The sequence below is a fragment of the Manis pentadactyla genome, chromosome 9, assembly GCF_030020395.1.
Source record: "Manis pentadactyla isolate mManPen7 chromosome 9, mManPen7.hap1, whole genome shotgun sequence".
Classification (NCBI taxonomy): Eukaryota; Metazoa; Chordata; class Mammalia; order Pholidota; family Manidae; genus Manis; species Manis pentadactyla.
In genome coordinates, this window is record NC_080027.1 from 22,306,610 (window position 1) to 22,367,557 (window position 60,948).

Below are 60,948 nucleotides of genomic sequence, written 5' to 3' on the forward strand. Positions count from 1 at the left end.
CATGTAAAGAGTAGGAAATCAGTTTAATATGAGTGACTGCGTACTGAGAGAACAATAAAAAGACATGGCATTTTATGTGCACTTTGTTAGAAATCTGCTGATGTATCCACACTGAGAATCAAGTCTAACAGTTCCACTCCCAAAACCAATTCAAAGCAACTAAAGGTTGGAGAAGAGCAGCAAAGGAAACAGATGCATTTGAAGTGTCAGTGAGAGGGATAACATATGACTTAATAAGATAGGCAAGTGGAAAATAACAAAGCATGAATAGTCCCCGAGCTCATAAAATCTTTCCACAATGAACTTTACATTCCCATCCACTCAAAACAAACCTCTCATTGAGGGTCTTTGAGTCTTGTTAAGAAAATAGTTTTTCAAAAGGTAATTTTGATCTCAACACTTTCTTGAGGGCTTCTTTCACATCCTTGTTCCTCAGGCTGTAAATCAGGGGGTTCAGCATGGGAATCACTATCGTGTAGAACACAGTGGTCACTTTGTCAGTGTTCATACTGTTTGCAGAACTGGGCCGGCAATACATGAAAAGGATTGTGCCATGGAAGACAGCAATGGCTGTGAAGTGGGAGGCACAGGTGGAGAAGGCTTTGCGCCTTCCCTGGGCAGAGCGCATCCTCAGGATGGTGATGAGAATAAACAAGTAGGACATGAAGATGATCGTGATGGTAATAATCTCATTGCTAGTGGCCACAATGTATATGACCAGTTCATTCAGAGACACATCAGAGCAAGCAAGAGACAAGAGAGGAAGTAGATCACAAAAGAAGTGGTTAATCACATTTGATCGATAGGATGGGATCTGGAGGCCTAAGCACAAGTGAATCAAGGAACACACCATCCCACACAGGTAACAACCAAACACCAGCCACACACAGAGGTGCCGGGACATGGTGACTATGTACAGCAGTGGGTTACAGATGGCCACAAAGCGGTCATAGGCCATCACAGCCAGCAGGAAGACCTCAGTCACAGCATAGGTACAAAATAAATAAAATTGCACCATACATTCCAGAAAGGAGATGGCTTTATCCTTATTGAAGATATTGGACAACATCTTTGGCACAATGATTGTGGAGTAGCAAAAATCCACAAAGGACAAATGGCTGAGGAAAAAGTACATGGGAGTGTGAAGTTCAGAGCTGACCTGAATCAATGCAATCATGCCCAGGTTGCCCAAAACTGTGACTCCATAGATCAGAAGGAACAGCACGAAAAGAAGGGCTCTCAGCTCAGGGGCGTCAGTTAGTCCAAGAAGAAGGAACTCTGCCACAGAAGAGCAGTTCTCCGTGCCCATCCCTGCCGCATGTCAGGCTTCGGAAAACAAATGATCTGTTCCGTGCCTCTTCTAAAAACAGAAAAATGGAGATAAAAAAAGATGAATATGGAATTCAGAAAATATAAAATTGCCATCAGTGTATTTATGGGATATAACAATAGTTGTTAAAAATGAAATATAACACCATTGTCAAATAAATGTCTCAGTGGATCCTGCGGATCAAAACTGACTTCAGCATCGGAAGAAACCTTAAATGACTCCAAAGTTTTATCTCTCATAACTCACTGAGATGATCAACTAAGTTTTGTGGATCCATGTTTTTTTTAAAGGGGTTCAAAAATACACTTCAGAGAAAACAGAAATAAACCTCTGTTCTCTGAAAAGACTTAATAATATCTGTATACCAGGATACAACTATTGTGATTCTACAAAATAAATACTCTTTTATTTCAGTTGAGTCAATCAGGAACAAAAATTTGAAGTAAAGTTCTCTGCAGTTCCACTCTTGGAGAGTGTGACAGAACTTTTTGAAGTTTGTGACTCATGTAAACCCTTGAATTTTGGAAGTATGAAAAATGAGAAATAAAATATACTCTGAAAATGTTTATTTTACCTATCAAATTAACAAAGTGACTTCATTAGTTGTAATAATAATGATGTATGTTAATAAAGGCTCAGAAAATAAAAGTGTACAAATTTTTCTGGAAAGCAATTAACAGCATATACCCAAATTCTTCACCCTGACAATAATGAAAACTATATGACATTCCTTGTGAGATAATTTTTTTTTAATAAGCTGTTATAAGAAATATTTACTTACACTGATAAAATTCTGAAAACTATGTCCACAGTTCCATTGCAGCATTGTTTATAATATTAACAAAAGGAAAATATATTTGTCAAAAATGGAGCAATTGTTAAAAAATGCTGCATCACATATGAAATAAAAAATTATCATGCTATTTGATGTTATGTTTTGGAGATGGTAAAAAATATTTTTCAAAAGGATATCAAATAATATACTGGGTGCATACATGTATTTGTAAATGATTATATACATGCAGAGGTATGAATTCATATGATAAATACATCATATTTCATTGCTTTAATTTTGCTATAAGTGAAAGTTTAACCCTTTTACCCACATTAGAAAAGAGGCAAGTGAAAATTTTCACAAGACCTTTCAAGTAGTTGGGGAAACTGGTTTGTATTCTATATGGGATCTACCACTGAGACTTTTTCTTAGAGAAAAGGCATACGGGCATTGAGGAATTAGATTCTCTACCCTCCCTTCCAGACATCACGGCTGCATATCCATGATTCACACACATACATACAGTGAGAATTGAGTGAAGAGATTCTGGACTACAAAGGTAACCTGCTATTTCTCCACATCTCAGTCTAGTTCTAGCAAAGTGGAAACAGCACACCAAGTGAAGTCACGGTTTTTCCTTACCTGACCAGAAAGCACAAATAAACACGTGAGTGATTGGCCTATTTCAGATTTAAAATGGGAAAATCAACTTGGAAAAATGTTCTCCCCGGTATTCTAGACTAACAGTCAGAAACGAGTATATGGTAAATCCAAAACAAATTCAAAAGAATTCACTTCATTTACTGAGAAAGAAAGTTCACAGGTCCTGACTCTCCATGACCAGCTTGATGGTTCATACATTCAACCCTCAGAATTGCTGTGACAATTAGGGAGCTGTCCATGGCCATAAATTCTACGTTCTTTGGCAGAAGTTGGTAGGAGAAAAGGTGGTAAGAGAAGAGAGAGAGAGAGAGAAGGCCTATCTATACTTTCATACGTACCAATGTTAGATGTTACTGAAGAAATTGTTCTAGTTTCACCATCCACGGTCCTTGAATACTAACACACAAAAGCATTGTAAACACTAAGTGCACTGGATATGGGTTCTGTTAAAACATTCTCTAAATTGAAAGAGAGAAGGGTAGGTATATCTGTAAAATAATTGTTCGCTGGATAAATAGATTTATTTCCATCTTCAAACAACCAGAGCCTGCTACTAGCTAACAAACCTGAGTGACAGACATTTCCTACCAGGAGCTGAAGATCTTAAGATGTGCAGAGTTAAACATTAGGGACTTATACTGAAATTTAAACTCTTGGGAAATGGGACCCTTAAGTTCCAGAACAATAATTAATCTCTATGGTATAGTAAAATCTATAAAAAATTAAACAATGTCTACCTGTGATTCAACACAAATAATAATTAATCTCTATGCAATATCATCTGGAAATTTATTGTTTAAATTATGCCAATTTGAGAAACAATGATTTAAAGCCAAACCCACCTCCTTCCAGATTTTGTGGTCCTTTGTTATATCACATCCTGTTGTTATATAAGTGGGTCAGTTCATATTGCCATAATGAAATAACACAAATACTTCTCATGAAATCTCCCTTTCTTATGATATTACCAAGCCCCCTAAATTCCTATAGGGCACAGTGACTAAAAACACTTCAGAATTCCTTTAAATACCAAAAATGTAATGAACTTGCTGGTCCAAAAACTATCAAATAGTTCACATTTAATGGGTCTTGCTGTGTCTCAGAAAATTGTGCAAGTATTAACTCACTTTATCTTTACAGTAACCAGACAAGAGAACAACTCAGTTTTTAGGCCAATCTTACAAAGGAGATGATGCAGATACAGACAGTTGCAACTTCAACAAACTAAAAATAAATTGCACGTGAAGGCCTAGGAGGTTCTCTGGTGTTTCCACCCACAGGAATGTATGGGGAAAAGGCCAAACCCAGAGAGACTTTTGAGTTTGTGTTTTTCCTAAGACATGTCCTAGGCCAGAAACCAACCGATGAGACCATGTCAGTGGTCTCTGTTCTAGGTGTGTCCTTCTCATTTTAGTTGTCCATCTAGGCCACAGTATTTGTTTCTGGGTAACACTGGCTGTACACATAAACTTCTTAAAGTGAATATGGTCAAAAAGTAATTTCAAGTAACTAAAATTTTTTACCCTAAACTACCAAATAATATGTTCCAAACAGCCAGAGATCGCAACCTGGACTGAGAAACATGTAGTTCTTCATCTCTATGTCACATTTCACAATTAAGAAATGAAATGTTCTCACCAACCTATATATATTTTAATTAACACTATGAGTTGAAATCTATGGGCCACACAGAGGGATTAATATGAGCACTGTTGTACTTAAGGCCATTTTTAATTTTGTAATTTCTCAATCAAGGTAACGTAAACTCATGGCATGTCTACCTACCTTTTTCCATTTCATACATATTCCTCTGAGATTGTATCTTCTTTTGTGGAATGTCTACTCAAATATTTTCCCCATTTTAAAATTGCTGTTGTCTCCCTATACATCAGTGACAAGCATTCTTTATATACTATTGAGACAAATCCATCTATGGGACTGGTACTTTTTGTTAAGTTCTGTGATCGATTTTGTGTTAAAGTGTGTATATGGTCTATGGTAAAGGTTGAAATTCTTCTCTTTTGCATAGGAATATACAATTATTGAGAAGATTATCATTCCCCAGTGAATTTCCTTGGCAGGTTGTCAAAAATCAATCAACTATAAATACGTTGATTTGGGGACCCTCAATTCTATTACACTGATGTATATGCCTGTCTTACGCCAGTACCAGTTATAATGTTGTCTAATTTTCACTTTTTAAGTATTACTTTTTGGTTATTTTCCTAATAGTGCAGTCTTTATGTTTTCATGACTTGTTTTCTTAGTTTTACTTTCATATTTTGTTGCTACTATATAGACATAAAGTAATTTTTGTATATTGATTCTTGTCTTGGGATTGTGATGAATTCAATTTTTAGTTCTATTAGTTGTAGGAGGGTGAGTGTGTGTGTGTGTGTGAGTTTATGTTTGGATTGCTTAGGATTTTCTTCTTAAAGATCATGTATATGGTGAACAAAATCTATATTACTTCAAGTCTGGATGACTGACTGGTAGACTGACTGCTTTATTAATCTATGTATCTACCTATGTATGTTTCCCAATCTTTTCATCTTTCGACCTGTGGGTCTTGCTTTTTTATCCACTCTATTACTCTTTGTCTTTTGATTGTTGCATTCAGCCCATTTACATTTGGTGTGATTATTGAAAGATATGTACTTACTGCCATCGCAGGCTTTAGATTCGTGGTTACCAAAGGTTGAAGGATAGCTTCTTTACTATCTAATCGTCTAACTTGACTCACTTACTAAGCTATTATTAACACAGTCTGATGATTCTTTATTTATTTCCCTTCTTACTCCTCCTCCTCCATTCTTTATATGTTGGGTGTTTTATTCTGAGCTCTTTTGTGTTTCCTTTAACTGCTTTTGTGGGTAGTTGATTTTATTTTTTGCCTTTAGTTAGTATTTGGTTGGTCTGCTTTCTTTGCTGTGATTTTATTTTCTCTGATGACATCTGTTTAGCCTTAGGAGTGCTCCCATCTAGAGCAGTCCCTCTAAAATACCCTGTAGAGGTGGTTTGTGGGAGGCAAATTCCCTCAACTTTTGCTTGTCTGGGAATTGTTTAATCCCTCCTTCATATTTAAATGATAATCCTGCTGGATACAGTATTCTTGGTTCAAGGACCTTCTGTTTCATTACATTAAATATATCATGCCATTCTCTTCTGGCCTGTAAGGTTTCTGTTGAGAAGTCTGATGATAGCCTGATGGGTTTTCCTTTGTAGGTAATCTTTTTTTCTCTCTCTGGCTGCCTTTAATCTGTCTTTGTCTTTGATCTTTGCCATTTTAATTATTATATGTCTTGGTGTTGTCCTCCTTGGGTCCCTTGTGTAGGGAGATCTGTTGGCTTCCATGGTCTGAGAGACTATTTCCTTCCCCAGTTTGGGGAAGCTTTCAGCAATTATTTCTTCAAAGACACTTTCTATCCCTTTCTCTCTCTCTTCTTCTTCCAGTATGCATATAATGTGAATATTGTTCCATTTGCATTGGTCACACAGTTCTCTTAATATTCTTTCATTCCTGAAGATCCTTTTATCTCTCTCTGCCTCAGCTTCTCTGTATTGCTGTTTTCTGATTTCTATTCTATTTACAGCCTCTTGCACCTCATCCAGTCTGCCCTTAAGTCCTTCCAGAAATTGTTTTATTTCTGTATTCTCCCTTCCAACTTGGTCCTTTAGCTCTTGCATATTTCTCTGCAGGTCCATCAGCATGGTTATGACCTTTATTTTGAATTCTTTTTTCAAGAAGATTTGTTAACTCTATCTCCCCAGTCCCCCTCTCAGGGGTTGTCTGAGTGATTCTGAACTTGACCAAATTCTTCTGCCTTTTCATGGTGATAGAGGTAGTCATAGGCAGATAGCGCATGTGTCAGTTAGGAGAACAAAGTCCCTTCCTGTTTGCTGCCCTTCTCCGCTGCCTCTGCCAGTTACCTGCACACCGGGAACAGCCCTCGGGGCCCCCAGAACCCTGTGGGGTGAGGCAAGCATGTCAGGTGTGCTCTCCTGCATGAACAGTGCCCCTTCACGCCCTGTCCCTGCTTCCTCTGCCTGTGCCAGCAGCCCCAGGACTGGCCTGGGTGGCTGCGCACCAGGAGGAGGCTCTCAGAAGATCCTGTAAGCACAGCTGCTCCTGGGCTACTCACCCAGGGCCACCTGGGAAGGGGAATGAATGGTGGACTGTTTCTCATGGTGAGGGGCTTCAGAACTGCATTGCCTCCCAGGGAGTTAGGTCTCTCAGAGTTCCTCAGGATTCCCAGCTGCGGGCCTGAGTGTCCTGGGATGCTTCCGTCTAGCTGTGAGGCCCCTGTCTCTTTAAGACTTTCAAAAGTCCCAGGGGAGCCGGCTGCGGGGACCCACTCACAGGTTTTACTTTTCCGTATCCCTGATATCCAGTGCACCACACAATGTGTGTCTGCGCTCCCGGTGCAGATGGCTAGGGCTGGGTATTTAGCAGTCCTGTGCTTCCACTCCCTCCCCGCTCCGACTCCTCTCCTCCCACCAGTGGGCTGGGGTGGGGGGAACACTCGGGTCCTGCCCGGCCGCAGCTTGTATCTTACCACCTTCGTGAGGTGCTGAGTTCTCGCAGAAGTAGATGTAGCCTGGCTGTTGTACTGTATTGTCTGGTCTTTCTTTTAGGAATAGTTGTATTTGTTGTATTTTCAAAAATATATATGGTTTTGGGAGGAGATTTCTGCTGCCCTACTCACACCGCCATCATCCCAGAATATGTTACCCATCTTTTTTTTATATGAGCAAATTAATTATGCAAAAATCTGTATTATTCTAGAATAAAAACATTAACTCATGGAAAATTTTACTAATTGAAAAAAGGAAAAATTAAATTCATCCCAAAGAATACTATTTAGAGGTGCACTTCTAGAAGATTGTAGTTCATTTTTTAAAATGTTACAAAAATCTGTTATATATTTAAGTTACTGAATCAACTTACAGTAATGAGAGTTGTCTAAACAATTAAGCACAGACAAAACGTTTTAGAGCTTTAGTAAATAGAACATAAAAGGCCACATCACATACATTTTTATACCAAAGTCATATTTTATGGCTTATATGATTAATAGAGATACAATTATTGAGGGCAAGTGGAATTAGTGTGATTTCAAGAACAAAAGATAATATAAAAAATAATAGAAAATACATAAAAATAATATAAAATTGAATGATCCATGTATTTCAATTTAACCATGGTGAGCATAAGAGCTATCTAATGCACTAAAAATGATATGTTTTTGTTTTGCATTTTAAACTTCTGAAGTTAGTTGAATAATTTTAAAATGGATTCATATAAGAAACACATGAATTTTAAAAATTGAATAACACTAATGTAATTCATGTTCTACATAGCAGCTATAAAAATTACCAAAGAAAATCTGGAGTCTAAAATTACAGAATGGAAAAATATCAAATGCTACAATAGGAAGTATAGTGCTGTGTGATTGAAGTCTCAATTTATTGTCTTCATTTTTGTCTCTCATTAATTTTGAAACATTGGTCAGAGCACTTAAACAGGACATATTTCCATGTCTAAATAAAAAGTAAGATTTCTATCCTTAATTTCACACAAATGTAATCGTCCTTTAGCAAGATGAGTGGAAAACCTAAAGGCTTACTTATTGAAAAGGATTATTTATCAACAATTCCAATCAAGAGCAATATAACATCTCTGCTACATTTACACAATTATTCCACATAAGATCACAGTAAGTGACAATGTGCAAAGGAAGACAATTCGTTTGTGAATATCTATAAAATATGGTTGGTTATCATTACATATCTAAATTCTTGGTAAAAGTTCATTTCAATTGATCATTTTAAGTTTAAAATCCCATACACATTGCTAATTATCTCACGAACAAACTAAGGTTCTCATCCAGTTGTCATTCTGCCTTCATAAAAACAGCTAGAATTCCTTCTCTTGGTGCGTCCCTGAACTAACTTGGAGTTTTACCGAAAGAGTACATTACAAAACAAAGATATATAAGTAATTCAAGCAAAAGTGATGACAGAAGAAAGATAACTATATTACAAAATTTTGAAAAATGAGAAACCTGCGTCTGTCTCTCTTAAACATAAGATAATTATATTACTATTAGAAAGAAATTAATCCTCACCATGTACACAATATTCTAGGTTTCAGTAATTCTCTGTTTAGATTATAAATAAAACTGACAAATTAAAGCAATAATCACCTCCCTAACGGTGGTGGCAGGTCTGAAAAGAAGCAACTGTCTAAGAAAGGGATCAGAGCTCCTGAGACACCGTATCTGTGTAGAACAGAGGGTTATAAATGGCTGCAAAGCTGCAGAAGACATCATGACAAAATGAATGAATTCGGTAACTACAAAGGTGCAAAAAACAGAGCTGTACCATACACCCTGAAAATGAAATGTGTCTGCCTTCCACAGGTACATTGCCAGTCATAAGTGTCAGTATTTTATCCACAATGGAGAGTTAGTAAGAATACAAAAGTAAAAAAAAAACAAAACTGAGATGTGATTTAAGTCAATAATGACACTACTCATAAAAATGGATATTCACTGATTGCAAGTATATGTGTATGGACACACATAGATATGACATATACTTTAGACATGACAGATAATGTATATATAAGAACACTATAAGAAAGAGTAGAGAGAAAGTGAGAAAGAATCAGGGATTCTATATGTGCCTGAGATAATTTTAGCCCTTTGCATATGACATGTAATTTAATTTTCCTAACTTTTATGTGATGTAATTACTATGATTACTATACCCATTTTTCAGATGAAATAGTATCTGAGCTTCCAAAACCAAAGAAGCTGAAACAAAGAAATAATAAAGGAACCGAGGAATAAGCAAAAGGATAAAAAACAAAAGAGCAAAATCATAAACAAAATATAAATATACAAATGTAGAAAACTTACACTGTATGTGTAAATCATTTGCCAAAGATGTGCTCCTCATTATTAAATTATAGGAATTCAATTTTGAAAGGATTCAGTTTCCATTCTAGGTACTGCAAATATGATTCTCAAGAAGTCTTCATTAAAGTATGAATGTTTTAGCAGCAAACTAAATGTGTGGACCTTAGGAGTCTATACTCACATCAATTTAGACATTATGGATTGAAGAGAAGCTGAGAAGGCTTGAAATTTTCAAAAATGCTCAACCTTATTGTATCCTTGTCAACTGAAAAGGCACAAATGTAAAAGAGTCAATAGGAATCACCCATAATTACATAAACCCTGGCTATTCTCTCCATTCCAACAAGTCCAGCATACCAAACAACCCATGCACCAGACTTCTCTTTGGGACCCCAAGTCTTACTAAGAGAATATTCTCTTGGAAAATAATTTGGAGTTCACCAATTCTTTAAGGGCTCCTTTCACATCCTTGTTTCTGAGGCTGTATATCAGGGGGTTCAGCATGGGAATCACAACAGTGTAGAATACAGCAGTAACTTTGTCAGTATCCACACCATTGCCAGAACTCGGCCGGCAATACATGAAAAGGACTGTACCATGAAAGACAGCAATGGCTGTGAAGTGAGAGGCACAGGTGGAGAAGGCTTTGCGCCTTCCTTGGGCAGAGCGCATCCTCAGGATGGTGATGAGAATTAACAAGAGGTAAAGATGATTACAATGGTAATGACCTCATTGCAAGTAACCACAATGTATAGCCGCAGTTCATTCATAGTGACATCAGAGCAAACAAGGGACAAGAGAGGGGGTAGGTCACAAAAGAAGTGGTTAACGACATTGGATTGATAGGAAGAGCTAAGCACAAGTGAATCAGAGAACACACAGTCCCACACAGGTAACAACCAAACACCAGCGCCACACAGAGATATTGAGACATGGTAACCACGTACAGCAGTGGGTTACAGATGGCCTCAAAACGGTTATAGGCCATCACAGCCAGCAGGAAGACCTCAGTTACTACACACATGCAAAACAAGTAGAATTGCATAGTGCATCCCAGCACAGAAATGGTTTTGTCTTCATTTAACACACTAGTGAGCATCTTTGGTAGGATGACTATAGAGTAATGGAAATCCACAAAGGACAAATGGCTGAGGAAAAGGTACATGGGGGTGTGAAGTCTAGAGCTGACCTGAATCAGTACAATTATGCCCAGGTTGCCCAAAACTGTGAGTCCGTAGATGAGAAGAAACACCAAGAAGAGGAAGACTCTCAGCTCAGGGGCATCTGCTAATCCAAGGAGAATGAACTCTGTCACACTGGTGCAGTTTTCCTGGCCCATGACCCCACTTTATTCGTAGTTATTTGCCATTATGTGATCCAAAATTCAATTTTGACTGTTAACCTAAAAAAGTTTTGAAAAGAAGCAGGATAGTTCATTTTTTCAGTGAAGAAACAGAATATAACTTTGTGAAGTTTAGGAAGAGTTCAGACATTGTACATCCAGATGCATAGAGCCCTGAATAGCATCCTTCAATCACACTAAAGCATTCAATATGTAGAAGCCAGTATGATTCTTTAACCTATACCTATATAATTTAGAGCTTGGAATTGAAACATTAGCTAGACATCAAATATTATTTAATTCACTATATAATTTTATGAAATCATACCCATTTTTCATGGAAGATTCTTTAATCAGTAGTGGATATATTGGGATAACATGAAATTATTTTTTAAGTACATAGTACCCTTCTCTGTCTCCACTGAAATGATGAGCTGTATGCTCATTTAAGACTGTAATAAAAACAAAAACTCACAAGAAAGAATGGTCCATTGACTTCACAGCTGAATTCTATGAAACATTTAAAGATGAGCCAGTACCCATCCTCCTCATAATATTCAAAAATGTAGAAACATAGAAAACTTCCAAAACTCATTGTAGTAAGCCAAAATCACTCTTATATCAAAACCAGACAAGGACAATTTGAGAAAAGAAAAATTATAGACCAATATCCATGACAAATGTAGATGCAACTATTCTTAATAAAATAGTAGCTAACCTAATTCAAAAATACATCAAAAGGATCACAACCAAGTGGCATTTATTCTCCAGGGATGCAAGGAATGAACAATATTAATAAATCAATCAATGTGATATACCACATAAACAGAGAAAGGATGAAAACCATATGATCATGTCAATACATGTGAAAAAGCATTAGACCAAATTCAACATCCATTCATGATTAAAACTCCAAATTAAATGAGTACCAAAGGAACGTACCTCAACATGATGAAGGCCACAGATGACAAACCCACAGCTAACCTCATACTCAAGAGGAAAAGCTGAAAGCTTTTCTTCTAAGATCAGGAACAAAACATGATGTCCACTCTCACCACTTTTATTTAACATACTACTGGAAATGCTAGCCATGGAAATCAGATAAGACAAAAGGCATCCATATTGGTAAGAAAGAAGTAAAAATGTCACTATTTTCAGATGATGTGATACTATCTATAGAAAACCTTAAAGACTCCAACAGAAAACAATAACTAATAAATGGATTCAGCCAAGTGACAGGATACAAAATTAATACACGGAAATTGATTTATTGTGTTCTATATTCTAACACCCCAGAAGAAAGAGAAATCAGGAAAACAATTCCATTTACACTGGCTTCCAAAAGAATAACATTCCTAGAAATAAGGATAACCTAACCAAGGATGAGCAAGACCTATACTCTGAAAACCGTAAGACACTCATGAGAGAAACAAAAGAAGACACAAAAAAATGGAAATCTATCCCATGTTAATGGACAGGAAGAATTAATATTGTCAAAATGGCCATACTACCCAAAACAATGGGCAGATTCAATGCAATCCCTATCAAAATACCAACAGCATTTTTCACTGAACTACAGCTGAACTAACCACACAAGAACACAAATGCCCAAAGCAATCCTGAAGAACAAAGCTGGGGTATTATGCACCTGCCTTCCAGCTATACTACTAAGCTACAGTAATCTAAACAGTATGGTAATGGCACAAGAACAGACCTATAGATAATGGAACTGAATAAAGAGCCCAGATATAAACCCATGTAAATATGGCCAATTAATACAAGACTAAGGAGCCGTTGAATAGACAGTGCAGAAAACACAGGCTCATCAATAACTGGTGTTGGGAAAACTGGACAGCTACAGGCAAGAGAATGAAACTGGATTACCATCTAACTCCACACACAAACTAAACTCAAAAGGGATTAAAGAACTAAATAGAAGATGTGAGACCATTAATTTCTTAAAAGAAAACATAGTCAAAAATATTTGAATATAAGCATAAGCAATTTTTTCCTGGACACATCTCCTCAGGTAATGGGAACAAAATAAATAATGACAAGTGGAACTGCATCAAACTAAAAAGCTTCTGTACAGAAAGGACACCATCAGCATAAGAAAAAGCTAAGCTACACTATGGGAGAATATTTTCATAAAAGATTTATTCATAAAAGGACTAACACTCAAAATATATAAAGAACTCATGCAACTCAACACCAACATAACAAACAACCCAATTAGAAAATGGACAGACGACCTGAACAGAATTTTTCCAAAGAAGAAATAGAGATCTCCAACAGGCAAATGAAAAGATGCTTGCCATCACTAATCATCAGGGAAAGGCAAATCAAAACCACCTCACACCAGTTAAAATGGCCACCACGCAAAAGACAAGAAATAACAAGTGTTGAGGATGTGGAGAAAAGGGAACCCTCCTACACTGTTGGTAGAAAGGCAAATTGGTGCAGCCACTGTGGAAAGCAGTAAAGAGGTTCCTCAAAAACTAAAAATAGACATACCAAACAACCCAGTAACTGCACTTTGGGAATTTACCCAAAGAAAATCTGTGATTTGAAAATATAAATGCACCTTATTCATACACATGAGTGCACACAATGAGTAAGTTTCCTAAATCCATTTAATCCTGTTGTAAAGCATTGACTAAAACTTGAGTGCACATTAGATGTCCCAATGCAACAGTTTCTAGTGAATCACAAACATTTTGGGGCAGGCCCAAGTTCCTTTCAAGCCACCAGTCTGGGATTAGTAAAAGGAAGTGAATATTTGTTCTGGTTCCCTTGTTCTTTGCTATTGACAGTACTGTACCTTTATTATCAGTTACAAGTTGGTGCCTTGAGTTTAAAAACTATGTTTATGTACCTTTGCTTTTAAATAGAAACTGGAGACAATCATCCTATCAAATGAGTTGCTGATATCTTTTGGCACAAATGTCTTATCTTGAAACACTGTTACAGCTTCTTATAAACATGTACTTCATGAAAATTCTGTGCACATGAAAAATAGATATATGAAACCCTATGTTATTCCACATTATTTACAGTAGTTAAGATATGGAAGGAATCAAAATGTCTATCAATAGATGAATGTATAAAGAGTATGTGGTACATATAAACAGAGGAATATTATTCAGCCATTAAAAAAGTCATTTGAAACAACATAGATGGACCTAGAGGGTATTATGCTCCATGAATAAGCTTTGCAGAGATATACAAATACCATAAGATTTCACTTACATGTAGAATCTAAAAACAAAACAAACAAAATGAACAAAAGAGCAAAAGACTCACAGACACTGAGAAGTGACTGGCGGTTACTATGGCGGAGGGTTGGGGTGGCTAGGTGCAGAGTGTAAGAAGCATAAAAGAGCACAAAAATATCAATCATAGTATAAATTGCTCCTGGGGATGAAAGTGCAGCATGGAGAAAATAACCAGTGATTCTGTAACATCTTACTATGTTGACAGACAGTAAGTGCACTACATGGGGTGAGGATATAATAATGTGGGCAACTGTTGAATCACTGTGTTGTATACTTGAAACCAGTATAATATTGTATGTCAACTATACTTAGATACAAATAAATAAATAAAAATTCATGACCAAAAATAAGATTGAGTGTTAATTCAAAAGTATTCATTTTTATCAATATATTTCAGGATAAAGTAGCTTTTATACTCTATTACATTTTTCTATAAAATTACCATAGTGATTTTGTTAATCATGATTCAATATTGGCCTTTGTTCAGAGAACTGGTACATAGATTCACACTTTCTGTAACTATGATCTGAAGCCTCATAATAACCTATTTTCAACTGAATTTACTGCCTCAAAATATTTGAAGAGCCAATTAAAGATGTGCATGTGAAATTATCACTAAAAATGCCTGCAGCCCACTGAAGCATTATTAATGATAGTAAAACTTACAAAAGAAAGTCTCAAACAAGACGGAAATGGTCTAAACTATGGTACATATATATTATGGAAAACTATGCACTATTAAGATATTTTTTAAGAACATTTAATGGTCTGAAAAATAGCTATGATAAAATGTTAAGTTAAAAAACAGTAAGCCAGATATCAAAGGTATATATTATTTGACACTGTAACAACTCCAGGTTTGAACTGAGTGGGTCCACCTATGGGAGGATTCTTTTTTAATCAATATGGTGCATAACTGCAAATATATTTTCTCTCCCTTATGACTTGCTTAACATTTCCTTTTTTCTAACTTAATTTTTTTAAGAAGACAATATATAATGAACATAAAATGCAGTGTATGTGTTGATAGACTGTTTCTGTTACAAGTAAGGCTTTTGGACAACAGGAGGCTAATAGTAGATAAATTTGGTAGGACTCAAAGGTTGTAAGCAGGTTTTCACCTGCACAGGGGTGCTGCCCCCAACTTCAGAGTTCAAGAGCCCACTATATATATGTGTGTGTATAAAATTTAAATTGCATATTTAAACCCACAACAACCATGGAATAGAAATATTTTATTCCCATAAGTTAAAATAAAACAGTGTAGGAATTAACCTTAATTCTCACAAAACACAAGTGTTACAGGAGGAATGGGGAAGGAAGTGTCATTTTTTTAATGAGAGACAGATACAGTCAGGGCCTTTGACTTAAAGGAAATGCCAACAATGAGAACACCCTAATTTTCCTCCCCTCCTGACCCTTGGTATATCCAGCCATGATGTACAGGCACCTGTTGATTATTCCTGGAGGAAGGAGAATCCAGCCTAAACCCAAACCAGTCAGGCATTTTACCAACCTTCAAGTGATTTCAAAAAGGTGTAGTACATGTGCATTAAGAATCCCAGTTTGAAAACAAATGGTTCTTCTGAAAACATGATATTCATTCTTCAAAGGTGTAGAAGAGTGAGTTGCATTATTCTGACTTCAAAGTAGTGCATAATTTTGAAAACCTTTTCCTGTTTTCAACTTTAAAGATGAAAAATCAGGCTGTTGTTACTCACAGAACAAAAGTTCTTAACCAGGAGTGATTTGGATTCCCATGGGGCATCTGACAATGTCTGCAGACAGTTTTGTTAGTGCGCACGGAGAGGAACCACTGACATCAGGTGGACAGAGACCAGGGGCACTGATAAACACTCCACCAGGCACATGGCAGCCCCTCCCCACACACACCAGCCACACGTGCAAACACCAGAGGATGGCCTGGTCCAGGATGTCAGCAGTCCTGAGGTGGGGAAACCTGCTGTGGAGACACACTTCACAGTGTTTAGCACAAGCCCAAGTAGTCCCTGTTCTTTCTGCTGAGAGGTGGGCCACCTGTGAGCATCCCTCTATGAACAGTCTTGAGGGCTCCTCACTGCCACTCTCGGCATCAGATGACTGTCAGGGACCCTCCATGTGCGGATGTACCTGAAGAGCTTGGATAAAACAAGGCAGGACGGGTCTCCCTGCCTGTCCCCCCCATTCCAGCCCAGAGCATTTCCCCTCCACCTACAGTCCCGGGAGGTAAGACCATCACTGAGCAGGCAAGGAGCTGAGCTTGAGGGGCAGGCAGGGGGCCTTTGCTGCCCTGCTACTGCTCTGGGGAGCCCCAGGTGAGGGCCTGGCACAGCTGGGGTGTGGCCCCAGACACCATGGCCACTGGGGGTCTTTATGCCTGAAGGTTGGATTCCCATCATCTTCATGTAAAGCCTCCTTCACCGAGTGCCATAGGTGGGGCTGGGGGAGGGCGGGGGGAGAGGGAGGGGAGGGCTGTCAGCATTCCTCCCGATTTCTTCCCACTCTTTTCCCTCTGACATTAACAGCTGTCACAAGGTCCTCGGCTCAGCGGATTAAATTGCTTCCATTTCCCATTTCCCACTGAGATGGTTTCTCAATACACAGAAAGTGCTTTCATTAACACTCAAAATATGTGCATTACTACTGCCTTCCTTTACAGTTCCTCTTCTCTTACTCATGCCTATAAGTATGAGTAAGGAAATTACCATCATGATCAAGGAAAGAAAAGCTTCCAACCCCAGAAAATATCTCCCTGTGTAAATGTATAATTCCGCCGCTGTGTAAATATCTGAACTGTTGGACATAATTAAAAACCAATAGCGACACCAAAATAGTGGCTTAATCATCATCCAAAAGACCTGCATTGTCTCCAGGCTGACGGGACCTGAGCGGCGGTGACGGCGGCAGCTGGAGAGGGTGGGTGGGGTGGGTGGGCCGCCCCGGGGGACCGAGGACTTATACGCACAGCACTTCGCCTGGCCTCCCGTCCGCATGCAGACATACATAGACACTTCACGTAAATGGTTACACAACCTTGTAAGTGCTCAGGCGAATAAAAACTAAACCTCAGTGCAGGACCATCACTCATCTAAACAATGGCCAAAATGGAGATGATTCACAGTATTGATATCCAGTGCTTCTGGGGGTGTGGGACAGCTACAGCTATCGCACGCTCACAGAGGAATCAGAGTTGATGTCCGGCTATGGAAAACTGTGTGGTATCTAGGATAGCTGGCCCCAAAATCCCATTCCTAGTATTATATCCATCAAAATAAGTGAATGTACACTTGAAGCTTGTACAAAGGTAAGCACAGTAGTATTACTTGCAAGTGCACAATCACGTGCGGTGTGTTTGTTCACTGGGCAGCTATTCAGCAGAGAGAAGGAATCAACGACCGCCCCGTGCTAAAGCAATGAGGACTCTCACATACATGACACTGAGAGACGGAGTCCAAACGTAAAAGGGCACACTGGACGATTTCACGTCTATGCAGTTTTATTAAACATTGTCTATGACATCCCATTCTGTGGGACCCACACACAGCCTCTAAATCGCTGCTGTGTTCCTTCGACCTGAGTTCTGTGTGCAGACACGTTCTCATTTCTGAAAAGTCACTAGCTGTATTTCAATACGTAAAAGTATAAATTACAGAAAAATAATACACAAGTATAAAAACTACATAAATATACATAAAATAAATATATATTATGCAACATATATTATAAATATAAATTTGTACATTTATACACACACACCTATAACTTTATCATGTTTTCTATGAACAAAAACTATTTAGTCTCCATGTGGACAACTGCAGGATTCCATCACCTATTGTTCACTCTCTAGCAGCTGATTTTACACCATATGTTTTCAGGATATTCTTTTTTTTTTTTTTTTCAGGATATTCTTATGAAATTAATAAGCAGCTTTCATAGAACACTTCTTTACATGATTATCCTCTATGTGAGTTAGAATGTGTGCTCTCTCGTGGAATAACGGTGATGTCGTCACCAACCCACAGGCCCTGTTTTCTTGTTCCCTGTAACAGAAAGACTCAGGAAATCAGGCCTGCTTTGGTACCAGCACGGGAAGCTAAATTGAATTGATTATGGCCCATGCTTCAGCGGACAGACGGACATTTTCTGAAGGAAAGGGTTCAGAAATAGACAGAAACCTATACGATATCATGTTCAGGGGCACCAGTGACAACGGAAAAACCCAGCAGATACAGGTTTTTTTCTCACTTGGTTGTCTCTGACATCCTACGTTCTGCCTTGTCTTTCCCCTACCCACCATGGCTAAAAAAGCCATTCCCTATTAACACACAAATCCCTTTGGGAATTCACTTAGATTATCCAATTTCCAGCAATCTATTACCACTCATGCTCGGATTTAATGGGCAGTGGGATTTGAGTCCATGCTCCAGAGGGGCTCCCATGCTTAGGAAGGTAAAATTGGCTCCAGCCTCAACAGGATGCAGCCTGAGGAGACCTGGTGTCCGTGGAGGCAGGGAGGCACCTGAGCGAAAGAAGAGGATGGAGAGGAATCAATAGCAGGCAAACAAGGCTGACTCTGCCTCCTGCAAATACCCACCAGGGAGCAGAGAAGGGTCCTTAAGCTGTCAGGCAACACAAATACATCTTTCCTTACTATGAGCAATGCCTTAGGCTATGCACCTTGGTGGTGTCTTACAAGGGGCACCAAGTTCTTCTGTTTCCTTCGGGAGTTTCCTCCACCTTCCACGTCACTTTTCTCACACCAGCATCAATAATGTTGAAGCACCCTTGCTGCCATAAACATAACAGACTCCCTCCCAATGTGGTAACTTTTCTGCCAACCTGGAATGGTCTTGGTCTCAGAAACCTAGGAATCTGTGCTTCTTTAACTTTCTGAGTTTTCATGTGTCACTTTGACACAAACATGTGACACCTTCTACGAGAGTACATAAGACAGCTTTCCTTTGGAACAAATTGGTTTCATTTCACTACATTCAAGAATCTCCTGTGAGCAATTTTTATAAATTTAATGACACCTAATGTCTATAGGATTGTAGAAGTTTACTTATCACCTTGGATTATTATTTCTCTTCCATATTATGAGGTTGTTAGAGACAATGCAGGATATGTGATAAAACCTGAAACATGATAATAAATGTTGGTTATTAGATAATATAAAACACCTGATTATAGTAAAATGGAAAAATTGCCTTTGATAAGTAATATACATCAATAGAAAGGAACACACCCTCTGTTCATAATACATACTTGCAAATATATGTATAAAAAGAATTCATATTCTGACATGATTTTGTTTAAAAATGTTAAAACCAGGAATATACACAACAAAACGTAGTTAACACTAGGCAGTGTGATTCTGGTCCATTTTTGGCTACTTTTATAAAAATATTTCTTTTGTGAAAATGTTTAGCAGGAGAGTGTGCATCACAGAAGATGCATGAATGTGAGCACGTACTGGTTTTGTAAATTGTGGAATTAGTACAAAATGTCTGTGTAGGGAATGGTAAACTGCAGACAAGAGTGATCATTGACTGGAGTCATTTGTTACTGTTAATAAACATTATTTTACCATAAGACAGACAAAGACAAAGGAACATTTTTTTCAAAGGTCTGCATTACTTTCTCATTTACCCAGCCTGTATGAAATATCATGTGATGTAACATATCTGCCACTTATTCCTAGGAGACTGTGTTCAACCCAGGGACCAGGCCCAGAGACTGTTATATACCCCAGGGTGCCCAGGAGCAGGCCTGAGCCTCCCGCAGAATGAACAGCACGCAGCAGGGAAATCAAGTTCGGGGCAGGTACTCATATTTTTCATTTTTTTCCTACTTACACTTTAGATTTCTTTAGTTCTTTTTCTCTTTTCGACTGAGAACATGTTACAAACCAAAAAACAATATGAAATATTACTGAAAAGTTATCCTATTCCTGTTATCACTCTGTTGATTTAAAATACATCACATATGATAGCAGGGAGTTTGGAAAAGAGCAAGCATGGATAACACAGGTGATATGACATTTACAACTGTTTTATTTTCTTGCTGTACTTTACTATTTTTTTATGTTTTCATTTTTAACAGGAAGAACTCTTTTTAGTTAGTCTATAAGGACAGACATAAACAGTAGTTTAGGCTAAGGGTTTGTAGATGTGCACATTGATCGCTATCATTATTCAGATATTCTTTTCCTCTCTTTCAGCTACCTTCAACTCCACCTTTTTTATACTCTCAAATACACAGAACTACTGTGATGTTATATACAGAGAGAGGTAGGGTAAAATAAAACAGTGGGACGTAGAATTCAGTGAGCCTTGTGGGGACATGGGGAAGACAGTGTAGCTCAGAGAAGATACAGAGTGACTCTGTGGCATCTTACTACACTGATGGGCAGTGACTGCAATGGGGTATGAGGGGGACTCGATAATAAGAATGAATGTAATAACCACATTGTTTTTCTTATGAAACCTTCATAAGAGTGTATATCAATGATACCTTAATAAAAAAAAATTCAATGAGCCTCCCAAAGACCACCTTCTCTTTTAAACCAAAAAAGGCGAATTTCAGATGTTCAAGAGAAGTAGGGATCAATGAAGACAAAAAAAGGAAATGACACTTTCTAAGGTGTTAGGCTGAGGGCACAGTTCAGACATGAATGTTTCTGAGATTATAGGACTGTGGATGTATCAGTATTTTTACCACATGTCTTATACATCCGCTCTACTGCTGAATAGACAGTACGGACTCCAGGAGATAAGGACAGAGGGATGAACACAGTAAACCGTACTACCTTCCTTGACTTGCGTCTCCTGTGCTCCCAGCATGGTAATGCATAGGTCCTAAATGTTCTTCCTAATCTCTCTTAAGCAACACCTACTGCAGGAGGGAAACATGGTCAGCGTATCACTCATGGAGACCCATCCACCCGTTTCTCCACCAACCACCACTCGCCCTCCTCAGCTGGGTCTTGAATCACAGACCATCTCTGTGCTTTGTTTATTAAGCCTGGATAAGACTGAGGGGTGATGGCAGGTGGGGACACATAAGGTCCAGGAACCTGTCATAGCTCTGCCTTATACACAATTTCAGATGATTAAAGAAAAACAAAAAACTGTAGTCATTTCCTGAACCTCTTACTTAATTATGCTTCTCTATTACAGAAGATGACAACATTTCTACACCATGTAAGAAAAACAAACAACAATTTGTCAGAAGATGTGGGTTGTCTGGACATATAATAGAAATAATTGTAAGAACTATTGCCTACAACACTGAGAACATCATCCATTTCTTAGTATAAGATAGAAGTATCAAAAATATAATAAATATTACATAAACAAGTGTGGACTTAGTGTGGTTTATTTGTATTAAAGTGAGCCACAAACTCTGAACAGTGCTCTTAAGGTACACAATATTACCATTATCACTTTATCAGTTTATACAAATTGCATATATTTCCAAGAGATGCAATGTACCTTAGACAATAGTTTTATCTCTTCTATAATTACTGAAAAGTAGGAAAGTATATATCTATTATCACCATTAATCACAATAATTTTATCTATGAACTAAAACTATCAACTGTAACAGCACTTTAACTATTAAGATTGTAAATGAAGTTAAGCCTGTCCTTCCACCTCCATCTTTCACAACCAGGGATTTCCAGACCCGAGTGATGGCTGCTGACAACTGCACTGGGGTCACTGACTTCATATTCCGGGGCCTCTCTGGCAGACAGGACGTACAGCAGGGGCTCTTTGTGCTCTTCCTGCTGGTTTATGGCATAACCGTGGTTGCCAACCTGGGGATGATCCTGCTGGTCAAGGTGGACCCCAGACTCCACTCGCCCATGTACTATTTCCTGAGCAATCTGTCCTTCTGTGATGTCTGCTACTCCTCCACTGTCTCTCCCAAGATGCTGGCTGATTTCTTATCTGAGCAGAAGAGGATTCCATATAACTTATGCGCCATTCAGATGTATTTTTTTGGTGCCTTTGCAGATGTGGAATGTCTCCTGTTGGCGGTCATGGCTTATGACCGTTATGTAGCCATTTGTAACCCACTTCTTTATACACTAGCCATGTCCAGGAGACTCTGTATCCAGCTCGTGGCCATTGCCTATATTGTGGGTTTCGTAGATTCAGCAATCCACACCTGTTGTACATTTCGATTGTCATTCTGCAACTCCAATATCATCAACCACTTTTTCTGTGACATCCCACCCTTGCTAGCCCTCTCCTGCTCAGATACATCCATCAATGAGATAGTGATGTTCACTTTTATTGGCTCTGTTGTGGGGCTCAGCATCATGACTGTCCTCCTTTCTTACATATACATCATAACTGCTATTCTGAGAATGAACTCAGCTGAGGGGAGACTCAAAGCCTTCTCTACGTGTGCCTCCCACTTAACCGCTGTGGCCATATTCCACGGCACACTGCTGTTCATGTATTTCCGACCCAGTACCAGTTACTCCATGGACACGGACAAAGTGGCCTCTGTTTTCTACACAGTTGTCATCCCTATGCTGAACCCTCTGATCTACAGCTTGAGGAATAAGGATGTGAAAGGTGCCCTGAAAAAAACAGTGAGCCCTAAATTCTGTTCTGGGTGAAACTGTTTTCACCCTAAAGTATTTATGTCAAGATTCTGAGAGTTCACACTCATGTCCTTGTACATAGGTTCCTGTAGTCTCACCAATACAACCTTCTAGATATTACCTGCTTCTTACCTTTCTGCCGCAATCAACTCTGCAAGGAGCAGTGAATATCTATTTTAGTAATCTGTCCAAACTAAGGAAGAGTAGTAATAGTTTCACTTTGTTGTTTTGCAAAAGGCTCTTTTTATACCTGCCCTCTCTATTCATGGGTGCGGCCCAGTGAGATGTCCTGGGCAGAGCAACCCCTCCTCATGTCAATTCAATTTTCCTTCACTAACTTCTAAATTTGTTTATGCAATGGGTTTAATAAACTCGTTCAATCAGAACAGATTTGGTGAATTACATTAGAGTATTAGAGTTGCTTTATTCTTTTTATGTTTTAGAGTCACCCTACAAATGTTCCATCATAACGCTTAGAAGTACGAGTAGCGTAAGAATTTGTTCTCCATGTAAGAACTTGTTCGTTATGCTTCAGAAGAATGGAAACTGATGAAAATTAGGCTTGGGGTGGATTAATGATTGTGCATTGAGCATTGACCCCCCTATACAGAATTTTATTGTTGTTAACAACCATTTGATCAATAAATATGAGAGATGCCCTCACAAAAAATATATATATACATATATATATATACACACTTCCAATTGTAAAATAAATAAGTAACCAGGATGTAATGTATAGCATAAGGAATATAGTCAAAATATTGTAACAACTTGGTATGGTGATAGCTGGTACCTAGAATTATCATGTATATAAGTTGAATCACTGTGTTGTACACCTGAAACTAATGTAATACTGTGTGTCAACTACCCTTCAATAAAAAATAATTATCTAAAAAAAAAAAAAGAAGTATGAGTAGCAAATAAATAAGAATAAAACAGAATTTCCCTGCCTGCTTGCTCACTGCCTCTTCTGCTTTGGTGTTTATAACACTCAGCTCTGAGATGCCAATCAAAAGTACCTGTGGGATAAATGCATGAGTGTAGCCTAAAACATGACGCAAAGGAGCCTTTGTAATTTTACTTTAAAAAGAACTACATTCTTCAATTATTTTCTAGTATGCTCACCTACATGAAATCCTTCTATACATCTTGCCTCTTGGCCCAGGCTGTGATGGCCATCATGGATGGGAATTATTTGATGCACATCGTTCTGCCCAGTTATATCAGCGGACGTGCCCAGGACCAGCTGCTCTAGATTCATATTACACCTCACAGTGCATATCAGCCCATGGGTTTCCCTTCTTGCCCGCATGCTGGAGAGCAGATATGGTGCTATTGACAACTATACAGTAACTCCATGAGTGGGAGTTGGGGATGAAATTCCTGGACCTTCTCTAAGGCCACTGGAAAAGAGGACTTCTCCCTTGATACGTTCATGACATTGTACTAGTTAAAATAGAAATATTTTTAAAAACTGAAATGCCCATTGATTAAGTTGAAAGGGTCATTTCTTAACTTAATAATGTGTTCAGGAAAAAAAAAAAAACAGAGGACAAAGTAGTATTTACATTACTAGTCCATTTGCAGTGTTTTTTATTGGCTCTCTGTGGATCTATGAAATAAACTGGAGGAGGCGGAGCCAAGATGACTGCATGAGTAGGACTGTGGGAATCTCCTCCCAAAAACATATATTTTTGAAAATTCAACAAATACAACTAATCCTAAAAGAGAGACCAGAAGACACAGGACAATAGCCAGACTACATCCACACCTGTGAGAACCCAGTGCCTGGTGAAAGGAGTAAGATACAAGCCGCAGCCCAGCGGAACCTGAGGCCCCTCACCCCAGCTCCCGGTGGGAGGAGTCAGAGCAGGGAGGGAGAGGGAGCCCAGGACTGCTAATCACCCAGCCCTAGCCATCCGCACCAGAGCACAGACACAGGGCATGCGTGGGTTGCTGGAAAGTAGGGAAACAGGACAGTAACCTGTGAGCGGGTCCCAAAGCTGACACCCCTGGGACAAAGAAAGGCGAGTGCTTTTTGAAAGTCTTAAAGGGACAGGGATCCCACAGATGGACAGAAGCATCCTGGGTCACAGTCCAGCAGCTGGAAATTCCAGGGAACTGTGGGCTCTCTAACCCCCTGGGCAACAGCTCTGAGACCCCTCATGGAGGTTAACAGCCAAACAGCCCCCTGTGCATCACCCATCCAGAGCCCTGCCATAGCAGAGAAGCAGCCTGAGGCTGGCCACACCAACAGCAAGGGAGCTTCCTCCATACTGGCGGGGCAAGATACAGAGACCCAGTCTACACGCGATTGCACAACACAACCCACTAGAGGTCGCAGTTGTCCCAGTAAAGAAAGGCCAGGAGCAAGTGGAAAGAGTCTTGGTTCTCCCAGCTGACAGACAAGTCAATAGCTCACCATTGTACCTATCAACATGAAAAGGCAAAAAACTTTGATCCAGACAAGACTAACCCAGACAGCTTCAACTTCTTCTACATCTTCCCCTGAGAAGGAACCTGGGGAGATAGATTTAACCAATCTTCATGAAAAAGAATTCAAAACAGAAGTCATAACCATGCTGATGCACTTGCAGAGAAATATGCAAGAACTAAGGAGGGAGAATAGAGAAATAAAACAAGCTCTGGAAGGACTTCAAAACAGAATGGACGAGATGCAAGAGACCATTAATGGACTAGAAAACAGAGAACAGGAACGCAGAGAAGCTGATGCAGAGAGAGATAAAAGGATCTCCAGGAATGAAAGAAATTTAACAGAACTGTGTGACCAATTGAAATGGAACAATATCCACATTATAGGGGTATCAGAAGAAGAAGAGAGAGAAAAAGGGATAGAAATGGCCTTTGAAGAAATAATTGCTGAAAACTTCCCCAAACTAGGGGAGGAAATGGCCTCTCAGACCACAGAGGTACACAGAACTCCCATGACAAGGAATCCAAGGAGGGCAACACCAAGACACATAATAATTAAAATGACAAAGATCAAAGACAAGGACAAAGTATTAAAGGCAGCCAGAGAGAAAAAAGGTCACCTACAAAGGAAAACCCATCAGGCTATCATCAGACTTCTCAACAGAAACCCTACAGGCCAGAAGAGAATGGCATGATATACTTAATGCAATGAAACAGAAGGGCCTCGAACCAAGACTACTGTATCCAGCACGAATATCATTTAAATATGAAGGAGGGACTAAACAATTCCCAGACAAGCAAAAGTTGAGAGAATTTGCCTAACACACACCACCTCTTCAGAGCATCTTACAGGGACTGCTCTAGATGGGACCACTCCTAAAAAGAGCACAGAACAAAACACCCAACATATGAAGAAGGTAGTAGAAGGAATAAGAAGGGAGAGAAATAAAGAATCATCAGACTGCGTTTATAATAGCTCAATAAGCGAGTTAAGTTAGACAGTAGGATAGTAAAGAAGCTAACCCTGAACCTTTGGTAACCACAAACTTAAAGCCTGCAATGGCAATAAGCACATACCTTTCAATAATCACCCTAAATGTAAATGGACTGAATGCACTAATCAAAAGACACAGAATACTAGAATGGATAAAAAAGCAAGACCCATCCATATGCTGCTTACAAGAGACTCACCTCAAACCCAAAGACATGCACAGACTTAAAGTTAAGGGATGGAAAAAGATATTTCATGCAAACAACAAAGAGAAAAAAGCAGCTGTTGCAATACTAGTATCAGACAAAATAGACATCAAAATAAAGAAAGTAACATAAGATAAAGAAGGACATTACATAATGATAAAGGGCTCTGTCCAACAAGAGGATATAACCATTATAAATATATATGCACCAAATACAGGAGCACCAACATATGTGAAACAATTACTAACAGAATTAAAGGAGGCAATAGAATCCAATGCATTCATTCTGGAAGACATCAACACACCACTCACTCCAAAGGACAGATCCACCAGACAGAAAATAAGTAAGGACACAGAGGCACTGAACAACACACTAGAACAGATGGACCTAATAGACATCTATAGAACTCTACATCCAAAAGCAATAGGATACACATTCTTCTCAAGTGCACATGGAACAGTCTCCAGAATAGACCACATACTAGGCCACAAAAAGAGCCTCAGTAAATTCCAAAAGATTGAAATCCTACCAACCAACTTTTCAGACCACAAAGGCATAAAACTAGAAATAAATTGTACAAAGAAAGCAAAAAGGCTCAAAAACACATGGAGGCTTAACAACACGCTCCTAAATAATCAATGGATCAATGACCAAATCAAAATGGAGATCCAGCAATATATGGAAACAAATGACAACAACAACACAAAGCCCCAACTACTGTGGGATACAGCAAAAGCAGTCTTAAGAGGAAAGTATATAGCAATCCAGGCATATTTAAAGATGGAAGAACAATCCCAAATGAACGGTCTAATGTCACAATTATCGAAATTGGAAAAAGAAGAACAAATGAGGCCTAAGGTCAGCAGAAGGAGGGACATAATAAAGATCAGAGAAGAAATAAATAAAATTGAGAAGAATAAAACAATAGCAAAAATCAATGAAACCAAGAGCTGGTTCTTTGAAAAAATAAACAAAATAGATAAGCCTCTAACCAGTCTCATTAAGAGGAAAAGAGAGTCAACACAAATCAACAGAATCAGGAATGAGAAAGGAAAAATCACGAAGGACCCCACGGAAATAGAAAGAATTATTAGAGAATACTATGAAAACCTGTATGCTAACAAGCTGGGAAACGTAGGAGAAATGGACAACTTCCTAGAAAAATACAACCTTCCAAGACTGACCCAGAAAGAAACAGAAAATCTAAACAGACCAATTACCAGCAACAAAATTGAAGCAGTCATCAAAAAACTACCAAAGAACAAAACCCCTGGGCCAGATGGATTTACCTCGGAATTTTATCAGACATACAGAGAAGACATAATACCCATTCTCCTTAAAGTTTTCCAAAAAATGGAAGAGGAGGGAATACTCCCAAACTCATTCTATGAAGCTAACATCACCCTAATACCAAAACCAGGCAAAGACCCCACCAAAGAAGAAAACTACAGACCAATATCCCTGATGAACGTAGATGCAAAAATACTCAACAAAATATTAGCAAACCGAATTCAAAAATACATCAAAAGGATCATACACCATAACCAAGTGGGATTCATCCCAGGGATGCAAGGATGGTACAACTTTCGAAAATCCATCAACATCATCCACCACATCAACAAAAAGAAAGACAAAAACCACATGATCATCTCCATAGATGCTGAAAAAGCATGCGATAAAATTCAACATCCATTCATGATAAAAACTCTCAACAAAATGGGTATAGAGGGCAAATACCTCAACATAATAAAGGCCATCTATGATAAATCCACAGCCAACATCATACTGAACAGCGACAAGCTGAAACCTTTTCCTCTGCGATCAGGAACTAGACAGGGATGCCCACTATCCCCACTGTTATTCAACATAGTACTGGAGGTCCTAGCCACACCAATTAGACAAAACAAAGAAATACAAGGAATCTAGATTGGTAAAGAAGAAGTTAAACTGTCACTATTTGCAGATGACATGATATTGTACATAAAAACCCTGAAGACTCCACTCTGCAACTACTAGAGCTAGTATCGGAATTCAGCAAAGTTGCAGGATACAAAATTAACACACAGAAATCTGTGGCTTTCCTATACACTAACAGTAAACTAATAGGGAAATCAGGAAATGAATTACATTCACAATAACATCAAAAATAATAAAATACCTAGGAATAAACCTAACCTAAGAAGTGAAAGACCTATACCCTGAAAACTACAAGACACTCTTAAGAGAAATTAAAGAGGTCACTAACAAATGGAAACTCATCCCATGCTCCTGGCTAGGAAGAATTAGTATCGTCAAAATGGCCAACCTGCCCAAAGCAATATACAGATTTGATGCAATCCCTATCAAACTACCAACAGCATTCTTCAATGAACTGGAACAAATAGTTCAAAAATTCATATGGAAACACCAAAGACCCCGAATAGCTAAAGCAATCCTGAGAAGGAAGAATAAAGTGGGGGGGGGGATCTCACTCCCCAACTTCAAGCTCTACTACAAAGCCACAGTAATCAAGACAATTTGGTACTGGCACAAGAACAGAGCCACAGACCAATGGAACAGAATAGAGACTACAAACATTAACCCAAACATATATGGTCAACTAATATTCGATAAAGGGTCCATGGACATACAAAGGGGAAATGACAGTCTCTTCAACAGATGGTGCTGGCAAAACTGGACAGCTACATGTAAGAGAATGAAACTGGATCACTGTCTAACCTCATACACAAAAGTAAATTCGAAATGGATCAAAGACTTGAATGTAAGTCATGGAACCATAAAACTCTTAGAAAAAAACATAGGCAAAAATCTCTTAGACATAAACATGAGTGACCTCTTCTTGAACATAGCTCCCTGGGCAGGGGAAACAAATGCAAAAATGAACAAATGGGACTATATCAAGCTGAAAAGCTTCTGCACAGCAAAGGACACCATCAATAGAACAAAAAGGTACCCTACTGTATGGGAGAATATATTCGTAAATGACAGATCCGATAAACGGTTGACATCCAAAATATATAAAGAGCTCACACACCTCAACCAACAAAAAACAAATAATCCAATTAAAAAATGGGCAGAGAAGCTGAATCGACAGTTCTCTAAAGAAGAAATTTGGATGGCCAATAAACACATGAAAAGATGCTCCACATCGCTTGTCATCAGAGAAATGCAAAGTAAAACCACAATGTGATATCATCTCACACCAGTAAGGATGGCTACCATCCAAAAGGCAAACAACAACAAATGTTGGCGAGGTTGTGGAGAAAGAGGAACCCTCCTACACTGCTGGTGGGAATGTAAATTAGTTCAACCGTTGTGGAAAGCAGTATGGAGGTTCCTCAAAATGCTCAAAATAGAAATACCATTTGACCCAGGAATTCCACTTCTAGGAATTTACCCCAAGAATGCAGCACTCCAGTTTGAAAAAGACAGATGCACCCCTATGTTTATCGCTGCACTATTTACAATAGCCAAGATATGGAAGCAACCTAAATGTCCATCAGTAGATGAATGGATAAAGAAGAGGTGGTACATATACACAATGGAATATTACTCAGCTATAAGAAAGAAACAAATCCTACCATTCGCAACAACATGGATGGAGCTAGAGGGTATTATGCTCAGTGAAATAAGCCAGGTGGAGAAAGACAATTACCAAATGATTTCACTCATATGTGGAGTATAAGAACAAAAGAAAACTGAAGGAACAAAACAGCAGCAGAAGCACAGAACCCAAGAATGGACTAATAGTTACCAAAGGGAAAGGGACTGGGGAGGACAGGTGGGAAGAGAGGGATAAGGGTGGGAAAAAAAGAAAGGGGGCATTACGATTAGCATGTCTAGTGTGGGGGGGCCATGGGGAGGGCTGTGCAACACAGAGAAGGCAAGTAGTGATTTTATAGCATCATACTATGTTGATGGACAGTGACTGTGAACGGGGATGTGGGGGGGACTTGGTGAAGGGGGGAGCCTAGTAAACATAATGTCCTTCATGTAATTATAGATTAATGATACCAAAATAAAATTTAAAAAAAAAGAAATGAACTGGAATCATATTCCAAACACTTTAATAATGGTCATTGCTGAGTAGCTAGTTGTCAGGTAATCCTATAACCTGTTCCAAAAATGTAATTAATTGCATGTGTTGTGTAACTCTGGGGGAAAATTCCAGGGCAAAATGCCTTTGAAGCTGCAGTCAGTCAAAGGGAGAAACAAAGTTTAAGAAACTCATTTATTTCTTACAAGCAATAGTCAGTCCTGTGTCTCTCTGGAGCTGGCTGCAGAAGAAGAAAGCCCCACCCAACCTCTCTTGTCTCTCCCTCACCCCTGTGACTAGCTATTGATATGGAGATCAACTACTTCTCTCCACCCCTTGGAAAAACCTATTGTATGGAGATGCACTAAAGCTAAGCCAGAGATTCTGGAAATATTGCAAGTTTACCCACCGTTGTTCACACCGTAATCAATTGGGAATTAACGTGGTTACAAAACACATAACACCATTTCAAGTTGCCAGGAATATTCATTTTATATTACGTTGTAGTCAGGAAAGGAAATATGGAGGCACTTTTCTGATTCCAGGAAAGAGTAATGAATTACACCATGTTTGTCAGTTAAATCCCCTACCTTGATTTTCTACATTCCTTCAGGGTATAAAAGGAGCTGAGTGCCATATATTCCACAACACAAAAGAAATGAAACAACACGCTAAAAACATGCAGTTATTGGCAGGCTATTAGCCATGCACTACTGATTGAACTGAGTTTTAAGACAAATAATATTTCATTATTTCTGAAATACCTTCTTTTATAATCTCAGATAATTCATTTGTTGTTCATAGAAGCTACCACATATCAGGACCTCTCAATCACTGCCCAAAACTGCTCAATTCCATGTACTTTATTAAAAATGTATTAAATACAGTCATATCTATAAAAGATAAACTTATCCATGTTAGGTAAAATTGGCTTCACTGGCCAGTTTTCATATATATTTCATATATTTTTTTCATATATATTTCATATTCATATATATATATATTTCATATATATTTTATATATATTTGAAAGGAAAAAAGATGTTCCCTTTTTTTTTCCTTTACCTATTCCTTTACAGACTTTGATTTAATAGTCTTTACAGATGGGCAGGCCACCAAGGCTTTTTGTTTTTGTTCTGATTTTATATTTATTTTAAGGAAATGATAAAAGATGAGAGAGAGTTTAAGGTAAGAACTAGGCTATGAAGTGAGACAGACCTGAGTTTAAATCTGTATAATATCATTTACTTGTTAGCTCTGTGATCTTAGCCAGATAAGTCCCACTTGGGGACTGAACCCCTGGGGCTGAGGGAAGGCGTGGTACTGTTCATGGCGTCGTGGCATGGAACGGCATCTCCCGGAGCCATCTGTGTCCACCTCAGAGCCTGCTCACCCAGGCTGCCTGGTTCCAGTTGCCCATCACAGCCTCAGCTCATGTTTGTAGCTTCCTGCCCAGCCACCTTGGCACTAGTTTTTTTTTTACCCCGCCTTCCCTCCTGGTTGTAGCTGAGCAGAGGATTCTTCGTGGCCTCCCCTGTGGGCTCGCCATTCCCACACCCAGGCCAGAAGTTTGAACCGTCTACTGATCTAACTCTCAGACCTCACATTGCCAAGAAATGATTGGATAATTAATCCCAGAGTCTCTTATTCTACATTATCCTGTGCGGCTGTACCCCAGGGGCCATGGCTGAATAGTACATTGTTGGAGGAGATCTGGGGGAGGACGTGACCACCAGGTGACCTGGACCCAGGCAATCAGAAGCTCCTCACCTCCCTCCCTTGTTTCGGGAATGTACTCTCTGCCCACCATCCCCAGACTGTGAACTGTTCCAAGGACATAACCTTGAGAAAATAAGGCGGTGTGGACCCCATCTGGGTGGTGTACGTGACTGAATGCACTGAGGACTCTATATAAACTTAGGTTTGTCCGCCTGTCTTGCATCCACCTAAGACAAGTCTCATAAGCAATTCCCTCGCTTGTTAAACTGCAATCAGCCAATCTAGAGTGGTCTGCCTCTTTCTTCAACCCCCACCCTCTGTATAAGGCTGCTGGTTTGGGAATCAATATACACTCAGCCGTGAAGGAATTAATATCCATCTTTGTGACAAACTCATGTCCTTCGGATACTTCCAGCTCAGTAATTTGGACAAAGCACTTGGTTCTTATCCCTTCAGGCCACATTCCATTCGTCCCTAACCAAAGCCCTCACTGGCAGAGTCCTGCCTCACCACTGACCTGCGTGAACAAAACCCTTTCGTGAAGTTGATTTCCACTGCAGTGAAAGGAACTCTGGTCTCTCTTTAGAACCCAGCATGCATTTGTTACTCTGAGTAGCCTTTCTCTCTCCCCCTACACATCCTCACCTGTGGGTTTGGCAAGCACTTGATGCTTTCCTGCTACACCTGCGGCCGAACCGAACTACCGTCCCACCATTGGCTTCAGCCCTCATCTCCGGCTCTAAGGGCTTAGTCTAGTCGCCCTCGGAAATGTTAGCTGGTGCTTACAGGTCAAGAGATTTCACACTGAGAAATATTTCATGAGCCAGACTTTAGTTGATATTAGCCAATTGTTTTTGAAAAAGTCTCCATTCTGGACAAGATCTTGTAACACTCATGTGTGTACACAGTACCCCTCCCCAAAGAATGAACCAAAAGTACTGGAAGAGAAATAAATCGTTTCTGCCTCTTACAGGCATCTAGTCTAAGTTAAAAACAATCAGTACATTTACACATGTTTATTTCATATAAATGTACTTAGTATTTACACTGGGGAAGATACAGTAATAAAGACACAAAGGAACAAATCGGGAACAAAATAGTGTAGTAGAGGGATTAAACGGAGACAAATAACTACAATGTTAGATAGAAAATGCTGAGTATTAGAAAAAACACAGGTATGATTCTAGTGAGGTTTAGAATGTGAGTTATCTGGAATTAAAGGCCATGTCCAAAAAAAGTCATGAAGGAGTTAACATCTGAGGCAAGGTTTTTTACAGTGAATATAATTTGGAGAGCTAAGCTACAATCTGCACATGTTTACACGGGAATAAAAACTAATTGAAAAAGAGTCTCAGTAAATTGCACTTACTTTCTTCCACCAAAAGAAGGTTGTGATGTGTCAATGGCTTATCCAGTATTGAGTGAATGTGAAAAAATTTAGGATGAGAAGAGAAAAGGAGTAGAATATGAAATAAAGCAGGTCATGTGAAGGGAAAATCTACCCCTGGAATAAATAGTAAACAATCTCAACTTTAAAATGATTGAAAGATAGACATAATGCAAGTAATATGAACTGGTTTGCCTCTGATGCTGGGCCCTGGCCCTGTTTTTTGGATGAGGCCTCGTTACCCACAGACTGGAGAAACTGGCCTTTCCAACAGTTAAAACCAAAGATCAAGGGACAAACATTATTGAAAAGATGTCAGGCCCAGTTTCATCCTTTCTTAAGAAGGCATTTTTTGGCCAATCACTTTCCTAAAGGCATTTTTGACATCTTTGTTCCTTAGACTATAAATTAGGGGGTTCAACATAGGAATAATCAATGTGTAGAACACAGAGGTCACTTTGTCACTATCCAGTGAATGACCAGTGCTGGGGCGCAAATAAATGGAGATGAGGGTACCATGATAGATGGTGACCACGGCCAGATGGGAAGTACAGGTGGAGAACCCTTTTCTTCTTCCCTCAGCAGAACCTGTTTTAAGAATAGCTGCAATAATGCAGACATAAGAGAGAAGAACTGTCAGAAGACAGGTAGCTTCCACCAAGCTAGCAAAGACAACCAGAATAATGTCATGCATGTATGTGTCCGTGCAGGACAGGGAGAAGAGTGGGGAGATATCACAAAAGAAATGGTTAATTTCTTTGGAGCAGAAAGACAGATGGAATGTATTAGTGGTGTGTATAATTGAGCTCATGGTGCCCCCCAAAAATGCTCCGGCTGCAAGCTGGCAGCAAGCCCTCTTGGACATGATAACAGTATAAAGCAGTAGGTTGCAGATTGCTACATATCGGTCATAAGCCATGACAGCCAGGAGGAAAGATTCTGTGTCAACCAAAGAGCAAAAAAAGTACAACTGTGCAGCACAGCCATTGAAAGAAATGGCCTTTAGATCAGAAACCAAGTCCACAAGTAACTTGGGGGCAATGACAGAAGAGTAGCAGGCATCTATGAAGGACAAGGTGCAGAGGAAAAAATACATAGGGGTGTGCAAGTAGGAACTGCTTGTGATTAATAAAATCATCCCAAGGTTCCCCATCAGGGTAACAGAGTAGATGGAAAAAAACACAGCAAAAAGAACAGTCTGAAGTTCTGGGTGGTCACTAAATCCCAGGAGGAAGAATTCAGTCTTCACAGTGCCATTCTCCAACTCCATCCTCTTGGTGCTCCTGGACTTCGGCAGTTGCCACAGAGTAGGTGCGACAGTGATGGCAACACTAATAACAACTTCAACATTAACAAAAAAAATTTAAAAAGAAAGTGGTCAAAGTAAATAAAGAGAAGAGTAATTCTAAATCCACTTGGAAAACCTGAAAACACGTTGGTGTATCTATAGTTAACATAGTATAATGCATAGTCTTTCTAATGCTTTAATTAAGTTGATAATTTCCTATTCAGCTCCCCCTTCTATTCCTTAAAGCTATTGCCTTCCACACGGCACACCACCACACCAGTTGCTAAACTCTATTGTGGGTTTCACTCTTACCTTCTTCACCTCTCTCATCTGCTAATGTGGAGCAATAGTGGTTAACCCCACTGTCATACAGCAAACTGACTAAATGGCCTCTGTTCCCACGTGTGTCATTTTGTATGTCCACATAGTATAACATTACTGTTCCAGGTGAAGCCTTGTATAGGTAGAGGAGCAGAAATTCTACATTTCTCACCTTGAGATGGGGCTTTGCCTCTGACCACTGATAAAATATAAAAAAGAAAGAGTCTGGATTAGTCATATTAGTGACTCAATTTGCTCTGTCCCTTGATAGTGGGAAGACCTTGGGCAGGCCACTTAATCACTGAGTTTCAGTTTCATCACCTATAGTACAACAATAGCACCTTCTTGTCAAAGTGTACGTATGCATGAACTTCCCTCTAGACCTCAGTATCCTCACCACCTTGTCTCTCACTGTTCTTTAGTTGACAACATAGCAGTTCTGAATCTATCTAGACATCTATTTCAATTTATCTGGAATCCAAGCTATGAAATACAGCTAGAGAAATCCTCATTTTTACAAATGTATTAAATTCAATCCAGGCAATACGGTACCAATCTCCAGCAATGCTTCCTTGTCCTCTGTAGTGACGAATTGGAAAAGATGTTGAGAAAGTCTCACCTGCCTCCTGCTCTGATTTATCTGCCTTTAGGTGCCTTTGCTCCAGTTTACAAACCTGTAGGTTGTAGATTCCAGATGTTGTACGAGTGATAATTGTCTGTGGGGAGACCTTGGGCAGATCTATAATTCGTCAAATTATCTTTTATACCAATTATAACAGCTCAATTAATTAGTCTGGAGCCAGACTGCCTGGGTTTGAATCCTGCCTCTGTCCCTTCAAATTTGTATGACTCTGGCAAAATGTCAGTAGTTCTCTGGTTTCTTCTTCTGAAATGTAAGTTGCATATTACAGTAACACTTGTCTGCAGGTAATGATGAGGTTAAAATGAGCTGATACATGTAAAATATTTTGAAGAATGCTTTTCACAAAACAAACATTCAGTAAATATTAGCTGTCATTACTCAACCATTGAGATAAGTTCGAGCTTCACTAGGCATTAATATTTAATAATCTTTTATCAAACAGGATTCCCTTTTTACTTTAAACAAAGTGCTAATTGAATAAAGAAAGCATCATTGAGGTACTAGTTAATTCTCTGTGAGTCCTCCTTTCCTGAAAAACAAATGGCTTTGTCTTTAGAAAATATCAGCTCCTACTGGGTGAGAGCCCACCAGTTCCCATCTATAAGCATGAAAAACACGATTGTCAATCGACTTAGAAGCAGAGCAAAGCCGACTGCTGTGAAGACGAAGGGAAGATAACATATCCAGTGGCTAGTAAGGGAAGGACAGGTAGAAGTACTGTCCCATCTTCTTTCAGTAAGTATGAAGAATGTCTGTTAAAACGTAGGCATCAAAAAAAGTCTCTCATCTTAGATAAAGTTCAAATAAGCTTGAGTCTCAGGCATGGGGAACAGCTACTTCTTTGCTGAAGTTGTTTTCTTCTAAACCCCTTATTTCCAATCACAGAATTAAAGGTAGTGAAGGAACCAACTTATATCGAGAATATTTACTTGCAATAATCTTTCAAGGATGTTACATGTTTTAAGACTGAAAGAAATTTGCAGGATTCAAAAATGAAATACGAAGCCAAATGGAACAATGGAAAGAGAAATATATACAAGAAACAAAACATTAAGGAGAATCCAAATAGAAGCGAAGTAATAGGTTCTCTTATACAATTGGCAGGTGAGAATGAAAATGGACATTTCTAAAATGGCTCGTCAAAGTATTTATTCCTTATAGTCAGGATTATGTAACATCTTTCTACATTGATAGATAGTAACTGCACTAGAGGGGATGAGGACTTAATAATATAGGTAACTGTTGAAACACTCGTTGTATATTTGAAACCAACATAAGATTGTATATCAACATACTTCATTAAATTCCTGCAGAAAATTCTCTATATTAAGCCTTAGTTGTTACTTTATAAATTTACTTCTATTACCAGAAAGCCAACCCCTAACCCCATGCCAGTCCTCTTACTTGACTGTTGATAACTGTTGGTATTAATGGATTACCATATGACAGAGCATATATTATGACATACTAATTGAGTCACCCTTCATTTACATTTAAGTCTGCTTCAACTTTTAAACAGAAATAATAGCTAATGAGAACTGTGTTTATATGTAGATTCTTAATCAGAGTCTGAAAGCACTGAGGATTCTCTTAAGAATATCACGTGTTAAATGTGGGGGGGGAGGGGGATTTGTTGCTTTTATTTTTGTTGAAAACGCCTTGAAAATTTAACACCTGAATTATTCTAGGAATATTTATTCTCAAAATGTCAGCTTCCTGTGTGCAATATAAGTGGTTATAAAAAGATGAGCCCTTAAAATCCTATCCAGATCTAATATCCTAGAATTACGTTAAGAACACTCACCAGATCACTGTCTTCCTTTCATTTATCTTCTTACTACACTGTTGTCAGCATCAGTTCATATGTCACTGGAACATCAGTTTTGACACTTAAAGATTAAGAAGTTGACCCATGGCCCATAATCCATTTTGGAGGGCCTTCTGTGTCCATCCAAGAAATGTGTGCCTCCCTCAGGAAGGCTGTGGGTCCTCAGGACAATACAACACTTTTATATATTGTTTGAGGATTTTGAGATTAGATTTCTGATCTACGTCAGATCCCAGAACACACATACTCAGACATCCAAATCCCAATGGGAAAAGATATGTGAGTAATTAAACAGTTCTACTTAGGAGTTGATTACACACAAAAGGAAATGGTGTAATGTGTTTTTCTACATCTTCAGGATGTCACAAAAATAAATATATTTTGGGACTCAAAATAGTAGAAACAGTAGATTGTTATATATATAACTGGAATGTGATATTTGTTCTCTAATTTGATCTAGACAGCTCAAAAGAATTTATCAAAAAAACTCTCAGAATATTCTATGTGACAGATGGTGGAATAAACTGGAAAGAAGCAAAAATATCTACCTGACTCTTGAGAAATAGATCTTGAAAGCCAACAGGTAGGAGGAAAACCAATTAAAAATGAAGTTTGTGACTCTGATATATGCTGTAAGTGTATCCATGTTCAAATGGAACTATAGCCAAACAAGGCCACAATAGCTCAGAGAGCCTTTATTCAATAAGAACATATACTTTATAAACATGTGTGTCAGACAGTGTTGTAGTACAAAACAGAGGAACAGGGGACAACTTGAACTGGGCATTAAGAATTCTATCAAGTACAGAACAACAAATGAAGGACAGTACAGGAAACAACAGGCAATTACATGGAGACTGGAAAGTCTGTGGTATAACTATAGACCAAAAATGAGATTTGGAGAGTGTGCTGCCTAAGAAAAAGATAAAGCTGGAAAGATGTGCACACACACACACACACACACACACACACACACATATCTTGGCAAAGAGAGCTATGAGCAGTTTGGAGCTTCTATATGTCCAGAGAACTAATGCCAACATAAAGAAACCTCCCTTCTTTTTTTTCAATTTTCCAGCAAAGTCCCACAGGTAAATCACTAGCTTACTAGTATCCACCCAGAAGCTGTCATGTGTTGATGACTGGCCTTTAACATTTCCCCAAACCCTCTTGGGTGCAAAGACAGAGACCCACCAAGAGGTTGGGTTCCCAACAGAAAATTTAGATCCTATTAGTAAGATAATAGTAAATACCTATCAGCCCTGGAGTTTTCAAGTAAGAGAGTGGCCAGACTCTGCAAGAAAAACACAATCACTTAAAAAAAATAACAGAAACATTTATGTGGTTACTTTACAGACAGGTGTGCCTCAATTATTCCTAGACTACTGAAGCAGTCACCTGTGAGGTAATTTGGGAGATTTTGAAAAAGAAATCACATCTTTTTGTGTGAAGGTGAATGTAAAGCAGACTTCCTCTTTGCTAAGAAAACAAACCAATCAGTTTTTAGATCAGGAAGGTGTGCCTGTATCCTAGTAGGATATGGAGCCCCATTGTTATTCATGCTAAAGCAGGAGTAACTGTGTTCCTGAAGCCCTGAAACCCAAGGTCTCTGAAAGGGGTCACATAGATTCAGGAGAGACATCAAACTAACAACTGACTAGGATGTCTAGGATGTGGGATGCTGAGCAGGCTTCCCCAACACAGGCAAGCTCTGTAATGAGGGTCACCTTGAAGAGATGAGAACTCTAATATACTCATGCACGCTGGTCCAGGGACTGCCAGCTTGGGATTTTGCTCTCTGGGGGAGATCTGATGATGTCTGCAGACTTTTTGGGTGGTCACAAATGGAAAGAGTGATGGTCCTGAAATCTAATGGTAGAACCCAGGGACACTGATAAACATCCCATAGCACACAGGATGGACCCCAATAGCACAACATTGTCTACACCCAAATGTCCGTAGTGCCAAAGTTGAGAAAACATGCTCTGGGTGGAGGACTGGAGGTGAAAGATGTTTCTCTTACTTCATAAAATTCAGAGTCATGGAGGTGATATGGGAAACATTGCTCAAGTCAAAACATTTGAAAACCAATGCAGAGACATGTTTTCATCATAAGCACAATATAACTACATTCCTTTTGTCATTATTTATTCATTTATCTCAAGAAATAATGACTGGCTTTCTTGGCCAGAGATCCTGGAGTATTTCTATATGATCCCTGCCATCAAAGATTTATTTTCAAGAAACATTAAGAAGAGTACATTTCATGGGCCAGGTCCTTGCAGTTTTATTATTATCCTTAAGACCAACGATAACTGTGAGGCTGTCAGTTTAACCCCATTTATATTTGAGAGACCTGAGGTTAAGCAAGATTAAGCATCTTCCTCAAATTCACTTATTAAGTTCTGAACCTGGACTCCGGTATTTAATCTCAAGTCAAGAGTTCTTCCTACATCACTAAAGCAACAAGCACCTAAATATATGCATTTAAATAAGTGACTCCAATAAACATATAGACAATAACAAATACGAAATGAAATCTTAAGAAAGTTAGAAGAATTTACACTGTAGGAACATAAGAAAGGTGAATTATGATCTGACTTTCAAAAGGTGGATGCACTAAGCTTTAAAATGGGTCTTAATATATATATCAGGCTCTAATCCTTGGAATCTGTAAATGCCACCTTATTTAGAAAAAGGTCACGAGAAGGTGTGATTAAAGATTTTGAGATGAGGAAATTATTCTGGATTATCAGGAGGGCTTTATTATAAGAGAGGGGAGGCTGTTTTACATATACACGTGCCCCGCATACAAGAAGAGGTAGGAAAGATGGAGACATGTTTGAGATGCTAGTCTTGAAGACTGAAGTCTTATGACCACAATCAAGGAATCTCTGCAGTGACCAGAAATGGGAAAAAATGAGGAAGGATTGATTGACCTCTAGAAACCCCTGAGGAAGTGTAGTCCTGCTGACACCTTAATTTTGGCCAAGTGATACCGACCTCAAACTCTGAAGTTTACTAATGTAAGACACTGTTTTAAGACACCAATTTATAGTACCTTTCTACAGAAATCAAGGGAGAATAACAATAAATTTAGAATAGAAGAGATTTAGAAAACACAGTGAATGCATAAAAAAAACATCAGAGAGAGCAAAAAAGTTAAAAAGACATAGAAACTAAACAAGTTATGATATCACATACATTATCTACTTTTCTAATCAAGAATTAAGGAGAATTGAAAACAAAAGGTAAAAGTGAAAAAAACAATAGCAGTACAGCAGATAATTTAATAATCAGCTATAATATACCACATATAATGCTAAGAGCTAAAGATCCGTCATTCAGTTTTCATGGAAATTTTATTAGAAAATTAGAATATTATCTCCAATTTGCAGAAGAGGTTTTAAAAGTCCTAAAATCATAACCTCAATAGAAAATGTAATAAAAAAGAAAACCAAAATGACTAAGAAACAACACACAGATTTAAACATGCAGGATATTCACTACAAATTTTCATGAAAAACATAGAATATAAACAAATGTATAGTTACTCCATGTAAGAGGAGGAAGTCAATTTAATATGAGTGGCTGCATGCTGAGAGAATGATAAAAAGACATGGCTTTTTATGTGCACTTTGTTAGAAATCTGTTGATGTAGCGACACTGAGAATCAAGTCTAACAGTTCCACTCCCAAAACCAATTCAAAGCAACTAAAGGTTGGAGAAGAGCAGCAAAGGAAACAGATGCATTTGAATTGTCAGTGAGAGGGATAACATATGACTTAATAAGATAGGCAAGTGGAAAATAACAAAGCATGCATAGTCCCCGAGCTCATAAAATCTTTCCTCAATGAACTTTTCATTCCCATCCACTCAAAACAAACCTCTTATTGAGAGGTTTTGAGTCTAGTTAAGAAAGTAGTTTTTCAAAAGGTAATTTTGATCTCAACACTTTCTTGAAGGCTTCTTTCACATCCTTGTTCCTCAGACTATAGATCAGGGGGTTCAGCATGGGAATCACGATCGTGTAGAACACAGTGGTCACTTTGTCAGTGTCCATACTGTTGCCAGAACTGGGCCGGCAATACATGAAAAGGATTGTTCCATGGAAGACAGCGATGGCTGTGAAGTGGGAGGCACAGGTGGAGAAGGCTTTGCGCCTTCCCTGGGCAGAGCTCATCCTCAGGATGGTGATGAGAATAAACAAGTAGGACGTGAAGATGATCGTGATGGTGATAATCTCATTGCTAGTGGCCACAATGTATAGCAGCAGTCCATTCATAGTGACATCAGAGCAAGCAAGAGACAAGAGGGGGAGTAGATCACAAAAGAAGTGGTTAATCACATTCGATCGATAGGATGGGATCTGAAGAGCTAAGCACAAGTGAATCAGAGAACACACCATCCCACACAGGTAACAACCAAACACCAGCCCCACACAGAGGTGCCGGGACATGTTGACCATGTACAGCAGTGGGTTACAGATGGCCACAAAGCGGTCATAGGCCATCACAGCCAGCAGGAAGACCTCAGTGATGGCATAGGAACAAAATAAGAAGAACTGCACCATGCATTCTAGAAAGGAGATGGTTTTGTCCTCACTGAAGATATTGGACAACATCTTTGGCACAATGATTGTGGAGTAGCAAAAATCCACAAAGGACAAGTGGCTGAGGAAAAAGTACATGGGAGTGTGAAGACCAGAGCTGACCTGAATCAGTGCAATCATGCCCAGGTTGCCCAAAACTGTGACTCCATAGATCAGAAGGAACAGCACGAAAAGAAAGGCTCTCAGCTCAGGGACGTCAGTTAGTCCGAGAAGAAGGAACTCTGCCACAGAAGAGCAGTTCTCCGTGCCCATCCCTGCTGCATGTCAGGCTTCGGAAAACAAATGATATGTTTTGTGCATCTTTTAAAACAGAAAAATGGAAAGAAAAACAGATTAACGTGGATGTCAGAAAAATATAAAACTGGTATCAAAGAGTGTACTTATGAGTTATAACAAAGATCGTCAAGGAGATAGAGCACCATTGTCAAATAAATGTCTCAGGGGATCCTACAGATCAAAACTGACTTACACATCAGCAGGAACCTTAAATGACTCCAACCTTTATCTCTCATAACACATTGAAATGATCCACTCAGTTTTGTGGTTTGATGGTTTTCATAAATGGTTTCAAAAACACACTTTGTAGCCACACAGAAATTAACTCCTCTGAAAAATGTTAATAACATCTCTCTACAGGGTAACACCTGCTGTGATTTTACAAAATAAATACTCTTTTCTTTTTTTACTGGACTCTATCAGGACTGTAAATTTGAAGTGCAATTCTCTATAATTCCACTATTGAGAGTTTGACAATTTTAGGGGGGTTGTGTGGATTACCTAAACTCTTTACATTTGGGATTAGGAAAACAGATAAATGAAATATACACTGATAATGATAATTTTACATATCAAACTAACAAAATGGCTTAATCAGTTATAAAAATGAGGACATATTAATAAATGTTCACCAATATGTAACTTGTATAAATTTTTCAGAAATGCAATTAGCAGCATATATCCAAAGTCTTTACCCAGATAATAATGAATACTATATGACATTCATTAAGAGATAATTTATTCTTAATAAGCTTGATAAAACTGTGAAAAACTATGCCCAGAGTTACATGCAGCATTGTATATAATATTAACAATACAAAAATTTATTTATCAAAAACAGAGCAATTGTTAAAAATGCTTTATCATATAGGAGAGAAAATTATCATATTTGATATTATGTTTTGGAGATGGTAAAAATAATTTTAAAAGGATACCAAATGGCACACTTGGTATATATATGTAACTGTAAATGATATGTACATGCAGATGTATGAAATGAATACATATGATATGTATATATTATATAATCACTTTGATTTGGCTATAAGTGAAAGATTAATCCTTTACCTACATTAGAAAGGAGGCAAGTGAACATTTTCATACGATCTTTCAAGTAGTTGGTTGGGGACAGTGGTTAGGTTTTGTATTCTATATGGGATCTGCCATATGGAAGTTGAGGAATTTAATTCTCCTATCCTCCCTTCTAGACATCAGGGGCCGCATAACCAGGACTTCATATACATAAATGCAATGGAAATGGAGTGAAGAGATTCTGGACCAGAAAGGTAACCTGCTATTTCTCCACATCTCAGTCTAGTTCTAAGAAGATGGGAACAGCACAATCCCAAAGTCATGGTTTGTCATTACCTGACAAAAAAACAGCAAAAACACCTCAGTGATTTGCCTATTTACTGATTGAAACAGGAAAATCAACTTGAAAAATGTTCTTCCCAGTGTTCTAGACTGACAATCAGAAACTAGTGCATGGTAAACCCAAAACAAATCCAAAAGAATTCATTTCATTTATTGAATAAGAGAGTTCACAGGTCCTGCCTCTCTCTCCATGACCAGCTGGACGGCATGTACATTCAATCCTCAGAATCACTGTGAGAATTAGGGGGCCTTCCATGGTCATAAAATCTATCTTCTAGGGCTGAACTTGTACTGAAAAAAGGTGGAAAGAGAAGAGAGAGAATGAGAGAGAGATAGAAAGAGAAGGCTTATTATCTATTACTCCATACTTTCATATATCCATCAATGTTTGATATTACAGAAGAAGTTGCTCTAATTTCACCATCAACTATTCTTCAATACTAACACACAAAAGCATTTTAAACAGTAAGTGCACAGGAATATGGGTTCTGTTAAAACATTCTTTAAATTGGAAGAGAGAAGAGTTAGATATATCTCTAAAATAATTGTTTGCTAGGAATATAGATTCATTTCCATCTTCAAACAACAAAGTCTAGTTCTAGCTAACAAACCAGAGTGACAGGCATTTCCTCCCATGTGCTGAAGATGTTAAGATGTATACAGTAGACAGGGACTTATATTGAAATTTAAGCTCCTGGGAAATGGGCCCCTTAATTTCCAGAACAATAATTAATCTCTATGGTATAGTAAAATAAATAAAAATTAAACAATGACTACCTGTCATACAACACAAATAATGATCTCTATGGAGTATCATCTGAAAATTTTTTTTTAATTATCCCAATTTGGAAAACAACTATTTAAAATCAAACCCACCTCCCTCCAGATTTCATGATCCTTCATTATATCACATGCTGTTGTTACATATGTGGGTCATAGTTCTTATTGCCATAATGAAATAACAAATACTTCTTATGAAGTCTCCCTTTCTTATGATATTACCAAGTCCCCTAAATTCATATAGGGCACAGTGACTAAAACCACTTTAGAATTCCTTTAAATACCAGAAATGTAGTGAACTTGCTGGTCCAAAAACTGTCAAATAGTTCACACTTATGGGTGCTTATTATGTCTCAGAAAATTGTGCAAGTATGAACTCACTTTATCTTTACAATAACCAGACAAGAAAACAACTCAATTTTTAGGCCAATCTTACAAAGGAGATGAGGCAGACACAGACAGTTGTAACTTGGACAAACTAAAAATAAATTGCATGTGAAGGCCTATGAGGCTCTCTGGTTTTTCCCACCCACAGGAATGTACTGAGGAAGAGCAGACCCAGGGAGACTTGTGAGTTTGTGTCTTTCCTGAGGCATGTCCTGTTCCTGAAACCATCCAATGGGACCACATCAATGTTCTGTTAAAGGTGTGTTCTTCTGACTTACCTTGTCAATCTAGACCACAGTATTCTATTTGTTTCTGGGTAACACTGGCTGTACACATAAACTTTTTAAAGTGAATATGGTCAAAAACTAGTTTCAAATAAATAAAATTTTCTACCATGAACCACCAGATAATATGTTCCAAAGCCAGAGACTGCAGCCAAGACTGAGAAACATGTAGTTCTCCATCTCCACATCACCTTTCACAACTAAGAAGTGAAAAGTTCTCACCAACCTATATATTTTTCAATTAACCCTATGAGTAGAAATCTGTGGACCAAAACAAAGGGATAAATATGAACATTATTGTACTTAAGGCCATTGTGAATTTTGTAGTTTCTCGGTCATGGCAACTTAACTCATGGCATATCTGTCTGTCTTTTTCCATTGCATACATATTCCTTTTAGATTGTGTCTTCTCTTTTGGAATGTCTATTCAAATATTTTGCCTATTTTAAAATTGCTTTTGGCTTTCTATACTTCAGTCATAAGCATTTTTTATATATTATTGAGACCAAATCCATCTACGGAATTGGTACTTTTTGTTAAACTCTATGATCCATTTTGAGTTAAGATCTGTGTATGGTTTGAGGTAGAGGTTGAGATTCATCTGTTCTGCATAGGAATATCCAATTATTGACAAAATTTTCATTCCCCAGTGAATTTCCTTGGCAGGTTGTCAAAAATCAATCAAGTATAAATACGTTGATTTTGGGATCCTCAATTCTATTACACTGATGTATATGCCTGTCTTATACCAGCACCATTTTCAATGTTTTGTAATTTTCAGTTTTTAAGTGTTGCTCTTTTGTTAGATTTATTTCCAAACAGGGAAGTCTTTTTTACGTTTTCATGACTTTACTTGTGGCTAGTTTTACTTTCATATTTTATTTTGCTACTATATAGTCCTAGTAATTTTTGTATATTGATTCTTATCTTGTGACTGTGATGAATTCAATTTTTAGTTCTATTAGGTATAGGAGAGTGACTGTGTGTGTATGTTTGGATTCATTGGGATTTTATTCATAAATGATCATGTATATGGTGAATAAAATCAATATTACATTAAGTCTGGATGACTGACTGGTAGAGTGGCTGCTTTATTAATCTATGTATCTATCTATGTATGTTTCCCAATCTTTTGATCTTTCAGTCTTTCTGTGAGTACTGAGAGCAGACATCCTGCTCTGCTTTTTACTCTATGAAAATCACTCATTCCTTAATCATTAAGTGTGATGATAACAGGTTTGGTAGGTTGAAGAAATTTCCTTTATTTCTACTTTACTGGTAATTTTTATATTGCATGGATGTTCAACTGTGTCAAATAATTCTGTATTTACAAGGTATCCATGTGTTTTTTGAGTTCTATTCTAAGTGATGCTTCATTACATTACTTGTTCTTCATATCTTAAACCAGCCTCGCATTCCTAGGATGGATCTCACTTGGTCATGATTCATAATCCTTTTATATGCTTTGTTGAATTTATTTTATTCATTTCTGGATGTAATATTTTGTTGCATTTATTTGTTTATATGCATGTAGATATTGGTTTATATTTTCTTTCCTTGTATTGTCTTTGGCTTTGGTATCAGGGTTATACTGGCTTAATAGCATGAGTTGGAAAGAGCATCACCTCCTTTATATTCTAAATGAATAATCAACAGTCGGCGCTATGTCTTATGTAGATATTTAGCAAAAATAACTAGGAAAGCCATCTGTGTCTGCATATTAGTCAGGGAGACAATATTTTAGTCACAAACTGAATTTGTTGATATGTCTATTTAACTTTTCTATTTTTTCTATTGTCCATTTTGGTAAACTTATCTTTTCAAAATTTTCTACATTCCTTCAGTTGACTAAATTGTTGGCAAAAATTTATTTATGTTATTTCCCATAGTCACTTTAATTTCTAAAAAGTCCATAACCCTCCTAATTATATTAATATGTTTCTTGTCTCCCTTCTTATTAGTAATTCTGCTAAAATTCTTTCAATTTTATGTTTTCAAAAGACAAACTTACTGGTGTTTTTCTATTGTCTTTAATCTTCCTACTTTATTGGTTAGGTGTGCTAGTCTTTCTTATAAACATCCTTTGTTTTTGTTTCTGTTTTTTAATTTAGTTTACTCCTTTCTTTTAGTTTCTTAAAGTGGAAGCTAAAGTTCTAGTTTTGAGGCCTTTCTTCTTTACTAATACAGTTATTTAAAGCATTAAATTTTCCTCTAAGGAATTAGAAGCAGCTTTTAAAATTTCAATGGTTGCTTTTCATTTTCACTCAATTTGTAACATTTTCTAATTTTTCTGGTGCTTTTTCCTTTGACCTTTGATTTATTTAGAAGTTTGTTGTTTAATTTTGAGAGTCTTGTCTGTACTATGGAGATGAATACTTATCTGAAATTCTTGGAAAGAATTTCTTCTACTATATGTCTCACTTTTCATCTTTCAACAGTTGATTTGGAAGAAAAAATATTTAATTTTGATGACATCCTACTTATGATTTTTATTTTATTGATCACACTTTGGAATTCATATGCAAGAATATTTTCCCAATGCAAGATCACAAAAAAATTTTCTTACACTGTTGACCTTTAAACGGCACAGGTTTGAGCTGCACAGATCCACTTATACACAGATTTTTTTCAATAAAGACATTGAAAAATCTTTTGGAGATTTGTAACAATTTGAAAAAAACTCCCCAACTGCATAGACTAGAAATATTGAAACGTTTAAAAAAAAATAGATGTGTCATAAATTCATAAAATATATTATTCACTACCATAAAATCAACAATAAGCTATTAGTAGTTAAGTTTGGGGGAAGTCAAGTGCTGCATGTGGCTTTTCAGCTGCATGGGGTGGGAGTCAGTTCCTGTGACCCACATGTTGCATAAGGGTTAACTTAGTTTTCTTTTAAAAGTTTTATACATTTTGATTATACATTTAGTTTTATGGACCATTTAGGTTAATACTGCATGATGTATGATTTATGGATTAAAGTTCATTTTTTGCATATGACTATCCAATTGATGAAGGAACTTTTTTTGAAAAGACTGTCTTCTCTCCATTGTGCAGTCTTTGAAACTTCGTGGACAATAGTTTGACAATGTATGTGTGTGTCTGTATTTGGAGCCTCTATTCTGTTCCATTGATCTGTACGTCTCTATCTTTCTCAATACCACAGTTTCTTCAGTACCACATATCTTAGTTACTTTATGGTAACTGAAGTATCTTTAGAGTAACTGAAATGAAATCAGGTAGTGAGATTTTTGCAAGCAGGTAGTGTTATTGTAACTTTCAACATTGTCTGGATTTTTTAGTTTTTCTCCTGTATGCATCTTAGAATCACTTTGACAATTAAATAAAATCATGGCCAGATTATAAATGGTGTTTTAGTGTATGTGTTGATCAATTTAGGGAGTCTTTGTATTTAAGAATATGTTTTTCAATCAAGATGTTTAAAGATTGCTATGTATAATGGTGAACTGACCCATTTTCCACACTTATAGCCTTTTTTATCCTTTGTAATATTTCTTGTTCTTAAGTCCTTATATTATTTTAATATATCCCCACTTGAAAGATGTTCTAGCCTTTTATGTTTATCTTAATATGTCTGTATAATTATGGAGTATTGTTAGAAAGCATGGTTTTATTTTGCTTTTATGTCCAATATGACAATATCTTCTAATTGTTGTATCTATACTATTTATATTTAATAAATTATTGGTAACATTGAATTAAATACCACATTAGTTTCATAATTAAATATTATTAATTGTAAAAAAATATTAATATAAATTTGATGATACAGTGACTTAAAATATTTTTGATTTTTTGATTAATAAAGTATTTTATGATTAAATATTGACAAGTAATATGCAATTGAATATTTGATATAAGTATTAACTTAATATATTTATTTAATATTAAAATGCTTATAATTTAATAATTAATGTTAAATACATATTTAGATACCTTATATTGATTTTTTTATTTCTTTTCCTTATTCCTTGTTCCTTTCATGCCATTTTCTGTTATCCATTTTTTATGAAACCACGTTGACATTTCTTATACCTTTTCATAAGATTGGAATGGTTTTCAGGAGATATCAATAAAATTACCTAATAAATCAAACCTTTGGTTTACACTAAAAACAGTAAATTTCTAAGTACTCTTTTAGCTGTCATATTATTGTAGATTATACTTTTACAGACTCTATAAATGCTATTTTATCACTCTTGTTTTATTCCTTCAATGCTTGGACTATATCATTGCACTTTCTCTGCCTTGTGAGGATATCTTCTAGAACAATTAAAAATAAGAAAACTGAAATTCAATTTTACATTCAATATGCAATTTCCAGTGTTCTTTATTTCTTTGTAGACTGCAGGTTTCTGTTGGGTATGATTTTCCTTCTTCTTGCATAAAACATATTAATACTTCTGGTAATATATCTATGCTGTTAATAAATTTCTTAGTGTTCATTACTTTGAAAATAATTTTGTGTATCTTGCATTTTTTGAAAGCTATTTCATGATATATATCATTCTGTGGTGACAGTTTTCTTGTTTTTCTCCATTAATATTTTCACTTTTCATTCCAGCTTTTTCCTTCATAGTTTCAGGCCAAGAAATCTGCTCTAATGTTTACCTTTCTTTAATACCAGTTATTCTAAAGGACAGGTGACATTGTCCCCACCCATGTACACATATATCAGAGACATTTAGCAGTTAATTCATGGACTTTTTTTATTGTCAAAAATGAAAAGAGTGTCACTTCATCTAGTTTGTAGAGGCCATGGATGCTACTCAACATCAGATGGTACAAACGGTAATGCCCCAGAAGAACAATTGTCACCTAGTGCACAGTGTTCAGTGTGCTGAGGTAGAAAAGCCCTCCTCTGTATGTAGTGTCTCTTGTCTTCAATCCTTACTCTTTTACTCCTATTTTTCCATCTGGAACATGTGTTTGTGTTCACTCTGTTTGTTGCTCTCTAAGATTCTTGGATCTGTGGTTTGGTGTGTGATTTTTAATTTCAGGAAATTCTAAGCCATTATCTCTACATACACTTCCTCTGCTCTGACTTCATTCTTTTTTATTTCTGAGGTTCCAAATATAGTTATTTTGAATCATATGGCTGAAATATTTTCCCGTGTTTTCATCACTCTTTTTTTTTCTTTGTATGTCATTTTGGGTATTTTCTATTGATCTATCTTTATGTTCACTAATTCTTTACTTGACTATGTTGATGCTAACACCATGCCCAAGAACACATACCTTCTCTCTATATTTTCATCATTATTTCTAACAAGTTTAGATTCCATGACTTTGTTAAAATTCCCCTTCTATTAATGCATGTTGTTACCTTTTCCACTAGCACCCATAGGATTATAGTTATTTTAAGTAACTTGTCTGATATTTCTAACATCTAAGCCATTATCTGAATCTGAGTCTGCAAATGTGTTTGTTCTCTGACAGTCATTTTCTCCTGCTTATTTGTATGACATCTATATTTTAATGTATATTACTTGAAGGCCATTAGAGATTGAAGTAAATGGCATTTTGCCTAAAAATGATTCATATTTTTTGCTTGACCTTAACTAAAGGGAGTGAAGCAGGAAATTTTGTTGATAATATGATTACCTCAGTGTGCCACAAACTTCAAATTTGTCTATTGTTATCTTATATTTACAGTGGGGGCTGATATGCCAGAGATTACCACTATCTAAGACATCTTAAACTTTAGGGCTTTCCTCTGTATATGCACCCAAACAAGAAAGCTTCCACACATCAAAGAAAATAATCAACAGAGTGGAGAGGCATTCTAAAGAGTGGGAGAAAATATTTGCAAGACATATATTGATAAAGAGTTAATATTAAAAGTATAGAGAACAAAAATAGAAATAACTTAACCAAATTAAAAAATAGGCAAGGACCAGAATAGATATTTCTCCAAAGAAGATTTAAAAAATGACCATCAAGCATATGAAAAACTTCCCAATAGCACTAATCATCACGAAGTGCAAATCAAAACCACAATGAGATGTCACCTCACACCTTTTAGAATGGCTCTTATCAAACAGACCAGAGATAGCAAGTGTTAGTGAAAACATAAAGAACATATGGACATGATAAATTTCAGAGCAGAAATAAATAAGAGAAGACTATAGTGATAGAAAAAAGGAAGTCAATAAAACAAAGAGTTCATTCTTTAAGAAGATAAACAGACAAAACCCTGGCTACACTTATCAAGAAAAAAAGAGAGGACACAAAAACAAAACAAAGTAAGAACTGAAAAAGAAATACTCACAAGTGACACTACAGAAATAAAAAGAATTATTAGAGAATTCTATGAAAAATATACCAACAAATTGGACAACTTAGAATAAAGGGGAATATTCCAAGAAAGTCTTAGACATCCTTTCAAGATGGATGGAGGAAGAAACAGAATATATGAACAGAGCAATTATAGGTAACACATTGAATTCTTAATCAAAAACTCCCAACAAACAAAAGAACAAAACGAGATGACTTCACAGCTGACTTCTACCAACCATTTAAAGAAGAGCTAATACCCACCCTTCTTAATTTTTTTGAAACAGTAGAGGAGTGAATACTTTCAAACTCATTTTCTGAGGCCAGCATCACTCTAATACCAAAAGCATACAAAGATGCTACAAATCAAGAAATATAGGCAAATATCCTTGATGAACATAGGTGCAAAAATTCTCAATAAAACAATAGCAAACCAATTCAAAAATACATCAATAAGATCATTCATCTCAACCAAGTGGGATTTATTCCAGATATGCAAAGGTGGTACAATATTTGTAAATCAATCAATGTGATAGAGCACATTAACAAAAAGGATAAAAACCACATGATTATCTCAAAAGATGCTGAAAAAAGCATTTGACAAAATTCAACATTCATTCATGATGAAAAGTCACAATGAACTGGGAATAAAGTAAATGTACCTCAAAATGAAAAAGGCTTTATATGACAAACTTACAACTAACATTATCCTCAATGGTGAAAACCTGAAAGCTTATCCTCTAAAATCATGAAGACAGGGATATCCACTCTCACCACTTTTATTCTATATAGAACTGGAGGTCCCAGCTACTGCAATCAAACAAGATAAAGAGATAAAAGGCATCCAAGTTGGTAAGGGAGACAATAAACTGTCACTATTTGCAGATGACATGATACTACACATAGGAAACACTAAAGACTCCATCAAAGAACCACTAGAACTAATAATTGTATTGAGCAAAATTGCTGGTTATGAAACTAATACACAGACATCTGTTATATTCCTACAAACCAGCAGAAAAAGAAAGCAGGAAAACAACTCCATTCACAATTGCATCAGAAAGAATAAAATACCTAGGAATAAACCTAACCAAGGAGGGGAAAGACCCGTACTCTGAAAACTAAACGACACTGATGAGAGAAATTAAAGAAAATATAAATAAATGCAAATCTATCCCATGCCCACGAACAGGAGGAATTGATATTTCAAAATGGCCATACTGTCTAAAGCAATTTACAGAATCAATTCAATCCCTAACAAAATACTGAAGGCATTACTCACTGTATTAGAGCAAATAATCCTAAAATTCATATGGAACCACAAAAAGTGCTGAATAGCCAAAACAATCCTGAAAAAGAACAAATCTGGGTGTATTATATTCCCTCCCTTCAAGTAATACTTCAAAGCTACTTTAATCAAAACAGTATGGGCAAGGGGTAGAGCCAAGATGGCAGCTTGAGTAGAGCAGCGGAAATCTCCTCCCAAATCCACATATATTTTTGAAAATACAACAAAGAAAACTCTTCCTAAAAGAGAGACCAGAAGACACAGGACAACAGCCAGACCACATCCACACCTGCGAGAACCCAGCTCCTCGTGAAGGGAGTAAGATACAAGCCCTGGCCCGGCGGGACCCGAGCGCCCCTCCCCCCAGCTCCCGGCGGGAGAAGAGTAGGCAGAGCGGGAGGGAGAGGGAGCCCAGGACTGCTAAATACCCAGCCCCAGCCATCCGCACCAGAGCGCAGACACAGTGCATGCGTGAGGTGCTGGAAACTAGGGAAACAGGACAGTAAGACCTGTGAGCAGGTCCCTGCAGATGTTGCACCCAGGACAAAGAAAAGCGAGTGCTTTTTGAAAGTCTTAAAGGGACAGGGACCCCAAACCCGGATGGACACTTAGTCCAGCTGCAGGGAATCTGGGGCTCTCTGGGCACTCTAAACCCCTGGGCAGCAGGGAGCACGGAGGCCCCTCACAGAGGTAAATAGCCTCCCGGCCATTCCCCCTCCAACACAGCTCCACCATATTGGAGTAGCAGCCCGAGGCAGGCCACGCCCACAGCAGCAGCGGAGATAAACTCCATAGCAGCCGGGCAGGAAGCAGAAGCCGTGTCTGTGCACAGCTACCCAGCACAAGCCACTAGAGGTCGCTGTTCTTCCAGGAGAGGAAGACCACAAACCAACAAGAAAGGAAGTTCTTCCAGTCGTCACTCGTCCCAGCTCTGCAAACTATTCCTATCACCATGAAAAGGCAAAACTACAGGCAAAGATCACAGAGACAACACCAGAGAAGGAGACAGACCTAACCAGTCTTCCTGAAAAAGAATTCAAAATAAAAATCATAAACATGCTGATGGAGATGCAGAGAAATAAACAAGAGCAATGGGATGAAGTCCGGAGGGAGATCACAGATGCCAGAAAGGAGATCGCAGAAATGAAACAAACTCTGGAAGGGTTTATAAGCAGAATGGATAGGATGCAAGAGGCCATTGATGGAATTGAAACCAGAGAACAGGAACGCATAGAAGCTGACATAGAGAGAGAGATAAAAGGATCTCCAGGAATGAAACAATGTTAAGAGAACTGTGTGACCAATCCAAAAGGAACAATATCCGTATTATAGGGGTACCAGAAGAAGAAGAGAGCGGAAAAGGGATGGAAAGTATCTTGGAAGAAATAATTGCTGAAAACTTCCCCAAACTGGGGAAGGAAATAATCGAACAGACCACGGAAATACACAGAACCCCCAACAGAAACGATCCAAGGAGGACAACACCAAGACACATAATAATTAAAATGGCAAAGATCAAGGACAAAGAAAGAGTTTTAAAGGCAGCTAGAGAGAAAAAGGTCACCTATAAAGGAAAACCCATCAGGCTAACATCAGACTTCTCGACAGAAACCCTACAGGCCAGAAGAGAATGGCATGATATATTTAATGCAATGAAACAGAAGGGCCTTGAAACAAGGATACTGTATCCAGCACAATTATCATTTAAATATGAAGGAGGGATTAAACAATTCCCAGAAAAACAGTATGGTAGTGTCACAAGAACACATAAATCAATGGAACAGAATTAAGAGCCCAGACATTAACCCACATATATATGGTCAATTAACATGCAATAAAGGAGCCATGAGTATACAATAGGGAAGAGACAATCAGCAAGAGAATGAAACAGGATTACTGTCTAACTCCATACACAAAAGTAAACTCATAATGGATTAAAGACCTAAACATATAACATGAAACCATAAAACTCTTTGAAGAAAATATAGGCAAAAAATCTCTTGAATATAAGCAGGAGCAAGTATTTCCTGGACACATCTCCCAGATGAAGGGAAACAAAATCAAAAATGAACAAGGGGGACTGCACCAAACTAAAAACTTCTGTACAGCAAAAGACACCATCAGCAAAACAAAAGGGCAACCTATAGTATGGAAAAATATACTCACAAGTGACTGATCCAATAAGGGTTTAACATCCAAAATATATAAAGAACTCATGCAACTCAACACCAAAATAAACAACCCATTAGAAAATGGGCTGAAGACCTGAAGAGACATTTTTCCAAAGAAGAAATACAGATGGCCAACAGGCATATGAAAAGATGCTCCACATCACAAATTGTCAGGGAAATGCAAGTCAAAACCACAATGAGATACCACCTCATACTACTTGGAATGGCCAATATCCAAAACACAAGAAATTACAATTGTTGATGAGGATGTGGAGAAAGGGAAACCTCCCTACACTGTTGGTGGGAATGTAAATTTGTGCAGCCACTATGGAAAACAGTATGGAGGTTTCTCAAAAAAACTAAAAATAGAAAGACAATACAATCCAGAAACTGCTTTTGGGGGGATTTACCCAAAGGAAACAAAACCCCAAATTCAAAAAGATATTTACAGGCTTATGTTTATTGTCACATTATTTACAACATCCAAGATATGGAAAGAACTCATGTGTCCATCAACAGATGAATGGATAAAGATGTAGTAAACACAATGAAATATTATTCAGCCTTAAAAAAGAAAGAAATCCTGCCATTTTTGTCAATGTGGATAGATTTGTAGTTACTGACAGACAGGAAACTGTGCTAGTTGGCGTGAGGATTTAATAATGTGGGTAACTGTTGAACCACTATGTTGTATATTTGTGCGGAGAAAATGGAAATGTCTTACCAGAACTTCTGCCTTGACTTACTGGCACCTATTGTATACATAAAAGAGCTTGTTTGCACATCTATGGGATGTTGAGCAGGGACAGAGCAGCTGGTCAGTCTGGGAGTACCAGGCTCGGGGAGAGGTGGAGAGGTAACACCCATTCTCTCCTCTCCTCAATCCCAGGTACATAGTTGCTCAGGTTTCCACGGGTCACCAGCGACCTGCCCACAGAGTTCCTCGTGGTGCTGGGGGTGGGGAAGCAGAGCACCAGAAGAGCAGGGAAAGAGCAGCGCAAGTGTGGGTTCAGAGAGCTTGGAGAGCAGAGAAGGGGAGCCTGGAGGGAGAACTAGGAGAAAACTGGCTGGTGGAAGGCACAATGGACCCTGGTGCTAGGAAAGGATTAAGCCTGTACTGGGGAGCAGGAAAGAGCAGTGCTGTCAGCCACTTGTACACGGCTGGGTGACGGCTGTGAGAATAAGTGTGGTATAAACCCCCTTTAAAACTCCCAAATTTTGCCCTCTGTTTTATTGGTCTCATCAAATTCATTGGGAACTTGCCCAGGTTGTGGGGAGTACCCTCCTCCTGGAGCAACAACTTGAAACTAGTATAAGATTGTATATCAACTTCTTCAACTTAAAAAACATTGTAAATGCTTAAAAAAACATAGGGCAGAGCCAAAAAGTTAACAAAGACATGGAAGCTTAAAAAGTTATGATATCACATGCAAGATCTACATTACTAATCAAGAATTAAGGGAGATTAGAGAACAAAATGTAATAATGAAAATACAGTAGCAATAACAGAAGATAATTTATTAATCAGCTATAATATATACCTATATATATATATATATATATATATATATATATATATATATAACATATAACATATATAATGTTAACAACTAAAGATATAGTTTTCATGGAAATTTGATTAGAAAATAAGAGTGTTATTATCTCCAATTTGCAGAAGAGGTTTTAAAAGTTCTAAAATCATAAACTTGCAACAGAAAAAGTAATAAAAAAGAAAATAACTGAAATGACAGAAAAACAATACACACTTTTAAACATGTAGGAAATTCACTACAAATTTTCATGAAAAACATAGAATATAGACCAAAGTATACTCCACGTAAAGAGAAGGAGGTCAGTTTAATACAAGTGGCTGCATGTTAAAAGAATAGCAAAAAGACATGGCTCTTTATGTGCACTTTGTTAGAAATATGTTGTTGTATCTACACCAAGAATCAAGTCTAACAGTACCGCTCCCAAAACCCACTCAAGACAAAGGTTGGAGAAGAGCAGCAAAGGAAGCAGATGCATTTTAACCGTCAATAAAAGGGATAGTGTAGTGTATGATTTAATTAGGTAGGAAGTGGAAAGTAGAAAAGCATGCAGAGTCCCCAAGTCATAAAATCCTTCCTATTTAACTTTCCATTCACATCTACTCTCAATAAACCTTTCTTTGAGGTTCTTTACCTCTAGTTAAGAAAATAGTTTTTCAAAAGGTAATTTTGATCTCAACACTTTCTTGAGGGCTTCTTTCACATCCGTGTTCCTCAGGCTGTAGATCAGGGGGTTCAGCATGGGAATCACGATCGTGTAGATCACCATGGGCACTTTGTCAGTATCCGTACTGTTGCCAGAACTGGGCCGACAATACATGAAAAGGATTGTTCCATGGAGGACAGCGATGGCCATGAAGTGGGAGGCACAGGTGGAGAAGGCTTTGTGCCTTCCCTGGGCAGAGCGCATCTTCAGGATGGTGATGAGAATAAACAAGTAGGAGGTGAGGATGATCACAATGGTAAAAATCTCATTGCTAGTGGCCACAATGTATATGACCAGTTCATTCATAGTGACATCAGAGCAAGCAAGAGACAAGAGAGGAGGTAGATCACAAAAGAAGTGGTTAATCACATTTGATTGATAAAATGGGATTTGAAGAGCTAAGCACAAGTGAATCAGAGAACACACCGTCCCACAGAAGTAGCAGCAAGATACCAGCTCTACACAGAGCTGCCAGGACATGGTGACCATGTACAGCAGTGGCTTGTAGATGGCCACAAAGCGATCATAGGCCATAACAGCCAGCAGGAAGACCTCAGTGATGGCACAGGTACCAAATAAGTAGAATTGCACCATGCATCCCAGAAAGGAAATGGTTTTGTTCTCACTGATAATATTGGACAACATCTTTGGCACGATGGTTGTGGAGCAGCAAAAATCCACAAAGGACAAGTGGCTGAGGAAAAAGTACATGGGAGTGTGAAGTCCAGAGCTGACCTGAATCAATGCAATCATGCCCAGGTTGCCCAAAACTGTGACTCCATAGATCAGAAGGAACAGCACGAAAAGAAAGGCTCTCAGCTCAGGGGCATCAGTTAGTCCAAGAAGAAGGAACTCTGCCACAGAAGAGCAGTTCTCCGTGCCCATCCCTGCTGCATGTCAGGCTTCAGAAAACAAATGATAAGTTTTGTGTGTCTTCTAAAAAAATAAAGAATGCATTAAAAACAGATTAATATGGACTTTAGAACTATAAAATTGGTTTATTTATGAGATATATCAAACAGTTTATTTATGAGATATAACAAAAATTGTCAAAACTGAGAACTGACACAATTGTCAAAGAACTCTCAGTGGATCCTACTGATTAACACTGACATAAGCATCAACAGAAACCTTAAATGATTCCAACCATTACCTAACATAACACATTGAAATGATCATCTGGGTTTTGTGGTTTGATAGTTTTTAAAACGAGGTTCAAAAATGTACTTCACAGCCAAGAAAAGTTAACTCCTGTTTTTGGAGAAACTTAATAATGTCTATCCACCAGAGTAATACTTACTGTGATTCTACAAATAAATACTCTCTCTACAAATAAATACTCTTTCTTTTTTTTCAGTAGAGTCTATCAGACAAACAAATTTGAAGTTCCTTACAATTCCTATTTTGGAGAGTGTGAAAAATGTTTTTGAGTTTTGCGACTCATGTAAACCCTTTACATTTGGAATTATAAAAGAGAAATAAAACACATGCTAAAAATAATTATTTTACATATCAAACAAAGTGGCTAAATCAATTGTAATAATAATGATCCATATTAAAAAGGCCTAGAAAGATGGAACTTCTATAAATTTTTCTGGAAGGCAATAAGAGGGTACATTCAAAGCATTCACCCTGATAATGAAAACTATATGGCATTCTCTATGAGATAATTTATTCTTAATAGGCTGTTATAAGAAATATTAATTACATTGCTATAATAGTGAAAAATCATGTTCTGAGTTACACTGCAACACGTTTATAATATTAACAAAAGTAAAATTTAGTTGTCAAAAATAAAGCAATTGTTAAGTACACTGCATCATATTAGAGATAGAAAATTATCATGATCCTTGGTATTAATTTTCAGAGATGGTTAAATTTTTTTAAGTGGTTGCCAAATAGTACACTTAGTGTATATAGGTAAATATAAATGATGATGTACATGCAGAGGTATGAATACATATCATAGACGTATGTGTAATCACTTTATTTAGCTATAAGTGAAAGATAAATACTTTATCCACATTGAAAAAGAGGCAAGTGAAAATTTTCCCAATTCTTCTCAGGTAATTGGTTTGGGAAAGTGGTTAGATTTTGCATTCCATATGGGATATGCCACTGAGACTTTTCCTTAAAAAAAGGCATATGAAAGTTGAGGAACTCTATCCTCTGTCCTCCCTTTGAGACATCAGAGGATGCATACTCATTACTTCACATACATAAATGTAATGAAAATGGAGTGAAGAGATTCTGGACTAGAAAGATAACCTATTTTCTCCACATCTCAATCTAGTTTTAACAAAGTGGGAACAGCATATTCCTGAAGTCACGGTTTTTCATTACCTGACCAAAAAACAAAAACAAAAACACCTCAGTGATTTGCCTATTTCCTAGTTAAAACAGGAAAACCTACTTGGAAAATGTTCTTCCCAGCGTTCTAGACTAACAATCAGAAGTTAGTTTATGGTAAATCCAAAACAAATCCAAAATAATTCACTTCATTTTCCATGAGAGAGCGTTTGCCGGTCCTGCCTCTCCATGACCAGGTGAACGGCACATACCTTCAATCCTCACAATTAGTGTGAAAATTAGGGAGCTGTCCATGGTCATAAATTCTACCTTCTATGGTAGAAGTCAGTTGGAAAAAAGCGGTGAAAGAAGACAGAATGAAAGACAAGGAAAGACAGAGAGTGAGAAAGAGAAGATCTACTATCTATTACACTCTACCCTTTCATACACATCAATGGTTGATGTTATAGAGGAAATTGTTCTAATTTCACCATCAACTGTCCTTGAATACTAACACATAAAAGCATTTTAAACAGTAAATGCACAGGAATATGGGTTCTGTTAAACATTCTCTAAATTAGAAGAGAGATGAGCTAAGTATATCTTTAAAATAATGATTTTCTAGGAAAATATATCCATGTCCATCTTCAAACAACAGAGCTTAATACTAGCTAACAAACCTGAGTGACAGCCATTTCCTCCCAGGAGCTGATGATGTTAGGATGTGTATAGTAGACAGGGACTTATACTGTGATTTGAACTCCTGGGAAATGGGCCCCTTAAGTCCCAGAACAATAATTAATCTCTAGGTATAGTAAAATCTATAAAAATTAAACATTGACTACCTGTGATACAATACTAATAATAATTAATCTCTATGGAATATCATCTGGAAATTTATTATTTAAATTATCCAAATTTGGGAAACAACTGTTTAGAACCAAACACACCTTCCTTCTTTTATGATATCACATTCTAATGCTAAATATGTGGGTCACAGGTCATATAGCCATAATGAAATAATACAAATACTTCTCTTATAATACTACAAAATCCCCTAAATTCCTATAGGGCACAGTGACTAAAACCACTTCAGGATTTCTTTAAATGCCAAAAATGTAATGAACTTGCTGGTCCAAAAACTATCAAAT

At 37.6% G+C, this 60,948-nt stretch overlaps 5 protein-coding genes and 1 pseudogene across 5 annotated transcripts; 1 reads left to right on the top strand and 5 right to left on the bottom strand.

Annotated features, from left to right (window-relative positions):
• Window positions 1-358: 358 nt before the first annotated feature.
• On the bottom strand, window positions 359-1,309 carry LOC130684706 (olfactory receptor 5L1-like). Its single transcript, XM_057506596.1, has one exon. The coding sequence runs from the start codon at window positions 1,307-1,309 to the stop codon at window positions 359-361; it is 951 nt and encodes a 316-aa protein (XP_057362579.1).
• Window positions 1,310-10,093: 8,784 nt separating this feature from the next.
• On the bottom strand, window positions 10,094-11,030 carry LOC118931149 (olfactory receptor 5L1-like; annotated as a pseudogene).
• A 10,971-nt stretch (window positions 11,031-22,001) lies between these two features.
• Window positions 22,002-22,940, top strand: LOC118931148 (olfactory receptor-like protein OLF2). The gene has a single exon (XM_036923343.2). It carries the CDS (start codon window positions 22,002-22,004, stop codon window positions 22,938-22,940), a length of 939 nt encoding a protein of 312 aa, XP_036779238.2.
• An 11,075-nt stretch (window positions 22,941-34,015) lies between these two features.
• LOC118931132 (olfactory receptor 1020-like) lies at window positions 34,016-35,030 on the bottom strand. The gene has a single exon (XM_036923328.2). It carries the CDS (start codon window positions 34,968-34,970, stop codon window positions 34,038-34,040), a length of 933 nt encoding a protein of 310 aa, XP_036779223.2. The 5' UTR covers window positions 34,971-35,030; the 3' UTR covers window positions 34,016-34,037.
• Window positions 35,031-41,693: 6,663 nt separating this feature from the next.
• LOC118931147 (olfactory receptor 5L1-like) lies at window positions 41,694-42,644 on the bottom strand. The gene has a single exon (XM_036923341.2). It carries the CDS (start codon window positions 42,642-42,644, stop codon window positions 41,694-41,696), a length of 951 nt encoding a protein of 316 aa, XP_036779236.2.
• Window positions 42,645-57,442: 14,798 nt separating this feature from the next.
• Window positions 57,443-58,393, bottom strand: LOC118931146 (olfactory receptor 5L1-like). The gene has a single exon (XM_036923340.2). It carries the CDS (start codon window positions 58,391-58,393, stop codon window positions 57,443-57,445), a length of 951 nt encoding a protein of 316 aa, XP_036779235.2.
• Window positions 58,394-60,948: the final 2,555 nt, after the last annotated feature.

Coding starts and splice junctions, on each gene's coding strand:
- LOC118931132 (XM_036923328.2), bottom strand. CDS start 34,970: ATGGAGTTGGAGAATGGCACTGTGAAGACTGAATTCTTCCTCCTGGGA.
- LOC118931147 (XM_036923341.2), bottom strand. CDS start 42,644: ATGGGCACGGAGAACTGCTCTTCTGTGGCAGAGTTCCTTCTTCTCGGA.
- LOC118931148 (XM_036923343.2), top strand. CDS start 22,002: ATGGCTGCTGACAACTGCACTGGGGTCACTGACTTCATATTCCGGGGC.
- LOC118931146 (XM_036923340.2), bottom strand. CDS start 58,393: ATGGGCACGGAGAACTGCTCTTCTGTGGCAGAGTTCCTTCTTCTTGGA.
- LOC130684706 (XM_057506596.1), bottom strand. CDS start 1,309: ATGGGCACGGAGAACTGCTCTTCTGTGGCAGAGTTCCTTCTTCTTGGA.